This window comes from Nicotiana tabacum, chromosome 23 (assembly GCF_000715075.1).
Source record: "Nicotiana tabacum cultivar K326 chromosome 23, ASM71507v2, whole genome shotgun sequence".
NCBI lineage: Eukaryota > Viridiplantae > Streptophyta > Magnoliopsida > Solanales > Solanaceae > Nicotiana > Nicotiana tabacum.
The window spans coordinates 136,044,745-136,116,833 of NC_134102.1; the positions used below are offsets into that span (position 1 = coordinate 136,044,745).

Sequence of the window (72,089 nt, forward strand, 5' to 3'; positions counted from 1 at the left end):
TTTTTGGGCATTGAATTCTCTAGATCACACAAGGGCATCCTGATGAACCAAAGAAAATACACCCTAGAGCCGATAGCAGACGTAGGGTTGAGTGCTACCAATTGGGACTCCTCTAGAATTCAATCAAAAGCTTACAATAAAGGATCTTGATGAAGTAGCTGGAATTGGAGAGGATGAGTTGTTGGAGGACAAAGTGCAGTATCAAAAATTGATTGGAAAATTGTTGTACTTGACCATGACTAGGCCAGACATTGCCTATGTAGTGCAGACTCTCAGTTAGTTCGTGTAACAACCTAAATAATCACACTGGGAAGCAGCTTTAAGAGTGGTGAAATATGTGAAGATGACACATGGAACGGGAGTATTAATGAGCAGTAAAAAGAGCAACGCATTGACAACATTTTGTGATGCGGATTGGGCATCATGCCCAAACACCAGGAAGTCAATTACAGGTTTCATAGTGAAGCATGGTGAGTCACACATTGCCTAAAAATCAAAGAAGCAGAGTACAATATCAAGAAGCTCAGCAGAATCAGAGTACATGAGTATGGCCTCTACACTATCAGAACTGATGTGGCTTATTGGCTTGTTTAAGGAGCTTGGAGCAGAAGTGAGGGAACCTGTTGATCTGTACTGTGACAACAAAGCAGCATTGCAGATTACAGCTAATCTAGTCTATCATGAAAGAACAAAACATATAGAAGTGGATTATTATTTTATAAGGGAAAACATTCAACAAGGGATAGTGCAAACACATCATGTGAGCTCAGGTGAGCAACAAATAGACATCATGACTAAAGCATTGTTGAGATCACATCATGAATATTTAGTTTCCAAGCTGGGAGTGCTTAATGTCTTTGCACCTACCAGCTTGAGGGGGAGTGTTGAGAGTAGAGTTACTTAATAAGTCTAGGAGTTAACTATAGTTAGAGTTAGTAGAACTAACTGCAGTTAGAGGTAGTGTTAATTATCTGTTAAGAAATCAGTTAGTTAGTTAGATTAACTGTCAATGAGCTATCATAAGTAAGTCGGTTGAAATCAGTCTTGTATATATAGATTGTACAGATATGAAATAATGAAAGCAATCTCATTTGAGCTCATTCTCTGATAACCTCCATTTCTTACACTGTGAATTTGTCTTCCTCGACAACCATTGCTACAATTCTTCATCTTCAGCTCACTTTTTGACAATAAGCTCTTCTAAACTACCATTCTCCTCTTGGGGTGGTTGTCTCATTTTGCTTTCATTCCAGTCATAATAAGGGTATTCGTTCCATCCATAGTTAAAATTGTGCCCATATGAAACCTCATACCTGTACGGACTAGAAATAGAGTGAGACTGTTCAAAAGACGAACCATAGGAAGAATACTTACCTGCTTCACAGTCAAACCCATAGATGATTTTCACTACATTTAAAATAAATAACAGACTTATGATAATGTTCAGCAGCTAACTTTTCAACCGTTTTCATAGGCTGGTTATACTGCATCTTCACAACATTTAGAGTTCAATATCAGGAATATTTTCTTCAAACTTTCTCCCTAGCACTTGTCAGGTACTACAAAAGAAATCTTGAAGACAAGTTAACTAAAAAAAGAAAAAGAAAAAAAAATTAATTCCCGAATTAGCCCCAAAAATTATTTTAAATACTATTAATTACCAATCCCCGGCAACGACGCTAAAATTTAACTAGCGCAAAACACAACACGAAATTGATGCTCTATAATCAAAGATAGTATATAAAAATATCGTCTCCATAAGGATTGAATTTAAATAGTGTTCGAGTAATTTCTGGCTTAATTGCTATTCAGGAGGATCAACACTTGAGTTGGAGTGATTACTACTACAATTAACTACTAAATTAAGACTACTATTAATTAGACCCAATCACAGAGAATGAGAGATGAACTAAAATAATTTGTAAATAATATGAGAAATAAGAGTCATGACATGATATGTGTAAGATAGTTATTCGGGATTTAACTCTGTTTAAATTCACTTCTAATGTTCTAATGATTAAACAAATTCACTCGATAATTAGCTTAAACGTAAGGTCAAGATTCCTCTCTCGATTAAATCTGAGCTCTACAAAATAAACTAATATGAAGTATTGTGAAGATATGCAAGAACACGTTAATGGGCTAGCTTTAGGAAAACTTCTCTCGAATATTCTCCTAACTTGGTTTAATCGTTAATTCAAAAAGTTCTCTCGATTACTTAGAAGAATCACTAAATTAAACCAAACCAAATAATGCAAAATTAATCACCAAAATATTCTTCTTTCGATTAAATAAACTGATAAATAAATTCGCAATCAATTCAAAGCACCATAAACAAATTCATGCAATTAAACTAGAGTTAAATCTACAAATAATACTTAAAACATCATATCTGCCAAAACCCTAGGGAAGAACTACTCCATAGATATGGAGAAAGTCATCACAAATAAGTTTAAGAACATAGAAAACATCAAAGACAACTTTAAAATACAAACTCTCGTTTTGCACTGATTGTTGGCAAAAGAATTGATGAAATATTGTGTCTTCACGCTGTGGTAGCTCTCTAAAACGATTCTAGGTCGAATCCCCTTCAGAAATTATGTTTACAGTGTATTTATATCAAGTATGGGCTGAGTTGGATTAAAATATCCTCTCTGAGCCAAAATAGGATTAACTGTGCGAAAATTTACACAGGCGCATAGCACTGCGTGAAAATTTACACAGGGGCATAACACTGCGTGTCGCACTTATGGACTCTTTTCGAAATGTTCAATTTTGATGCCTGATGAACAAAATAGGCTAAATCGTGTCCCCACATAGGCTGACATGTCCAATTATGAATATAGAATGTAAACTCTTTGCTTCTGCCAAACTTTTGCATGCCAATTATGACGTGGCATCATTGTTTTCTTCCCTTAATAATTTTTTCTCATTTTTCTATGCATACTCGGTCATCGATCCCCGAACGCGATGTCAATTTAATTCCTTGGGCTTCTACTCAGGCTTCAAAACTTCAAATCATCTATTTTAGCTCCAAACTTGCTTCTCCACTCGAAATCACATCCTACACAGCATAACACACGTAATGAGTACAACACAACGTACTAGCAATTAGGCTCAAATATAATCAAAGTGTATTAATTAGAGTGAAAAATATAACTAAAAATGTGAGTTCCTAGCCTACCATCAAGTTAACCTACCATCAAGTTAACCGACAAACCGATTTTTTTTAAGTATGGGTCCTATAGCCTCTGGGCTCATCTTAACTCTTAGGTCTAACATGTTAAATATGGGGCTAATCATTTATTAATTGTTAGTGAATATTGAAGCCCAAACTCCAAAATACTACACTTTTCAGAAACTCATCCAACCTCAAAGTCACGCTACCTAAAGATTAATAACCACCATGATTATTATTCAATAAATTATGATATTTATTGGTTCCCCGATGATAACATAAATCTCTTCTGTTACTTTCAATTAATGTGCAAATCATAACTGCTATTATTAAGAAAATATTGAATTGCAAATTTAACAATAAAAAATACTCATTATTATAGATTCTTAGCAAATACAATAAGCATATATTTTTAGTGCATATTTTATTATTTTCTAGCTAAATTTTATGTTTTAGCATACTACAGTAGGACAATTTGCTAGCACATGCATTGAGCCTCGTAAACTTGATAAGAATTTAATTCTGAGGCTCATTTATTGCTTAACAAAGAAGTCTAAATTGACAAGCCTAAAATCGAAAAATAAAATCGAAAATAACTGTACCAAATCGCAAAAAACTGAATCGCACCGAAATACTTTGGTTCGATTTTTGTTATTAAAATCGCAAACCAAAAATTAAAAATATCAAATCGAACTTTTACAAAATCGAACCGAACCGATCGATACCCACCCCTAACATCGACGTTGTAGTAGTTCTTTCCCTTTTACTGTCATGGAGTATATCTTATCTTAGATAAAGAAGCGTAGCAAGATTGGAGTACCAAAAAATATCCAAAAAGATTCAATGCCTAAGTTTTGTTTCATCAACAAGGACGGCAAATTTCTTCTTTTCTTAGTTTTTTGGTTTAGATATTGGAGTGTTATGAGCACACAAAAAAACTAATATATTTACTCATTAAACGCTACCTAACCACTTGATTTTGGATTGTTGTTTCATGTCGTTTTATGATGTATCGTATTGTATAGTACTGTATTGCATTTTTTAATGAATATAATATTTAAATAGATTGTATTGCTTCGTATCGTAAAGTCACGCACTAACAATATGAAGAATAAACTTATAACATTACAGAGTAAAATTATTAGATAAAAAAGTAGGGCAAATGATAACATATGATTATTTAATATAATAAGAAAGGGCAGCAACAACAACAACAATAACAACAACCCAGTATAATCCCACTAGTGGGGTCTGGGGAGGGTAGTGTATAGGCATAATTTACCCCTACCCTGGGGTAGAGAGGTTGTTTCCGATAGACCCTCGGCTCCCTCCCTCCAAGAACTCCCTACCTTGCTTTTGGGGTGACTCGAACTCACAACCTCTTGGTTGAAAGTGGAGGGTGCTCACCACTAGAGCAACCCACTCTTGTCATAATAAGAAAGGGCAAGATGAGAGAAAAAAGTAAGAAAATGACGCCACCACACTAAATCAGTCGTTCCATAAAGTGACACTTTTCGTCGGTATGTAACGATGAGTTTAACGATACAATACAACAAAATTTAAGTAACAAGCAAAACAAACATTATATTTAAAGTAATGATATGATACAATATAATACTAAGTAACAAGCATCCAAACAAGTTGTAAGTAAAAGTCAACCAATTAACCGCTTGTTGGGATAGCTATTACCTATTGCATTATATCGTATCATTATTTTAAAAAGGTTTTTACTTGTACAACTTCTTTGAATGGTTGTTACATGTCGTTTCATAATGTATCATATTGTATTGTACTGTATCGTATTGTATTGTTTGATGAATACAATGTTTGGATAGATTGTATCGTTTGCCGTGCACCAAAAATATGAAGAATAAACTTGCAATATTACTAAAAAAAATAGGATACGGTGTAAAATTATTATATAAAAAAGTAGGGTAAAGAATAAAATATTTATTTAATAATAAAGAAGGGCAAAATGAGTGGACAAAAATAAGGTAACGACGCCACCACACCAAATCCGTCGTTATATAAAGTGACACTTTTCATTGTTACGTAACGACGGATTTAACAATACGATACAATAAAATTTAAGTAACAATCATAACAAATATTGTATTTAAAGTAACAATACGATACAATACAATAGGTAACAACCATCCAAACAACTGGTTCAAGCCGATTTTAGAGTGAGTTCTCTAGGTTCAATATAATTTTTGGTTCGAACTATGCATTAAGATCATAATCATCTTTGACCAAGTGACAGTAAATTCAAAATTTTCCGTTGTTTCTTAGCCAAAAATCTTTTCCTTTTAATTTTGTTTATAAACTCAAATCTTTCTTTTAAAGTTTGTATAGTATATGTTATACAAAACAATTAATTCTTCAAAAGAAAAGCAATGTAAAGCTTAGATCATTTGAAAGGTCTATATCCAAGGAGAAGAAGTGACATCCAAAGTCCAAACATCAATTAACAAGGTTAAAGAGTTCCGTACATGTCTCAACTAAATTACACCCAGCATCTTAATTAGTAGTTGATTACAACTCATAAAACACACAACTCAACAATTGGAACCCACTAGGTCCAATTAGTCACTAAACCAGCTGCCATCTGATAGTGAATTTATGCCTATTCTTAAGAGAGTTTAAATTTGATATAATAAATATTTTTATAAGTATTAATTTGTAACTGAGAATAAATGATAAGTAACTTTTCATGACATGATAAATTACCATGGCGCAAATATATTACGTTGTAATTAGTGTATAAGTCAAATCATTCTTAAAGATCAACTGCTACAAATATTTAGCAAAGCACTGAGATGTTATTGTCTAAACCATGGATTACAGCTAGCTAATTAGGTTATGCCATCCTCAACATCCACAGTGTAAGATGTCTTTCCAGGGTCCTAGGCATCACATTTTTAAACAGTTTTTGAACTATAGAAACCCGATAGATCATAAGGATTAATATACGAGAAATTAAAGATATGTTAAATGCACAGTAAGTCTAGTCCTGTTAAGAATATTGAAAGAGAAAAGTGAGATTAAATAGGATTATGATATTTAAATGTATACAATTCAGATATATAAATTTACCAGCCGTGACAGACGGAGATATAACACATGTAATTAATTTAAGAAGGTTCATTTGAAGGAGAGTTATATATAGGACGCGAGAGTTATATATAGCCGTCTATGTGATAAGAAGATATATATATTTAATAAAGTGAAAAATAAAACTCCTATATATAGTAAGACCAATTATCTAACACGAGAGTGAAAATTGGATAGAATTCCTCCACCATTAATAAGAGGTTTCGGATTTGAGCTTATGGAATAGGGAACACTTTTTTTTAATGAGTTTCGGGATAGTCGAGGCGCAAAGCTGGTAACAGACATCGGGCAGAAAACTAAAAAAAAGTTGACCTTTAAGACCCAACATATATCCATATGTATGATGATTGTTGTAGAAATGATGCGGTTCATATTAAGATCTAGCAAGATCAAGAATACTCATACCTAATAGAGGGTGCATGTAGCACACTTTGAAGATAAAATTAGACATATCACCTAAGATGGTTTGACTATGCATAAGTAAAATTTGCCCATATACTGTATGGAATTAGCAACTTTATCCTAGCTCTATTAAACTGTTGAAGGGGAGTCTTCGAGCAACGATCACTACAAGAAAATAACCTATTACATAGAGATTTTTCTGGGAATTATAAAAGAAAATTCGCAGGTAATTTTATTTCTTGCGGATTTTCCTTCCAAAAAGAATCCGATGGAAAAACCTTCATAGGTAATTATTACTTGCGGATTTTAGAAATCTCTAGGTAAGTTACCTGGGAATTGTGAATCCGCATGTATATTAGCCGGGGATTTTAGATTCCCACATAAATTAGTTGCGGATTTGTTGGTAAGAAATATCAAAAAATGGCATGAAACTTTTGGTAGAAGTTCACGAAAGAAAGGAGTTTTGTTGCGGAATTTCCTACGGAAATATCTGCAAGTAAATCCCCATAAATTCCCAAATGAATTCTTTAGAAATATATAGACAAAAACTTATTTTGTGATAATATTTTTATTTTCAGAATTATTATATTTATTAAGGCAACCCTCTACATATATATTTTTGTGTCGCATAGGCTATTATAGCACTACAACGTTAATTCTTATAACTATTACTAATTAGTAGAGTACATTCTAAATATTAACATTATTAAATCTTCTGTTAAGTAGAAGAAAGTTACTAGTACCCTCTTAACCTATATTTTGTAGTCCCTGACATAGAGCCCGTTATTGTAACTGGCTTTTAAGTTAAGTGCTTAAAAGCACTTTACAAGTGCTGGAACTTATTTTATAAATAAACAGTTACATGTTTGGATAAAAGTGTTGAAAAAGCTGATGAAGTGTTTGGTAAAGAAGTGCTCGCAAGCACTTTTTCTTGTTAAAATAACTGAAATATCCTTAAAGTTGTTAACATTATAAAAAAGATGATTACTATAATATTATATTTTCCGTTCATAACTTCAAACAGATGATTGTTATATTTTTGTCTTGTGGGTTGGTAAATGGGAAGACAGATGAGCTATTGAGCCAATTATTTGTAAAAAGTTTTCTCTATCTCTTTCCTATAAATCGACCCTTTCTTTAAACTAATAAACCGACCATCCAAAAATAAAAAATTTAAGAACAGATCGCAACTAATTCATTTGCCCTTTAATTTTTTCCCCACTTAGATTAATAAAAGTTGTTCGAATATGTAAAAGTGTTTTACTGAAAGATATGAGGGGTGCGTAAAGAAAGAAATGAAAGAAAAAGAAAAGGAGGGGAAAATAATGAATGAAAGTGTAAAGAAAGAAATGAAAGGAAAAGAGAGGAAAGTTATGGAAGAAGACGAAGAAGAAAGCAGAGGCTGCTGCAACAAGAATGGAGAAAAGAAAAAGATAGTATATTGTAGGGTTTTCTACTGAGATATAATTTCGGGATTAAGAAAAATTATAAGGAATAAGAATGTAATATACTTGGTCAAAGCAATATGACTTTTAAGCCAATTTTGAAAAAGTTAATTTTTTCAACTTATTGGTTTTGGATTATTTTAAGCAGATTTTAACTTTTTTGGGTTGCCAAACACTTCCACAATCCACAACTGCTGGACTCTTTGGCACCAAGCTCAAGTTATAACGTGGTAAAACTCACACTTTTCAGCCGATATGGGACAAGAGGATATCCAACTATTACTTCTCTTCCCATGGAGTATTTATTTACTACTAATTTATCCCTTTTATTATTTGTTTTTTTAAGAGCGCATCAAATAAAGATTCCATAAATTAAAAAAAAATATTTTCAAGTAAAAACAAGTGAATAAAATTATGATTACATTTTTAATTTAAATATATTCTTAGTTAAATTTTTCTAAAATTTTATTTATAATCTTGAAATAACACATTAATTTTTGTATATAAAAAATACACTAACTAACAAGGATTAAACTTAAATTGTTCACTTATACGCAATTTAGTATATTTTTTTTATGATATTAGATTTATTACATCCTTTATATCAATCATATCACCATAATTCTTAAAATAACTAGATTTATGATAATTATTTTTTTTTATAAATTTGTTCAAAAAATAATAACCAGTTATATTATGCTCAATAACTTGTAATATTCAATCCTTCATATATGATATAATTAGTTAGAAAATTAATAAAAATTAGTTATATTTTATAAATGTAACTTAATATTTCTCTATTTTGGATTGAACTTAAATTATTAACTTATTCATAATTTAGTATATTTTTTTGAAGATATTCGATTATTAAATCCCTTTATATTAACCATATCAAATTTTTAATTCTTAAAATAACTAGAGTTATGATAATTATTTTGATATTAAATTTGTTCAAAAGAAATAATAACCGGCTATATTATGCTTAATGACTTGTAATATTCAATCCAACCTATCTCACACAATTAAGTTTCATATAGGATCAACATTTTAACTATTTACCTATAAATAAATCGATAAAATATAAAATAGATATAATCAATGCTGAAGGATGAATTTTACATATCATGTTTTTATATCGTTTAAAAAAATATAACTTTTAAATTAAAAATTATTTTTTCTTGTATTAATATTTTTAATGTGTATTGAAAGAATTTCAAAGTTAAATAAGTGGCTATAAAATTTTCAGATAAATTTTCAAGTTAATATATATCCAACTAAATCAACATTTATAAAATTCCCATATAAATTTCAAGAACAAATCCCCAATCAAAATCATATCAATGAAATACCCAGATAAATTCACAATAATAAGTTTTCAGCCAAAATCACACAAATAATCTTCAATTAATTTCTTAGGTAATAGATTTTCTAGGTGAATTCCACAAAAATATTTCCAGCTAAACTTGCAATAATAAACTTCAAGATAATAAAATTCTCAAGTAAGCTTTTAAGAAATAATTCAAGCTAATATTGCAGCAACAAAGTTTCTAGGTAATTTTCTAACTAATAAAATACCCATGTAAATCCTCAAGAATAATTCCCAGCTAAAATTGCAGCGATAAAATCTCCAAGTTAATCCCTATGTAATAATTCTTCACGTAAATCCCCAACTAATTTATCATAAAAAAATTCTCAGGTAATCTCCTAGGTAATAACATCCCCAGGCAAATCCCCAAGACATAATCCCCAGCTAAAATCGCAACAACAAATCCCCAGGTAATTCCCTAGGTAATATAATTCCCATGTAAATCCCCAAGCACTAATTCCTAACTAAATCCGTAAGTAACATTACCTAGGGAAGTTCCTACGAAATCACAAAGGAAATAATTTTTTTATATTTTTCATTATCTACCTGCGAAATTACCCACAAAAATGATACTTGGGGATTATTTTCCCAAATAAATCTCCAGGTAATATTTTGGCGCTACATGACACCAAATTTATTTGCGAATTTACCTAGGATAATCGAATTGGCAGGTAAATATTTTAGAATCTAGAAATTATTAGATTTTCGCATGAAAATTTGCAGGAATTATCTGCGAAAAAAATTCTCAGGTAAAATCTCCATGTAATTTAAGGTTTTCTTGTAGTGGATAAAGTTGTCTCTGTGTGACCTATAGGTCACGGATTCGAGCCGTGGAAGCAGCCATTAATGCTTGCATTATGGTAGGCTTCCTCGAACCCTGACGTGAATACAAAATACTTTGTGCACCAGGCTACCCTCTTTTTTTAAAACTGTTGATCTAATACCCTCTCGTTAGAAAAAAGTTTTATTTTTGTCCCTAATAAAGCGCGGTCCAATCTGAGGGTAATTTTGAACCATAGTCGGAATTAAGTTAAGGAGTAAATTTAGACTTTTCCTGTTAAAGAATTTGGACGTGTGATGTCCACCCATTTTATGATAGAGCTTTGTTAATGACAAGGCAAATAGAAAATAATTTGCTAATAACAAGGCTCTCAATAGACTAAAAATGCAATGGCAAAATTGAACAATTTCGAATATAATGTGAATGAATGTAGACCTCAAATCAATAGCTTTACCCTACAAGTACCCTTCCAACCGAACTCTCCCTTACTAAGCAAAACTATAATTAGTTCATTCCAAATTACCTTTTTTCTTCTTTCAATAATAATATGATTCACCATTTGGGTCCAGTTGCTATGTTTTGGCAATCAAGTCTATAACTACTCACCTTTTTGGTAATTTTAAAGTAATATCTTTTCTTGATTTAACACCATTAATTAGTGACCTTTTTTAAGCTCTTCCAAAAGCGAACGTGTTAAGCCATTAGCCATTAAAGCAAAGCTTTATTTGATTGACAATAGTTGAATCATAGTCTGCACTTTCCATTAACATATTCCCAAAATAGAATGATGCTTTTCCATTTTCATTTTTTTTTTGTCATTATCATTATTCTATTCATTCTCCTTGGTTTAGCTAATTCAAGAATCAAGATTTTATACTTTTATATAGTTATTTTTTTTCTGTCTGTAGTCAATGAAAGAACATACTTGACTGTAAATTGAATAGGTATAGTCTCAAGACTCTCAACCTACGTCCTAGACTCCTGGGATATCTGTATCAAGCGCACTTGACAGGAAATATTGACCAAATAATAATCAGAAAAAATGAAACATGTTTAAGTGCCAGCGGTAATTCTTTACTAAATATGTTTATTTTTTGTTAAGAAAATGATTATCCTATTAGATCTTTGATATTCGTAACCAAATTTAAAATTTGCCAAAGTGTATGACTACCTTCTCATCAAAAAGTTTTAGTTGTTAGACAGTCCTAGAGTATAATTACTATAATAGTGCATATACTTCAACAAAGAAAATTCTCAGTGCGGCGCATAAATCTTTTTTCTTTTCTCTATAATGATATAAGAATAATTCAACCCTCCAAAGTTCTTCCTCAAGATCATTCTGAAGTGTTGTCCGATTTTCTCGGAGATCAAATACATATATCATCATGAGGAAGTTCATATTATTCTTCATTGAAGAAATACGTAGCTTGAGCCCTCGAATCAATGCCAAAAATGTTTACCCATAAAATGGTACAGTGAATTTATACGTAGTTTCTAGGCAAGTGAACTAATTTGATCCTGAAATAATATAATAATCGAAGAAATACACAATACTTAGCCTTAGAATGTAAATGAAATAGCAAAGATGATGATTCCGTGAACACGGTTTCCGAACATAGCAATGATGAGATCAAAAAGCCAGAAAGTAAAATTTTATAAAGCTTTGTACAGAATAGAGTATATGTTTTTGCCAGAAAATTTATGTCTTTTACAGTGGTAATTGAGCTCACTATTTATAGCTATGCCTGAGGAAAGAAGTCCTAGGATCGTGCCCTCCTTTAATGCCAATTATGAGGGTCATTGATGAAGATATAACGGTGAATATAAATGCCAAATTCTCTGTAACGGACCGTCGCTCTTAATGCTGCAGAATATTCTTTAGTAAATGTCATCGGCGCAGAGCATTTAATACACCTTCATGAACGTTATCCTTTCTAGTGACAAGCAGAGTGGCTGCGCTCAGTCCTCAGCCATCCCATCTCGGATTCCACGTGTCCTCCTTTTAGTCAGCCATGTGTCATATCATATTTTACCCTATACAGATAGTCCCCCTACTTTTCTGTGACATAACTTTGTGTTATCGGAAAGTTGGTGGAAATACCTTTTTGGCGGGAATTACTATAACTCCCTGTGAAGGTCTCTAATAGTTAATTAGACACACGTCTCTCCACATTTAATACCCCGAACACGTGTCATCCCACGATTCAGTACAACTTTTGCCGGTTATCAAGGTAATCATTGCCATGAATTTAGCCGTCAAAATTTTACTTATACGCAACTTCCTTTTCCTTTGCGTTTCACAATTGCTTGAGCTTCTGATTTGCATCCTTCTTTTTAATCCCTTTTCTAATTTTCTTCAAACACAAAACCTTTTTCATCTCCTTTTTCAATGGCTTCTTTCTCTAAACGTGCTGGTTCTTCAAAGAATAAGAACAAAATCGAGGATTCCGTTCCTCCAACAGTGGGTTCCATCATCCCAAGAAGACTTAGTAGTTCGAAGAATTTTGAAGAGAAATTTTCTACTGCTAACCCTCATACATGGGTTGTTAATAGGTATCCTTCTTCCATTCGTCTTTCTAATATTCCTGTTGTGAAAGAGGATTGCCGCTGCAATGAGTTAGAAATCATTGCTCCTGATCTATCGAAGCGAGTGACCCTTCCCAAGGAAGGTTTTACATACCTTTTCACGTATCCCTTTACTTTGGGTGTATTTTCTTTGAGCGGAGAGCTTGATTCCGTGATTGCAGAGTTTTTCCTTCACTATCAGGTGTGTTTGGCACAGGTAAGTCCTTCAGTGTGGAGGACGATCGCCTGCCTCCGACGTTTGTGCCAAGAAACTGGATAGGAGCTAACCTTAGCTCATACGATGAATCTTTATTCCCCTAAAATCTTCAGCGGGGGAATGATAAATCTTTACAAGCATGGCCACCATGCTTTGTTGTCTAGCATGGATGATGACAACGATCGTGGGTGGATGGAACGGTTCATTGTAGTTGCCACCAATGACATCATTCCGACAACGGCTTCATCCTTTCCGGTTGCTTGGAACCGCACAAGTAAGTTCTTTGTATAGTATTCCTCTTATTAGACATTCTTCTATGGCCATATCATTTCTTCACCCTTCGCATGTTTCAGCAACTCGATGGATCCCGTCGGTGGTGGAAGGTTTGAACTGGTGGGTTCAGAAGATCTTGGATGTCACAACGCCCGAAAGTTGTTCGTGGAAAGAACTGGCCCTTAAATACGGGTGGAAGGCCAAAAGTCATGGTAACTTTAATTTACCTTGCTTCCATTTTTGTATATAAAGAACTTAGTTGAACCCTTCTGACTTGTTCACGGAATTAGGTCTACCTGTGGGCTCTGTTGTTGTCCCCGAGAAGGACGTTCTGGCAGATCCTGCTGATGCGGCAAGGCTGCTTCAGGAAGCACTTACTCGAACATGTATCTCTGGGCCTGTTTTGGGTGCAAATACTTCTTTACAGAGTCCCCGATCAGAGGATAAACAAACAAAGAGAAGACGCTCCTCCGCGGCCGGGGAAAAGAATAAAAGGGCAAAGATTGATTCCCCCGAATCTTCTCCGGTGGAGATGATAACTGGTCCTCCTTCTGGGCCGGTGGTAGACACCGTGATGATTGATGATGATGAAGAAGCTGTTGATGAGGGAGCTTCATTACACAGAAGTCGACGATCCTCATCATCTCAATAGGATGCTCGACCTGTTGAGATAGTTACACCAACTGAAGACGATGTCTCGGTACTTTGGGGAGAATGTGATTTGGTAGAATATGCCAACTCCCGTTTTCGGGCCCCAATTGCTGCAACCGGTGTTGCGGGGCTGAGTACCAGGTCCTTGCCGTCTTTGGTTGGCGAGCATCAAATAACCAGCACTGCATTTGATGCAGCTGTTTCTCACTCTTCAACTCCATCAACTTCATCTCCAACTTCACCAACACCAACAACTACTACATCATTTCCATCTTCGTCTACTCTTCCACCAGCGGTTCCTACACCATCTTTATCGTCTGCACCTGACCATGAAGAAGGTGTTCCTCTTCCACAATCCCCAGTTCATGGGAACTTGGGGCAAAATTATGTTGCTCCTTCTGAAGATCCATAAAGAAGGAGGAACATCACTCTTTTGGTCTCTACCGGGGGCAACCTACTATCACGGCCGGTGGATCTTGCTAATTACCTGAAGCCTTTGGCTTCAGAAAAAGACTGGGAAAAGATTCAGACACTCTCAGGAGAGTGTTTATTGAACAATTCTATGCATAACACTGCAACAGTACGTTCATTCCTTCTTTTGTTATTTCTTCTACGTACTTTGAACGAATGTATTCTAAATTTTACCTCTTCTTATTTTATAGGCCAACTTTCTTGATTCTGAGGGATTTCAAAGGTTGAATCGTGAGAAAGAAAAACTTACTTCTGAATGGGATCAGCTTTTGGCAGAACGGGACCAGACTGTTCTCCGCCTCTAGGAATTGGAAACCAGAGCTGATGAGGCCGTTGTTTTAGAGGCTCGTTTGCAGCAAATCGAGCAAGAAGAACGCCAAAAAGAGTGATTAACTTGGAAGCAGTCTTGAACTCCAAAAGTGAAGAGCTTGCTGCCGTGGAGGCGAAATATACCCAGCTAGAAGAGAAGTACAAGAAAACTATTGAGCATAATAGGCTCTTTAGTTCAACTATCCGCGAGTTCGACATCAGCCTCCAATTTGCTAGTTTCGCCCGGAAAAACCTTTCCGCCGAGGTCACTTAACTCAAAGAAGAACTTAAGCGCCGAGTGGCATTCCATGTATAGCATGAGGAGAAAAACCTTGGAAGAGGCCAAATTTGGTATTATTGACGTTGATGCCGAAATTGCTAAGGCCTGAGAGCTTGAGTTGGCTGCAAAAAATGGACTCCCGGCGCAGTCTGATGCTCCAGGTTCTTCTGATTCCGGTTCCGAATTTTCGAAAACTGAAGATGGATCGGAAGGCGATGAGGCCGAAGAACAAACTGGGGAAAGTGTTGAGCCATCGGCGAAACCACCTACTCTTCCCGGCAATGCGGATACTTCTCTTCCTCCTGATTCCGGAGGCGCTGCAGTTTAGCTTTTTCTTTCTTTTCCCATTTTGTACTTGTAACGTTTTGGCCCGTTCTTGTAAGTAAAGTTATTTTTTTGTTCAAGTTTCATTTGTGTCTTACTTTGGTTTGAATATCCGTGCAAGCCTTTAACTTTTGCATTTGCTCAAGCATTCTGCGCATGTTGTTCAATTTGCACTTCACTATGTGTAGTCTCGGATGCCTTTTCTTCGAAACATTTTGGTTCCGAGTATTATCCCTTTTACGTGAGGGTATTTATGAAAATTTGCGCAAGTTTCCCTTTTACGTGAGGGTTTCTATGAATATTTGCGCAAGTTTCCCTTTTACATGAGGGTTTCTATGAATATTTCCCTCTAGTGGTAAGCACCATCCACTTCCAACCAAGAGGTTGTGAGTTCGAGTCACCCCAAGAGCAAGGTGGGGAGTTCTTGGAGGGAGGGAGCCTAGAGTCTATCGAAAACATCCTCTCTACCCCAGGGTAGGGGTAAGGTCTGCGTACGCACTACCCTCCCTAGACCCTACTAGTGGGATTATACTGTGTTGTTGTTGTTGTTGTTGTTGTTGTTGTTGTTGTTGTTGTTATTGTTGTTGTTGTTGTTCATATACAGTTTCAGGTGTATTTTTCTCCGATGGCATTTTGGATTCCGGGAATTGATTCTTCCGGAACCGACCCTTTAACGTGAGGGTTTTTATAAGAGAGGGCCCTCTTATTTTTACGGTGCTCTTGAAGAGGACGTCTCTTGTTCATTACGGCACTACCATTTGAAGTACTTTTTTATCTTTCAAATGACAAAGTTAGCTCATCGTTCAGACAAGAAACAAGAAAAAGGATTTCATTTTATTCCTTATTTTTAGAAATTACATAAGCATTTTGCTATGCAGAAAAGAAATTGCCATTATTTGTGGCCATCTTGTACAACTTATTTCTACGGGGCTGGCTGCGTAGTCCCCGATCCCGATGATACATTTTGTTTCAGAATTTTCATTTTCGGTTGACATGGCAGTCATTGTTGTCGTATCCTCAGATCATCCCCCAGTGTTTGAATGCGAATAATGCGAATTAGAACATTGGAAGTCTTATATCTTCGAAGGTTCCACCAATGAATTGCTAGGTAATCTTTCACTCAACAACATATCTTGTTACCCCTTAGGAATCCATGCTATCGAGCGAAAAAGTACCTAACAGTCCTCTGGCGGTTTGTGCTCGTGAACGGTCGGGTCACCTCTAATCGGTGGAAAACTTAACTTCCCGGTGGGAATTTGCTATCAAACCAAAGATTACCTAATCGTCCCCGAGTGGAAGCTTGTTTGTTTGCCTTGCTATTAAAGGTCTTATTGCTGATGTCTTCGTAGTATACTTTCCGTCGCTTCCTCATTAAAAACCTTATTAGAAAAACCTAATTGGGACAAAAATTGAACGAAGGTAAAAAGAGTGCAACACATACTTTCTGTTTGAGTGTTCATTAGTAATAATATCTTTTGAGGTGTGCCACATTCTAGTTGCTGGGAACTTGTTCCCATTCTGGTTCTCCAACTCATATGAACTTTCCCAGTGACAGCTGAAATCCGATAGGAACCTTCCCATGTTTGACCTAGTTTTCCTGAGTTGAGCTCCCAAGTATTTTATGTTACCTTCCTTAGAACTAAGTCTCCTACTTTGAAAAAACAAAATTGGCTCTTCGATTGTAATATCGCTCCATCCTCTATTTTTGAGTTGCCATTCTTACACGTGCCAAGTCCATACGTCCCTCGATCAGTTCCAAGTTGATTAGCATTGCTTCATCATTCGATTCTCCATTTGTCTGAGAATATCTTAAAGTGGGTTTGCCCACTTCAATCAAGAATAGGGCTTCAGCACCGTACACGAGGGAAAAATGTGTTTCTCCTGTACTTGATTTGGCCGTTGTTCGGTAGGCCTATAGAACTCCGAGCAACTCTTTGGGCCATTTGCCTTTTGCTGCTTCCAACCTTTTCTTGAGGTTTTGAATGATCACTTTATTTGTTGACTCCGCTTGAACGTTGGCGCTCGGGTGATAAGGCGAGGATGTGATTCTCTTTACTTTTAGGTCTTCGAAGAACTTTGTAACTTTTGCACCGATAAACTGTGGCCCATTGTCGCATGCTATCTCTTTTGGTATTCCGAACCTGCAAATTATATTTTCCCACAGGAAATTGACCACTTCACGTTCTCCGGTCTTCTGATAAGAACCTACTTCTACCCATTTAGAAAAATAATTAGTCAAAATTAAAAGAAACCTTACCTTTCCGGGAGCCGGTGGCAGTAGACCGACGATGTCCATCCCCCATTTTATGAACGACCACAGGGACAAAACTGAATTTAAGGGTTCTGCCGGTTGATGTACTAGTGATACGTAGCATTGGCACTTATCACATTTTCGTACGAAATATTTGGTGTTTTTTTCCATGCGAGGCCAATAATATCCTGCCCGTACCAATTTCAGCACCAAAGACTTTGCGCCTAAGTGATTACCGTATATCCCTTTGTGGATTTCTCTCATGACATAGTTAGCTTTTGATGCTCCTAAACACCGGGCCAGCGGGCCTTGAAAAGATTTTCTATTCAATTGGCATTTCCTGAAGCTATAACGTGCAGCTTTGGTGCGTAATGCCCGTGTCGCTTTGGGATCGTCGGGAAACTTTTCGTGCTCGAGGTAGTTGATTATTTCGTTTCTCCAGTCCCAGACCAGACTAGCCGAATTCACCTCATAGTAACCATCTATATCAAGGACTGAGCTCATCAGTTGTACCACCGTTCCGGACTCCGATCCTTTTATTTCCATCGATGAACCTAAGTTTGCTAATGCATCCGCTTCTGCATTATCATCTCTTGGGATATGAGTGATTGACCATTCACGAAATCGTGCCAAAAGAGCCTAGACCTTTATCACGTATTGCTGCATACATTCTTCTTTGGTATCAAAGATCCCGTAAACCTTATTTACCACCAACTGTGAGTCACATTTAATTTCGATAACCTCAGAATCAAGTCCCTGGCCAATTCGAGCCCTACAATCAAAGCTTCATACTCTGCTTCATTGTTAGTTAAAGGGATTGTTCTGATAGCTTGCCTTAAGGTTTCCCCCGAAGACGTGATTAAAATTATTTCGAGCCCGGACCTTTTTACGTTCGAGGCTCCATCTGTAAATAAGGTCTAAACCCCTGATGTTGATTCCGACATTGCCTCCTTAGTTGCTAGAGGTAGCTGTCTCAGACTAAAATTGACTACGAAGTCAGCCAAGACTTGTAACTTAATTATAGTCCTCACTTTATATTCTATGTCGACTTCACTCATTTCGACGGCCCATTTGGCTAATCTGCCCTAGAGCTCGGGTTTATGAAGGATGTTCCGCAAAGAAAAAGTAGTCACCATAGCTATTGGGTGGCATTGAAAATAGGGCCTCAACTTCCGAGCGGCGACTATGAGAGCTAAGGCCAGTTTTTCCAAATATGGGTAGCGAGTTTCTGCTCCCGTTAAACTTTTGCTAACGTAATAAATAGGAAACTACGTACCTTCATCCCCCTGACTAAAATCGCACTTACCGCAACTTCTGAAACCGTAAGGTAGACTAGCAACGTTTTGCCTCCTTTTGGTTTTGAGAGCAATGGAGGGCTTGATAAGTACTTCTTCAGGTCCCTCAAAGCCTGCTGGCACTCGATGTCTATTCGAAATTGTTCTTCGTTTTTAGCAATGTAAAGAAGCGATGACACTTTTTCGACGACCAAAAAATGAACCTGCTCAAAGCTGCTAACCTTTCTGTGAGTCTTTGGACTTCCTTCACGTTTGATCATTATCCGGGATATCGTCTATGATCTTGATTTTGTCGGGGTTTATGATGGTAGGCTAGAAACTCGTATTTTAGCCGTAGTATTGCACTCAAATTTACTGTATTTTACTTGTGTTGAACTTTAATTGGTAGTGTTTTATACCTTATAGGAGTGATTCCGAGTTATGTAGATGTTGTGGAGCTAATTCGAGCTAATTGGAGCTTTGAAGTCTGAGTAGAAGCCCAAGCAATTAAGTCGGGATCACGTTCAGGGGTCGAAGACCAAGTTCGGATGTCAAAAATTGGAGAAAACAAAATCACTCTAAGAAAAATGCACAGCCGCATAGGGCGCCGTGGCGCGACAGTGAAAAATGTGCCCAGAATCGAAATTTCAACTTGTTCTAGAAATTGCTATAAGCGTGCCCCATGGCGCGGCGCGGTAGCCCAAAATATTTAGAGTACTTTCTATTTCCGCTAAATAAGGGTAGTTTCGTCCGGGGGTTGTTGGGGGTTCGGCTTAAATGCACCAAAAACACCCATTTTCAGTATCTTTTGACCTAGGGAAGATTGGAGAGCCACCAAGGGAGAAGATTCAAGAATTCATCAAGATTTTAATCTACAATCGGTGCAATACGAGAGTTTGTATCAAATCTTTAGAATTGATTTTTTTTTTGTTCTTAAACTTATTTGAGATAGCATACTACATTGTTATGGAGTAATTTCCATTTGGGTGTTGATAGATATGGTGTTTCAATAACTTGATTAGGGATTCGATTCTTGATACTTGCTAGAATTAATTGATGGAGCTTGATTTGTATTGTGGAGTTATTTAGTATTTTGCTTAATCGAAAGAGAAGTTTGATATTAAATTTCTGCACATCTTATGCTCTAGTTTAAATTCATGATTCAAATAGGTAATCAAAGGAGCCTCTTGAATTGTTGATTGAACGAGAAATAAGGGAATATTCGTGAGAAATTACCCTTTAGATCATAAACATCATTTTTATTCTTGCAATTGTTTACCATGCTTCAATTGGGTTATTACTGAAACTAGTGTTTAATCGAAAGAGGAATATTAGCTTCAAGTGTAATATGATAATCGGTTGAATTCATAAAAATCGATCATATTATAGAGTGAATTAATTCAAGAATTGGATCTCGAGTCAGTTATCGTGCATCTATCTAGTCAATTACCCTTATTTTTTCATAAATATTTCTTCGTGCTCATTGCTCTTTTTAGTGATAAATTGTTATTTGCTTGAACTTAAATAGTTAATCGTAGTAATAGATATCCAATCATGTGTTAATTTTTATGGATATTAATCAACTGAAGAGTATTCAAACACTGTTTAATTCCAATCCCTGTGGAGATGATAATTAATATATAATATCTTTGACTAGCGAGCACAATTTAAGTGTGTGTTATGCGCTCATCAGTTTACCTCAATTCCCCTTTGTGAGACCAGAAATCCCAGGAACTTACCGGAGCTGACCTCGAACGCGCACTTTTCGGGGTTAAGTTTCATGTTATATCTCTTGCAAATGCTTAAGGTGGTCACCTGCATTTAAAGACTTAACGAGCATATCATCTATATTAACTTTATGGTTTTTCCTATTTGCTTTCCAAACATCTTATTTACGAGCCGTTGATAAGTGGCTCCTGCATTTTTCAATCCGAAAGGCATTACATTGTAACAATATGTATCGAAATTTGTTATAAATGAATGCTTTTCCTAATCTTCCGGGTTCATCTTAATTTGGTTGTACCCGGAATAAGCATCAAGGAAACTCATCAGTTTGTGCCCGGCCGTGGAATCAATCATTTGATCGATATTTGGAAGTGAAAATGAATCTTTCGGGCACGCCTTATTAAGATCTTTATAGTCTACACACATACAAAATTTATTGTTCTTCTTAGGAACTACTACTACATTGGCTAGCCAGTCTGGATATCTTACCTCTCATACGATTTTAAGCAAGCGGGTTACCTTTTCTTTGATGAATTTATTCCTGGATTCGGCAATATGGTGCTTCTTCTGTCGTACCGGTGGTACATTGGGATCCAAACTCAGCTTGTACACGGCTATTTCCGTCGGAACACCTGTCATATCCTCGTGCGACCATGCAAAAAAATCATCGTTAATTTTAAGGAATTCACTAAAACCAGACCTGAGCTGGGGGTGAAGTCCTGTTCCCAAGTGAAATTTTCTTTCTAAAAATTCTTCGAACAATGACACTTGCTCTAGATCCTCTACCTTGGATTTCATTGCGTCTGTTTCTTCCGAAACTTGGAAATATCTCGGCGCCTAATATTGTTCTGACGATTCTGCCCATGGAATAACCTCTTCTAACTCGAGAGTAGGCGCTGATTCCTATAATTGCTATGTGGTGCACTCCTTCCCTTTTCTACTAGAAACTGAGATTGCATTCATCTCCCTCGCTGCTGGTTGTTCACCTCTTATCTGCTTGATTCCTTCGGGGGTCGAAAACTTCAGCGATTGGTGATACGTCGAAGGTACAACTTTCATCTCGTGTAACCATGACCTTCCTAAGATGATGTTGTATCCCATATCACCATCCACTACTTCTAAGAGAGTTGTATTCATTACTGCTTCAGCATTCGTGAGCAGCAAGATCTCTCCCCTGATCGTCACGCTCGCAAGGTTGAATCCAGCGAGGAGTTTTGTCGCCAGAAAAATGCTTCCGGTGATTTTAGCTTGTTCCAATGCTCTCCATTGTATGATATTAGCCGAACTTCCTGAATTTACTAGAACACGCTTAATTTTAAAATCTAACACATTTAAAGAGATTACTAGAGCATCATTGTGTGGTAACAACAATCCGTCTGCGTCTTCCTCCGTGAAAGTGATATCGTCCTCCCAGAGTCTTTTGCTGTGAGTCATCGATACTTTAGTCTTTTTTTGACACCGAAAAGGTGACCCTGTTAATCTCGTTCCCCCCCAAAGATCATGTTGATCGTCTGGCGTGGGGTTTCTTCTCTTGTTTTTGAAGATTCTGAGTTGTCTCTGTTGCGACTATAATTGTTCTTAGCTCGATCACTCAAGAATTCTCGAGGATGACCATTCTTCAATAGCATTGCCACATCCTCCCGAAGATGTCGGTAGTCCCCTGTCCGGTGACCGTTTGCCCCGTGGTATTCGCACCATAAATTGGGATCCCTTTAAGTGGAATCGAACCTCATAGGTCTCGGGAATCGTGCTTCTTTAATGTTCCTCATGGCTGACACTAGTTCCACTACACTAACGTTGAAGTTATATTCTGATAACCTGGGGTAAGAAAGATCTCGAGACCCCGACATTTGTTTATCTTGAAGTGATCTATTATTTCGACCACGATCAGTCCCTCCGTCAACAGTGAACTTGTTTGCTACTCGAAAATTTCTGCCACGGCCTTCGGTACGCTCGTAGGGCAAAAACCGACCCCTCGAAGTCCGCCTATCCGCATCGTAGTCATCCTTTGATTTTTCTCTGTTCTTCTCCCATCCTCTGGCCGATGATGTAGAACCGACCTGGTCATCTTCGATCCTTATCTTTGACTCGTACCAGTTGTGAACATCTGCCCAGGTTGTTGCTTGAAACTCAAGCAGGCTCTCCTCCAGCTTCCGGGAAGCGTCTGAACTTCTCGGATTCAATCCTTTGGTGATTTCTTCGGCTACCCATTCATCCGGGACGGCCGGAAGCAACATTCTTTCTTTATGGAATCGGGTAACAAACTCCCGTAATAATTCGGATTCCCCTTGTGTGATTCTGAATATGTCGGCCTTCTGGGCTTGTGATAAGTGGGTATTTTGACTACTTATTAGCACCTTTTAGCTTTTGTTTTAGTCTAAAAGCGTTGAATGGTGTTCCCGAAATTGATGAAATGTGCAAAATTGCAGAAATGTTGGAAGTTGGACTCCCGGGATGAAATTCGACTAAAAAAGGAGTAATCTAAACACAAGGCAATAAAAGGCATAGAAGTTCACAAAGTGCGGACTGCAGAATTCCATCTGCAGCTCCAAACAATGAAGAAAATTCCACCAGGCTCTCTAGCAAACTGCGCACCGCACAGGAATTGTGCGGCCGCAAATGACGAGCTGGAGGTAACTTCAGAGGGTGTGCAAATTTTCAAAGTCCAAGTACCTCAAAATTGAGGACCACACAAGACTTTTGCGGCGGAAGAAGACCAGATTGTGGCCGTAGTGATAAATCTGTGGACCGCAGAAACGTTGCCTCGCAGCCGTAGTTGAGAATTGTGCGGCTGCAGAATCTCAGATCCTGCAAGATGAAGAATTTTGCGAACCGCACATGGAATTTTACGGCTGCAGAACCACCCGAAGTGTATTTTTGTCCAAAATTTCGAGCCTTGTATAAATAGATGAGTTTCACAAAATTAGGTTAACTTTTGACATCAGCAAGTCCTGTAGCCATTGTTCTTTGCCTCTTTTGGAAGTTTTCTATATTTTGGAGTATTTTACTTTAGATTTTATCATTTTAAGTTTACAATATGAGTTTAATTAGTATTTCTTCTTCTATTTCTTCAATTTCAAGCATGAGTAGCTAGATGTTTACTAGGGTTGTGACCCAACCCTAGTGTATAAACTTTATGGGTATCTAATTTAGTGCTTGCTTATGATTGGGTGTTTATTATTTAGTCTTGTTCATACTTTAATTTGTGGAATTAATGGTTGAAAATATTAGTTCATGCCTAATTGACTTAGTCTCTACTTGAGAAAGAGAGACCGAGTCTAGAAAAACTTGGCTAACAAGAAATTAGGTCAATCGAGAGATTGATTAATCCAATTAAAGGGTTCAACCTAGAGATAGTAATAACCCGACTTGAGCTTTTATCAACCTTTTTTGTGTGATATCCATTTGGACTTGAAAAGGCCAAATTGGGCAAAACCACACCTTGCCGAGAGGTATTAAGTGGGCAGTTGAAAGTTGATAGCTATAATACACCCCAATAAACAAAATAAGCATTAAGGTTTATATCCCATTAGGCGAACACCTAGGCGATGGTCATAGCCCTAGGCTTTTTACAAACTAGAAAAATATCAAAAATAATTATCCTAGTCTTAATTCTTTACTTTGCAATCCTTAGCTTTCAAATAGAAATAGAAACAACACCAATTTGTGGAAGTGCAAATTAAGATAGTTCAAATTCACGCACTAGAATATATACTCTTAAATCCCATCTAGCTCCATGTGGATTCGATCCCGACTCTTCGTTGGGTTACTATAATTGCAATCGACCATGTCATACCTCATTTTGAGGTGTGCATTGCGTGGTAGGTCAAATTTTGGCGTCGTTGCCGGGAAATTAAAAATGGTGCTAGCTATATATTTGAGTGTGTTTTTGGAATATCTTCTTTTTCTTCCGTGTTACTAACGTGTTGGGAAATTGTAGGTGCAACCATGGGAAACAATGAGCTCGGAAACATTACTTTAGGGGATGTGGACATTGAGAATGATCAAATGGATGAGGTTCCTCTTGAACCTCCAGCCAATAGATAAGGTCGAGTGCCTCATGACAATGTGCCCGTTCCACCCTCACCTCCACCACGAGCGGCTCCACATCGGGTGTTGCCGAATGAAGGATATGCAAGTGCAATAGTCCTTCCCCATATTAGGGCGGGAAACTTTCAAATATCCAACGTGATGCTTACCTTGCTTGAGCAACGAGGGTTCTTCACCGGTGCTCCGGGTCAAAATGCATATAAATATTTGAAGGGGTTCATGGATACGTGTTGGGGGAGTAAACAAACAAATGTCTCTGAGGATGCTTTGAGGCTAAGGATTTTTCCCTTCTCTCTCTACGGGGGAAAGCTTTAGATTGGTTGGAACGTTTGCCAAACCATTCCATTCATACTTGGGATGAATTGGAGGAGAAATTTATTTCTAAGTACTTCTCTCCTGGGCACATGGCTATACTTCGGGATGAAATTTTAGCATTTTAGCAAGAGCCCAATAAACCACTACACGAGATATGGGAACGATATAGAGCAATGGTTAAAGAGTGTCCCAACAATAATATGACGGAGAACATGATTCAACAAACTTTCTATCGGGGGATCAACACAACCAACTAATGTGTAGTGAATCAACTTGCCGGTGGGAACTTAATGACTACGCCTTATACGGAAGCGTGTAATATTTTGGATGAAATAGCAGACATTTCTTCGGTGTGGCAACCCCGGGCTAATGTTCCACAAGGTGATCCCAATGTAATTCACCTTCACAAAGAATTGCATGACCATGGTCAAGCCATATCCGAATTGACCACCACCATGAACCAATTGGCAAATACTCAACTTCAACAAGTGCAAAACCTGAGGCAAGTCAATGCAATGGAGGGAGTAAGCATGATGGTGAATAAACGAAGAACAAAGGGTCCACAAGTGCAACAAAGAGTGGACAATTTTATGCAAGAAGATAGTGGGTTTGAACAAGATCACTCTTACAATGACCAAGAAGAAGAGGTCCAATATGTGAACAACTTTCAAGGGCAAAGAAATAACTTCCAAGGCCCAGGCCAACAATAATAGAGACCTCAAAACAATCAAGGAAATTGGAATTCTCACAACCAAGGTAATTGGAGTGGTGGAGACAATCAAAGCAATTGGAATAATAACGACAATCAAGGAAATTGGAGTGGTGGCAATAATCAAGGAAATTGGCATAACAATAATAACCAAGGAAATTGGGGAGGTAACAATCAAGGCAATTGGGGGTCGGGTTTTCAAAGGCCCTCGATGTATCAACAACCGAGCAACCCGCCTCCTTATCATTCCCATGGTCCTTGCTCATCCAACAATGAAATGGGAAGTATTGAGAATATGTTCAAGCAAATGATGGATAAGAATGCCGATTTCGATGCCCAACTTGCCTCACACAACACATCGATCCGCAACTTAGAATTACAAATGGGGCAAATCTCTCGAGCTATAAATTCTCATCCTAGGGGGGACTACCAAGTGACACAGTGGTGAACCCAAAGGGTAAGAACAATACGGGGCATGCCATGGACGTTACTACAAGAAGTGGAAAAGGTGGGAATGCTCCCACCTCAAGTCAAAGGCAACTTATGGATGATGAGCAAGTGGTACAAGAAGAAGAGATCCCGAACAATGTAGTGCAAGCAAATGATGAAGTGCGGATTGATATTGATAACAATGTGGAAGAGACTCAAGAGGAAGTAAACCCGTCTAGGGACCATGTTATTAACATACCGGAATCGGTAGTGCAAAAGGCTAAGAACCATTTTCTAAGCCTCCTCCTCCGTGTCCTCAATGACTTGCCAAGAAAAATGGCGAGTATCAATTCAAAAAGTTCATTGATATGATGAAGAGTCTCTCAATCAATGTGCCACTAGTTGAAGCCTTGGAATAAATGCCCGGTTATGCAAAGTTTATGAAGGATTTGGTGACAAAGAAGCGGTCGATGAATTTTGAAACTATCAAAGTCACTCATCAAGTGAGTGAAATTATGCATTCAATGTCTCCTAAATTGAAAGATCCCAGTGCTTTCACAATACCTTGTACCATTGGAAGTGCCGAGTTTGCTAAAGCTCTTTGTGATGTTGGGGCAAGTATCAATTTGATGCCCTATTCAGTTTTCAAGACTTTGGAAATTGGGAAACCAAGACCCATATCTATGAGATTACAAATGGCCAATCGTACCATGAAGAGACCGTTGGGAGTGATTGGAGATGTATTGGTTCGTATTGATAAATTCATTCTTCCGACAGATTTTGTCATTCTTGATTGTGAAGTGGACTATGAGGTACCGATTATTCTTGGAAGACCTTTCCTTGCTAAGGGGAAGGCTCCTGTTGATGTGGAAGCAGGAGAACTCACTTTTCGGCTGGGTGATGAAAAGGTAGTATTCCACGTGTGCAAATCTATGCGGCAACCAAATAGCAATAAAGTGTGTTCTTTCGTGGACTTGGTGACCGATGCGATTGTTGATGACAAAAGTGCCACGATTAATGTGGGTGATATGTTAGAGGCCGTCTTGCTCAACTTTGAAGATGACGAGATGGATGGCTTCATGGAATGTGTGAACTCTTTGCAAGAGATGGGGTCGTACAACTATGCAACCCAGAAACTTTCCTTGGATCTTGAAAATAGGAAAACTCCTCCTACAAAGCCTTCATTGAAGAGCCTCCTACCTTGGAGTTGAAGCCATTGCCTCCACATCTTCGATATGAATTTCTTGGCCCTTTTTTCTACTTTACCGGTTATTCTTTCCTCTTGTTTGACTAATGTGCAGGTTGACTCTACATTGGCGGTGCTCCACAAGAGGAAGAAGGCTATTGGGTGGACTTTGGCGGATATTCGGGGAATAAGCCCCACATTTTGCATGCACGAGATTAACTTGGAGGAATATGCCAAACCATCTATTGAACATCAAAGGAGACTCAATGAGGCTATGCAAGACATGGTCAAAAAGGAGATTATCAAGTGGTTGGATGCCGGGGTTGTCTACCCCATTTTTGATAGTTCGTGGACTTCTCCGGTGCAATGTGTCCCAAAGAATGGGGGCATGACATTGGTCACCAATGACAAGAATGAGTTTATTCCCACAAGAACGGTGACCGGGTGGAGAGTGTGTATGGACTATCGCAAGCTAAATAAAGTCACAAGGAATGATCATTTTCCACTTCCCTTCCTTGACCAAATGCTTGATATGTTGGCCGATCGTGCTTTCTATTGCTTTAAAGATAGATATTCGCGCTACAACCAAATCCTTATTGCTCCGGAGGATCAAGAGAAAACAACTTTTACATGTCCCTATGGTACTTTCGCCTTCAAGAGGATGCCATTTGGTCTAGGTAATGCACCAGAGACATTTCAAAGGTGTATGATGGCGATCTTCACGGACATGGTAGATGACTACCTTGAAGTTTTCATGGATGACTTCTCGGTGGTCGGGGATTCCTTTGATGATTGCTTGGCAAATTTGGATAGAGTGTTGGCAAGGTGTGAAGAAAGGGACTTGGTGCTAAATTGGGAGAAGTGTCATTTAATAGTCGAGGAAGGCATTGTCCTTGGCCAACAGATCTCAAAGAATGGAATAGAAGTCGACAAGGCAAAGATTAAGGTGATTTCTAAACTTTCACCTCTGACTTCGGTGAAAGGCGTGCGGAGTTTCTTAGGTCACGCGGGGTTTTACCGGCACTTCATAAAGGATTTCTCTAAAGTTGTGAACCCGTTGTGCAAGCTCTTAGAGAAAGATACAAAGTTTCACTTCGATGATGATTGCATGAGAGCCTTTGAATTGCTAAAGTTCAAGTTAACAACCACTCCCATTATCACCGCTCCTAATTGGAGTATCCCTTTTGAGCTCGTGTACGATGCTAGCGATGTAGCGGTAAGGGCTTTTTTGGGGCAACGTATCAACAAGATTTTTCATCCGGTCTACTATGCTAGTAAGACCATGAATAGTGCCCAAGTCAACTACACTGTTACGGAGAAAGAGCTCCTTGCCATTGTGTTTGCAATTGAGAAGTTCCGCCCGTACTTGATGGGTGCAAAGGTTATTGTTCATACGGACCATAAGGCACTTCGCTATCTTATGAGAAAGAAAGATTCAAAATCTCGGTTGATGCGATGGTTGCTATTGCTGCAAGAGTTTGATATTGACATCCAAGATCGAAAAGAGAGTGAAAATCAAGTGGCGGACCACTTGTCTCATTTGGAGGAGGAGGGGAGGCCGCATGATGGCCTTGATATCAATGACTCCTTCCCCGATGAGAAACTCTTGGCTATTTCAATGAAGGAAGTGCCATGTTTCGCGGATCTAGAAAACTTCCTTGTGTGTGGAATCATCCTGGATGAGTTCTCTTCAAATCAAAGGAAGAAGCTCAAACGAGATTGTCAAGATTATTATTGGGATGAGCCATACCTTTTCCGGATCTGCACGGATGGGGTAATTAGAAGATGTGTACCAGAATAAGAGCAAAGTGAAATTCTTGGGGCTTGCCATTCTTCGCCTTATGGTGGTCACTATGGCGGAGCAAGAACGGCGGCCAAAGTGCTAAGTTGTGATTTCTATTGGCCCACTCTTTACAAATATGCAAGTGATGTGGTGAAAAGATGTGATAAATGTCAACGGGCCGGTGGAATCTCGAAGAAGAATGAAATGCCTCTCAATATCATTTTGGAGATTGATATCTTTGATGTGTAGGGTATTGACTTCATGGGTCCTTTTGTGAGTTCTTGTGGAAACACCTACATCTTGGTCACTGTTGATTATGTGTCTAAATGAGTTAAAGCCATTGCTCTACCCAACAATGAAGCGAGAAGTGTGGTGGTGTTATTCAAGAATAATATTTTCACAAGGTTTGGTGCTCCGCGGGCTATCATAAGCGATGTAGGGTCGCATTTTTGAAATAAAGCTTTTAACACTTTGCTCAGAAAGTATGGTGTTACTCATAAAGTTACGACTCCCTATCATCCATAAGCTAGCGGTCAAGTGGAAGTCTCCAACCGGGAGATAAAGAGTATCTTGTCCAAAACAGTGAATGTTAACCGGACGGATTGGTCAAAGAAGTTTGATGATGCATTATGGGCTTATCGGACTGCTTTCAAAACTCCTATCGAAATGTCTCCATACCGGTTGGTGTTCAGCAAATCTTGTCACCTTCCGGTGGAACTTGAGCACAAAGCCATGTGGTCTCTAAAGAAGTTGAATCTTGATTGGGATGCAGCCGCTAACTTGAGGGTTGCACATTTGATTGAATTGGATGAGTTCCGGTACCATGCCTATACAAGTTCATCCTTGTACAAAGATAAGATGGAGTACCTTCATGACAAATACATTTGGAACAAAGAGTTCAAGATGGGCGATCTTGTTTTGTTGTTCAACTCACAGTTGAGGATGTTTCCCGGAAAGCTGAAATCTAAATGGAGCGGTCCCTTTAAAATTGTGGGTGTGACACCTTTTGGTGCATTGGACTTGAAGAACAAAAATAATGAGGTATTCCGAGTCAATGGTCACCGGGTGAAGCACTATTTGGGAAAGGTTGGTGATGACCACGTTGTGGCAGTGATTCATTTCAAATGATGGTAATCTGCATCGTGACGCGACGTTAAATCAGGCGCTTCTTGGGAGGCAACCCATGTTTCTTTTCTTTTTTTCTTCTTTTATAGATAGGTGTTATTTTTGTGATAAACTGGATTTGAAGTGTGTTGCAGGAATGAGTGTGTTTTACAGGAAGAGTGCCCAAAAATCTGGTTAAGTGTGGAACGAATTGCGGACCGCGATTGTATTGTGCGGATCGCACAATTTTGGTTGCTACAGCAAAAGGTACTCTGCGGCCGCACAAGTTGAACGTGGAAAATGTCAACTCTCTGAAGTTGGTCTGTCAGAGAAATGGCCAATCTGCAGCTGCAACCCAAATTCTGCGGTCCGCAACAAAACTTGTGGCCGCATACCTAATTCTACGGACCGCAAAATTCCAGGACAACTGGGCCCTCAGGTAATAGAGTGCGGACCGCAATTGGAATTTTGCGGTCGCACTCAAGTCCCCTTCCCTTTCCAGAACCCGTTCACTATAAATAGAAGAGGCTAGGGCATTGTTCCCCTTTTCCCTCTCTGAGCTCACAAATTCCACTAAATTGAAATTTCTTGTTAAATTATCTACTCACAAGCCTAACAACTATTGATCACTCATCTCTTGCACTCACTCATATCTGGTATGCATTATCATCTTGATTAATTTCTTAAGTTTTAGATTTTTAGTGAAATTTTGGACCATTTGTGTGATTGAATCATTTTGAACAACCATATGATATAAATATGTAGTGGGTAGACTGGTAAATGCTCTAAGGGGAATGGGTAAATTGATTTTCATGTGTAGATGTTGTTTCCATGTCAAAATTGTGCAAACATTTCAAGCCCTAGGTGAAAAACGACCACATGTTCGTAATTGTTGGAATCTCCGGCCGCACAAGAAATTGTGCGGTCCGCAGAAGTTAAAGTCTAGGGAATTATATAAGGCATGGTTCTGCAGCTGCAATGAGAAATGTACGGACCGCAGAAATCCCATTGCGGCCGCAAAACAACCTAATCTTTGTGATCAGAGAGTTGTCATTTTGGTGACTCTCAAGTGCGGCCACAAGACTATTTATACGGACCGCAGAAAATTGGTTGCGGCCACAAAATAGCAAACTCCCTGTCATCAGATAGTTGGCATATTGGTGATGTATGAATTGCAGTCGCAATGAGAAATGTACGGACCGCAATCCATTTCTGCGACCGCAAAGGAAAATTGTGTGGCCCGTAATGCCCATTCTGCGGCTGCAATGACAATTCTGCGGACCGCAATTCCCCACCCTGTAAGCATGTCTCTAATGTGGTTTTCACTGTAATCTCTGGTGTGTCCTTGCATTCATTCTATGTCTGAACTTGAATTGCAACTAACAATCGCCTTTGCTTGGTACAGAACATGGTTTGATCTAGAGGACGATGCAACACTTAAAAAGGAAGGGGTGACCCTTCTCAAGGACGAGGGAAGAGACCCTTACCTAGTGCCCAACAGCTTGAAATCAGAAAGAAGATAGCAGCTGGCAGAGGGAGAGGTGCAGACCTCTCGGAGACCAGTTCTTATGTCCTGTCTAGGGACGTCTCAGAGGGAAACTCAGCCTCGGTACACGAGCAGTCGGTCGTCCAATCAAGGCTGCCAGGGAGATATCAGCTCAAGGATGAGCCGTCATCATCACAGAGCACCTCCGAGGGTTTGGAGAGTGCCAGTCAGGCTTCTGAGCCTTCCACTACACCTGTTCCCCAGGCACCAGAGACATCAATTCAAGACATCCCCGATGATGGCATAGGGAGAGATGCTACTATTACCGGCCTCGAGAGGTCAAAGAAGAAAGAGGTGTGGGAGGACATGTTTGTCAGTTTGGATGCCTTCACCAGTTTTCGTCAATGGTGGCCAGTGAGGTCACTTACTCTTGAGCATCAGTTCCAGTTGAGAGATCTAGAAAAGCACAACCCTACAGTTTTAAGGCAGTTTCGAGAGTGCAAGGGGTGGATGTGGTTCACCCAGAGCGTGGTGGATGCAAAGGAATACCTTGTCCGGGAGTTCTACGCCAATGTGGCGCATATTAAGAAAGGGACAAAGGTAACTAAAGTGAGGAACCTCAAGGTGAGTTTTGATCAGCACACATTGAACACTTACCTGGGGTTTGGTGATGTCGAGCCCACAGAGTACCTTGAGAAATATGCACTTGGGGATGCAGCTCATCCTTGGCTATCTGAGATTTTAGCAGCTCCTGGGCCACCACTACCATGGATCACAGCAGGGGTTTCTATTCACCGGAGTACGCTGAACTTTGAGGCAAAAGGGTGGCAAACCTTTGTATGTAGCCGACTAGACCCGAGGCAGAATGAGACATATCACCCTATCCTGCGGGCAGTTCTAGTGGCTTCTATCATGGCCGAGTACCCGATCAATGTGGGTGTCGTGATGTCGGCAAACATCTCTGTGGTCGCCAGGCAAGCTGACAGATCCTACCCGTATCCCAACACCATTACAGAGTATCTTACGGATGTGAGGGTGGAATCGAGAGATTTTGATGTGAAGGTGCAGGCGAAGAAGCCTTTCTCATGGTACTCGTTGATGGATGCACACAACCCTAAGAGAAAGGGTGATCTGTCTACCACCACATGCCAGTCTGATGAGCCAACGATGGTAGATGCAGGGACAATTGACATTCCATCCACTTCAGCTGAGCCTTCAGCTAGTGCAATAACTATGCCTCTACCTCTAGCCTCAGTGCCTTCAGCAGCCCCTATTACAGGTTCCACCTCGGCTTTAAAGCTGGTGCCTATGTCTACTGCTCCACTCTCTACGTTGCGAGTCTCTTAGACATTGGCGAGCCTCAACAACTAGATGCAGACAACTACTGCAAAGTTGTCTGACATATCTAGTACTACTGCAACACAGTCCTCTATTCCGGCACCTCAAATGCCCCCAACAGTGGAAGAAACATTGAAGAAGCTCCTGGAGAACCAGAACACGATTATGGCTATATTCCTGCATCATAGGTCAGTGATAGAAGAGCTGGGCAAGGAAGTGAAAGATGAGAAAGTCCCAGGCCTCTAAAAAGTTAGTGGACAAGCTCCGGAGACAGGTTACCAAGCTTGCAGTAGCTGGAGACATTCCCTTTGACATGATGATTGACCCACACCATCCAGGCCTAGATCCTGCAGCACCTTCAACACCAACTGGCCAGTCTGAGGAGCAAGACCTTGTTGCTGACACTGCCGAGGCAGTGCGTTAGATGTTCACCAACCCAGTCACTCCCAGAGTTGAGGATGATGAGATCCAGTTGGATGAGACTGAGGTCGGTGACGCTGCTGTGGACACAGAGGTGGCCAAGGAGCCATAGGGAATTTTCTTCACTCTTACCCTTCCTTTACTCTTATTTTGGTAAGCATTGGGGACAATGCTTATTTTTATTCAGTGGAGGGGGGGTGGAGTTTATTTGATCTAATTTGAGGATTCTGAGACAATTGGTTTGTATTAACTAATAGTATTTTCTTCTTTTCCCTTATTCTATATATATTCTCTCTTTTCTTCTCTCATTATGTATATATCCTCTCTCATTATGTATATTCGTTATGCTTTCAATAGTTTTTGCTTGTAGCTTCTCTACATTTGTTTTTCTTATGAGTTAGTGTTTAAATTAGTAGCTTCTTTTTGATTTAGCAGCTTCGTCTTATATTTTCATAGATAATAAGCCTTTGGTTTTCTTAATGCCACTGTTCTTTCCAAAGGTGGTTTTTGTGTGAACCGAGTGACTCTTCCCAATGATGGATGGCGTGACAACCTTCTTAAGGGACTAAGTCCATTTTTTTTTTGTGTTTAGGTAATAATAGTAGTAGTAATGAATAAAAAGACCTAATTAAGTTATGCTCAAAGAGTCAAACATGCTTCACTTGGTACCAACATACTTAACTACGTGCTTATGTTAGAAACAAGCTTTTGAAAAGAAATAGCTCTAGTTAGTGACTTTGTGACTCTTGTGTTGACTTAGACAATCATCGAGTGGTTTAATCAAACCATAGTGATTTTCAATCTTGAATGTGGTCATTGTGGGCCCTCAACTCTATCATCTTTAACAATCCAGTTTCATGAGGGCTGAGATATTTTGTTGCAAGTCCAAGTACACGTGCAAATGGTCTAGAACTTGCCCTGGAAGTGATTGTAGGCTTTCCTTGACCCTCTTGAATTGTTTATTGTCTACCAATGTTTTTATCCCTAGTCAACCCATTTGAGCCTCGAGCCTTTCTTATTTGATAACCATGTTACAAGCCTTTACCCATTTTGTTGTGACCCTCTCTTGGCACCCGAGCTTTCCTTAACACTCTTGTGAGACAATTGGATAAAAACGTAAGTTTGGGGGAGAGACAAGGAACTTGAAAGAGGTATCAAGGCACAAAAGAGAAAAGAAATGATGAGAAGGAAAGGCAAGAAAAGGAAAGAACAAAAAGAAAAATGCAAAAGAAAGTGAATAAGTGGAGGAGTTGAAGGGATTCAAAAAAAAGTAATGATACAAAGCATGGAGAAATCAAAGAGGGAGAAAATGAATGTCATGATCAAAAAAGAGTGATGTTAAGTCTCTCTAATTCCCCAAGGAAAAGAAAACGCCTCAAAGAATTGGCAAAGCATGAATCGAGAATAAAAAAATGGAGTGCTTAAGGAAAGGTAAACCCACTCAACCATAGTGTATCCAACCTTAGTCCAAAAGCCTTCATTACATCCCGAAAAAGCCCTACGTGATTTCAAGCCGAGTGAGCTTATATTAGTGTCGATCTACATAAGGGGCAAGCCTATGGTACTTGAAGTCGTACTTGTGACATTCTCTTGACAGAGATGAATGAACCCTTCGCAAATCTTTGGATTGAGTGCTAAAATTCTTAAGTGAGCTAGGCAAACGGAGAGTAAAAGAGGAGGAGTTTGGGATCCACAATGACCTACGTGAGAGAGTGAGCTTCCTTGATGAATAAAGTCAACTCTTGATGCTCAAGTGTCACATCAGAACTATATGTGCATAAATATTTAACTTGGCGCCTTGTTGATAATACATAAGTAGTGTGGGTAATTGTTGGTCCCAACTGATGTGTGAATGGCTCACCTTTGACTGGCTGAAATGACCCTTAACTTGTGGAGGTGGGAACTATTTTGTTTGCTTGAGGGCAAGCAAAAACTTAAGTTTGGGGGAGTTGATAAGTGAGAATTTTGACTACTTATTAGCACCTTTTAACTTTTGTTTTAGTCTAAAAGTGTTGATTTGTGTTCCCGAAACTGAAGAAATGTGCAAAATTGCAGGAATGTTGGAAGTTGGACTCCCGAGATGAAATCTGACTCAAAAAAGAGTACTCTAAACACAAGGCAATAAAAGGCATAGAAGCTCACAAAGTGCGGACCGTAGAATTCCATCTGCGGCCGCAAACAATGAAGAAAATCCCAGCAGGCTCTCTAGCAAATAACGGACCGCACAGGAATTGTGCGGCCGCAAATGATAAGCTGGAGGTAACTTCAGAGGGTGTGCAAAGTCCAAGTCCCTTAAATTGCTGACCGCACAAGACTTCTGCGGCCGCAAAAGTAAAGATGCGGACTGTAGAAGACCAGATTGCGGCCGCAGTGATAAATTTGCGGACCGTAGAAACATTGCCTCGCGGTCACAATTGAGAATTTTCGGCCGCAGAATCCCAGCTCCTGCAAGATGAAGAATTGTGCAGGCCGCACATGGAATTGTGCGGCCGCAGAACCTCATGAAAGTTATTTTTGTGTGAAATTTCCAGCCTTGTATAAATAGACGAGTTTCACAAAATTAGGTTAACTTCTGACATCAGCAAGTCCTGTAGCCGTTTTTCTTTGCCTCTTTTGGAAGTTTTTTATATTTTGGAGTATTTTACTATAGATTTTATCATTTTAACTTTACAATATGAGTTTAATTAGTATTTCTTCTTCTATTTCTTCAATTTCAAGCATGAGTAGCTAGATTTTTCCTAGGGTTGTGACCCAATCCTAGTGTGTAAACCTTATGGGTATCTAATTTAGTACTTGTTTATGATTGGGTATTTATTATTTAGCCTTGTTCATGCTTTAATTTATGGATTTAATGGTTGTAAACATTAGTTCATGCCTAATTGACTTAGTCTCTACTTGTGAAAGAGAGACTGAGTTTAGGAAAACATGATTAACAAGGAATTGGGTCAATCGAGAGATTGATTAACCCAATTAAAGGGTTTAACCTAGACATAATAATAGAGATTTTATCAACCTTTTTGTGTAATACCCATTTGGACTTGAGAAAACCAAATTAGGCAAAATCACTCCTTGACCAAGAGGTATTGAGTGGGTAGTTGAGAGTTGATAGCTATAATACACCCCAATCAATAAAACAAGCATTAAGATTTATATCCCATTAGGCGAACACCTAGGCGACGATCATAGCCCTAGGCTTTTTACAAACTAGAAAAATATCAAAAACAATTATCCTAGTCTTAATTCTTTACTTTGCAATCCTTAACTTTAAAATAGAAATAGAAACAACACCAATTTGTGGAAGTGTAAATTAAGATAGTTCAAATTCACGCTCTAGAATATATACTCCTAACTTTCATCTAGCTCCTTGTGGATTCGATCCCGACTCTTCGTTGGGTTACTATAATTGCAATCGACCGTGTCATACCTTATTTTGAGGTGTGCATTGCGCGATAGGTCAGCTTGTACCTTTCTGGCCCCGGCATGAGCTTTAATGAAAGAATCCGCGAGCATCTCAAAGGAATCTATGGAATGCTCAGGCAATAATGAATACCACGTTAGGGCTCCCTCGTGACAGTTTCGCCGAATTTCTTTACCAACACAAATTTAATTTCGTGAGGAGCTAGATTATTTTCTTTTACCTCTATTGTGTAGGTGGTAATATGCTCTTGTGGATCTGAAGTTCCATCATACTTTGAAACTTCAGGCATTTTGAAACGCTTCGAGATTAGTTCTGGTGCCGCACTTAGCTTGTACGGTAATTGAACATACTTCTTCGAGTTCGGGCCTTTCAATACTGGTGGTGCACCCGGGATTTAATTCATGCGGGCATTTACTTCCCTAATGAACTGTAAAAGCTCATCTTTGAATGAATCGTTCCCGTTGTTTAGACCCGATATTCTCCCCCCAGCCCCATCGGAGCCAACTTTACCCATAGGAGTGTTGTTATCCACTCTCTGTGTTGTTTGGTCTTCGGGAATAACAGGAGGAATTGGATCGCGCCTGTTTGCATTACTCGAAGCACCTGATAGCGTATGCTTCAGTTCCGTCATAACCTGATCCTGACACGTGAGATGGCCTAGAATGATTGCTTGTTGCTCTTGCAGGATCCTCACAGCATCCGCTATTTGTTCCTCGTCAGCATCATCGGGAGTCGTCTCCCGAACTCGTCGAGGGTATCGCCTGTCATACACCGGTATGACGTCATTTCCCTCATTGCGGGTGTCACTGATTGAATCCTCGAAATGTAGTTGATCCCCTCGAATTTTAGGATTGTGTGCGTCATTAATAGTGTTATCTGCCATTTTTCGTGATTTTTTCTAAGACAAAATAATCAAAACACGTTAGTAAAAAAAGCAAGTATCAATTTAATTGCACGACTTTCTAGGCCCTACGGTGGGCACCAAACTGTTTATCCGTAAAATGTTACAGTTGAATTTATACGTGATTTCTAGACAAGTGAACAAATTTGATCCTGAAATAATATAATAATCGAAGAAATATACAATACTTAGTCTTAAAATGTAAATGAAATAGCAAAGATGATGATTCCGTGAACACGGTTTTCGAACACAACAATGATGAGATTAAAAAGTGAGAAAGTAAAATTGTATAAAGTTTTGTATAGAATATAGTACTCCCTTCGTTTCAATTTATGTGAACCCATTTGACTAGGCACGGAGTTTAAGAAAAGAGAGAAGACTTTTGAACTTGTCGTATAGAATGAGGCATATATATTTTGTGTGGCTATAAATCATTGCATAAAGATAAATTGTTTCCAAATAAGGAAAGAGGTCATTCTTTTTGGCACGGACTAAAAAGGAAATAGGTTCACATAAATTGAAACAGAGGGAGTATATGTTTTTGCCAAAAAATTCTTGTCCTTTACAATGGTAACTGAACTCACTATTTATAGCTATGCCTAGGGAAAGAGGTCCTAGCATCGTGTCCTCCTTTAATGCCAATCATGTGGGTCATGGATGAACATATGACGGTGAATATAAATGTCAAATTCTCTGTAACAGATCGTCGCTATTAATGCTGCAGAATATTTCTTAGTAAATACCACTGGGCGCAGAGCATTTTATATACCTTCATGAACGTTATCCTTTTCGGTGACAAGCAGAGTGGCTGCGCTCGGTCCTCAGTCATCCTATCTCGGATTCCACGTGTCCTCATTTTAGTCAGTCACGTGTCATATCGTATTTTACCCTATACAAACAACTTACTCTTTATTAAAAGCGGTTTAAAATTTATCTCAACTAATCAAGACTGTCGGAAGTGTAGAGATTTTATCACAACTACCCTGTATTTGTTTGTTTGCATTTTATCTGAGTCTGTCAGTCCTAAGGATATGTAGGCGAATTATATTTAAATTTAACTAATATATACTGACAGTTTAAATAATAACACAAATAACTAATACTGAAACATAGTTAACTGTTAATCCAAATAACATGGTAACCAATTATTAAACTACGTTGATAATTTGCAGCAAAGATCAGTAAAATAAACATTAGACCTAGTCCTTAATTAACATGGACTTGTCTTTCTGTACCTTAACCAACAATATTGTCATTGCCAGCAACGGTGATGTACAGATTTGCTATTTTGTTCTTCTATTAACCATCTGGTATTTGAATCCATTGATTGACTAATTTAGATTTGCACCGCCTAATCCTCACAACATTTACATATATGCAAAAACTACTGTAATATGCACGTTTCTATTCAACATTTACTTATGTACATTATTATACAAAATTTACATTATAATTTCACTCTTTTTTATTTTACTTTTTGATTGCTCCTTTTTAACTTTTATCTACTTATTGCTGCTTTTGAGAATGACCTAATCAACATTTGGACTCACCAATATAAAAGGGCAAACACACTTTCAAGGACAAATTAAAAGGGCTAAATTTTAAGCAAAGTCACTAAACACAAATTTGAGCTCAGCTTAATTCCCTTTTTCTTCTTTAATTCTCTTTATACATTCTTAATGGAGAAATCTCCAAACTCAACGAGAGGTGTTAGCTATGGAGGAGGCCAAAGTTCCTTAGGTTATCTCTTTGGTGGTGATGATAAAAAACAACAAAAGACTGATGATCCTCCACCTTCTCCCACTGTTTATGCACCACCCTATGGAATTGATTATACAACTGAAAATCCATCACAAAATTCTCCCCCTACTTCCATTACTTATCAAAAAAATCAGGGCCAAAATTCAGGAATTTTCATCACTGTGAGTAATATTTTGTGTTCATAGTTGCTCTTGATTCATCGCAAAGTTGACTTAGATGAGCTTAAATGGAGTAATCTGATCAGTAAGGATTCATAAGCCGACCCCAACTTGTTTGGAATTGAGGCTTAGTTATTGTTCTTTATTTATGCGAGTAGTAACTAGACAAAACTAGTACTAGTACTTTTTATTTTTTATATTGGTTTGAGATCGGCTTAAATGGAGCGACTGGTAAGTAAGAATTCGTATAATCGATCTCAACTTACTTGAGATTGAGGCCTTATTTTTGTTGTTGCTCTTGGTTTAACATGAAGTCGATCTTTCTTCATGTGACTTCTATATTTTTTCGATCTTTCTTCATGTGACTTCTATATTTTTTTTACTTTCATTCATAGTTCTCAAATTTATTTATTTTATATCTTTATTGTTTTTTTTTATGTTTAGGGTCGTCCATCGACAAAGGTGAAATCAGTTCCAGGAGGAGATTCATCACTTGGCTACTTATTTGGAGATAAGTCTTGATATTTAATTTCATGATCTAACTCTAAGCATGGCTGAAGTTTAGGGTTTGAATAAGGGACTACCCAGGAATTTGTAATTTTTTCCTTTGCCTGTAACTTGTACTTTGAAATTCCAATATTTGTATTTGTGTGCTAGTATATTAGTAGTCAATTTAAGTTTGTGTGGTTGTGTGAGAGTTTTGTGTGATTAAGATTATCATCATTCACAATTGGTTAGGGTTTGTAAGGTTTTCAGTATATATATATGTATTTTTAAAAGAAAAAAATTGCCATGTTGATTATTTCTTGCAATGTATCAATATTCAATAAATTAATCATGTGGTAACGGGGTTTTCGGCTTGGTAATCGAAAAATATCCAGTGATTGTAAAGTCATTGAAAAGTAGCTATTGTTTTGCTGAGCCACGGAAAGTTCCAGCATAATATGTTGGATTATGAAGCTCTTGCATTTAAACTTCTAACATATTATGTTGGAACTCCAACGCATTATGAAATTCCAGCACATTATGCTGAAATCTCATATGGAAAAAATTCGAGCTGGAATTTTTCCAGATTTTTAAAGGTGTTTCTGTTCCGATTTTATCTTTACATGAAAAATTGACTAGATTTCGATTACTTTTGAAATTGTGCTATTTTTCAATTACCGAGTGTAAATCTAGCTATTTATGATTTTCCCTGCTTTATGCTGAGTTTTCCATGGCCCAATTTGATCTGGGAAGGCTTTGAACAAATATTTTTCCAGATATAATATTCACTTTCTTCTTATAGAATATAGTTTTTCCCCAGTTAATTTGATGGGGTCATACTTTTGCTTCTCTTTTCTGAATATATTTTAGCTATTTTATGTTCTTTATGTTCCTTTTCCATTGGCCATTGGCCAATGTGGGGATATGGATCATATACGCTCCGTACCATTTCCAGCTTGTTTTGGCAAAGAGTACTTGATGTACCGAATAGAAAATGTTAATTAGTACTGCCTTTCATGCAGTAGATTTCCTTATTAGGACATATATATTTTCCTTTGAAGGAGAAGAAATCCATCTAAGAGGGTGGATTTTCAAGAATTAAATAAGGGTATTATTTTTAAGCAATCTTATTTTTTTCTTGATGTTTTCTGTGCCGGGGTTCGTTAATCACTTAGCACACGGGAATAGGAGCGATGTGTGGTTGCAGACAAAGCATCCCAGCTGCATCCCTCCCCGTATTTAAAGAAGTTCACGAGTCGTTCTGCTTTCTAGACTAATTTCTTCGCTTCACCTTGAGGGACTTTTTACCCTTCATGATCAATTTTCTTCGTCTTTGTATGATTAATTAATTCATCCACATTTGCCACCTATAAGACCATTATATGAATTGAACTTATGCCACAACAGCTAAAACTAGAGCCTCAGAGGGAAGACGTACAACTAATGATGTCCTGAGCTCATGAGCATATATTCATTGGTACCTCATTGAAAACTTGAAACTGATTGTTTTATAATTAACATGAATTGAATTTCTAGAGTAACTCATGTTACGTGTTTGTTCTGATTTTCTTATTATATTTCGTTTTTTTATTCCTTAAAGGAAGGACAACATATTTATTATAATTGGGTTTTACTTCTTTTAGAAGAAAATTATAAATCTCTCATATTCTGCTAGTCCCTTTTCTTGAAGGATTTAGTAGCATTCACAATGTAGTCATATGGGGTTTGAGAGTCTTGTTTATGGGGGAGAATTTCGGGACAAGTGCTAGCATGCCACTTGTGTAACTGCCTCTTTGTGAGGTTGTTCTTTCGATAGTGTACTGTACCCTCTTTTATATAGTGGATTGCTCATCTCCACCCGTAGACGTAGATCAATTGACCGAACCACATTAAATATTTGTGTCTCTTTTGATATATTGGTGGTCGTTCAACATTTGCTTTACTAACGTATGATGATATGATGATCATCTCTATGTTCCAACGTATGAAGAACAGCAAATTCCACCTGGAAAAAAACAATAAATGGAATTTGACATGACTAAAGCCAGCTTGTTTTCAGTGAATAATTATTTTCTGCAATTACAACGTTTTTGTGATGAAAATGACCCCAAGTGGATCTAGCTGGCTGATGTTTAATGTGGGAAAGGGAATGGATTTGATTAGAGATAAGATTTACATGTTTAAGGTTCAAGATTGTCCACTCCCTAAGATTCGGCCGGTGGGTTTAGGATTGACAAACTGCTTTGTGCCCTACTTGTCCAGTTTCTTAAAAGTTTTAATACAACAGCAATAAAACTCAACAAATATTTGGGTGGTGATTGAACATTAGCAAGGATTTATGTTATATATAATTTTTACATTATCGGTGTAGTTTAGCGTATAATCAGCAGATTAGTTACCATTTATAATTGATTAGCAATTAGTGTTCATCACAAAAATTAAAAATTTACTTGTGATTATCTTATTAATGACCTGATTGTATTAAATTTTAAGTTTGATGCAATGACGGACTAAAAAATATGTGACAACTCACAACTGATTTGAGCAGCAGAGACCCGCTTCTTATCTTCTTCTTCTCCGTTTCTTTTCCGCTTCTTCTTTGCACATCAAGAAGCAACTCCATGAAATATATAGTAGGGCTATTAAAAACTGAATCGTAACCGTTAACCGAACCGAAAAATGGCTTATTAGCTTATTGGTATCGGATTATCGGGGTAACGATTGGTGAACGGATTGAGATTTTATAATTAACGGCTTAACGGTTTGAGGGCGGATTACTCAATTTCTTTATCGGATAAACCGTTAACCCGTTAAATTTTTTTATATTTATAATTTTACCCCTATGAAAATAAAATAATTTTTGAAATCCTAAGGTACTCTTGGGAATTTCAAGGTACTCTTTCTTGAATTCCCAACTATTGTTTCTCCTTTCTTTTGCAATCAAAACATACATATTATGTTTATAGTATATTGAAAAGTATGTACTCAAAATGATGTATGTTAAGAAGTTGCGTGCATCTCTTCTTTCTTCTTCTGTTGTTGGTATACATATTTCTTGATTGTACGGTTGTCCCGAAGAGTAAGGGATAAAAGCCACTTCCTTTTAGTGCTTTTTAATATAGTAGTAATAATTAAATTTGACAACTTACAGGAAAATATTCTTAGCTATGCAACCAAAAGAAATAGGGCCCAAAAATTTTATATTTGATTTAGCCGATAAACTGCACGATAACCGTTAATCCGATACTAATCCACCCGTTGTCTTATTAGATGGCTAGCAGATTACTACATTTATAATCCGATAACCAATAAGCTGAACCGTTAAGTGTAATAATCCGCCCAATCCGTCCGATAAGCACCCCTAGCTCATAGTAGTGTTATTCATAGCCACCTATCATTACTCAGGATAAAAGCTATGGTGATAGATATCAAAGAAACTTCAAATTCTAATAAATGATTGTTGAGACCAATTTCGAAAGCATTTTGCATTATTTTGGTCAACACATTGCAAGAAAACTACATCAAACTGGTCAGTGCTATTACTATTGCTTCTTTCTTATTCTCTTTCTTTCTTCTTCTCTAATGGCTTGAAATTGGAATCATAACTGGATTTCAGGATACAATCCTAAAATTTGAACTAAACAGTTCGAATTTTAGGATACAGTATCCTGAAGTTTGAACTACAATAATTGAACTTTAGGACATAGAGTCTTTCTTTAACTCCAACGATTTGAAGTTAGAACTACAATAACTGAACTTCAAGATACATGCTTGAAGTTTGAATTACACAATTCAAACTTTTGGATACAATGTCTTGATATTTGAACTATAAATTTCGAACTTTAAGGCACAAATTTTAAATACTTTGCATACGTTGGATAACTTTTAGACATCGATCCGAAAATTGGCTACTGGTCCACTCTTTGCCCTAATTTGCCGACCTTTTGGGCTAAAAGGGCTAATGGACTCATACTTTGAAGAAGAATTAACCCAAATAGCCTCTCACCCAATCGCTTAACAAAAAAATAGTCGATAGATGTATAATATATGCATAATTTATTTATTATATGTGTATAATATGTATAATCAACGTATAATTTATATATATAGCTAGAAAAGGTAAACAGTAAATATGTCCGGCTATTTGTGTAAAGATCCCTACTTTGAATGGTCCAATTGGGCTAAAGGCCTGTGTTAAATGATAAAGAAAATTTTATCTCCTATAGCAAAGGTATACACCCTATTTATTATAAACCAAAATTATTTTAAAATATTATTTTCTATAGCTACCTTTCATATTTTATAGCAAAATAGGTATTTAAGGTATATACTACCATTGAGGCATGAAATACGCTATTTATATTTTTTCTCTCTTTCTTTCAATTAACACAAGATTCTCTCCCAGATTTTTTCTTCTCTCTCTCTCTCTCTCTCTCTCTCTCTCTTCATTCTCTCTCTTTCTTTCGATTAACACACGATTCTCTTTCAAAATCCCAACAATTTTTTTCTTCTTTCTCTCTCTCTTCCCCCTCTCTCTTCGAGCAAAATACATGTTTAGTTTATACGTTGGATATTGCAATGGATTCGTACTGCTTAGTTTCTACGTCGGATATTGTAATGGATTCCTCTACACGAATACTGCAATATTTTTTTTACGTCGGAAAAGATTTGAGGGCCGGAGTTTTTGTTCGTCTCCATTTTTAATTTTAATACAATATATACAATATTTTGCTTGGCCGAAAAATGCCATTTCCTATGAACTTTCTTCCATTCTTTGCTATTTAATCACATACAATAATACAAATATATTGTATTATGTACAAATTCACTCAAATACATTGTATTTTTGTATAAATATATTATTTTTTGCATGTATTTATGTATTTCGAAGGTTTGTATTTTTTTAATACAACTGAATACACATGTATTCATGCATGAATACATGATATAAACATTGAAATATACTGAATACAAATATTAAAATAGAATAAAATATAAACAGTGAATATATTTAATTTTAAAATACAGTGAAATACAGTAAAATACAGTGAATACAACCAATGAAATATACTGAATACAACAGTAATAACATATACTTATTAGGAATAACTAAAATATTGTTAATACAAATTCATTTGAATACACTAAATATAAAATAGCGAATACAGTAAATACAAACATTGAATCTAATGAATGCAACAGTAAAAAATAATATTAAAACACACTAAATACAAAAGTTAAATACAATAGTTATATACAACTGAAAAATTATTCTAATTAATTGGTTGATAATGAGGCATATTAGAATTGATTTTGTTGAACTATATTAGGAGTGTATCACGCTAATTGATATTATTTTCGTTATCAGACAGCTGGACATACCTATTTTTAAGGTGATTGTCGTTACTGTATTCATGAATACATGGCGCGAATATATGCGCCTATAGCTGGATTGTCTTGATTTTAGGCGCTTTTGCTGCTTTATTCATGAATACAGCAGCGCGAATACATGCGCGTACAACTGGACTGCCCTGATTTTAGGCGCAATACACGCACGTACAGCTGGACTGCCCTGATTTTAGGCGTTTTTTGCTACTTTATTCATGAATACAACAACGCGGATACATATGAATACATGCGCGTACAACTGGACTGCCCTGATTTTAGGCACGTTTTACTGCTGTATTCATGAATACAACAGCGCGAATACATGTGAATTCATGCACGTACGGCTGGACTGCCATGATTTTAGGCATTTTTTTGCTGCTGTATTGATGAATACAACAACGCAAATACATGTGAATATATGCGCGTACAACTGGACTGCCCTAATTTTAGGCGCTTTTTGCTGCTGTATTCATGAATACATCAGCGCGAATACAGCGAATACACTATCATAATAATTGAATAGTAGCTATAAAAAATAATTATTTATGTGGTAGCTATAGAAAGTTAATAGCTACTAAACAATAGTGATTTCTGAAAATTCATCAATGATAAACAAACCACAAAACCCAGGTTATGGCAGGCCTAAGCCACTGGCAAGTACTTCATTACAATTTTATTGGGTCAATTAGCTTAAGTTACAGCTAGACCCCATTTTTATTTTGATTCTCTTTAACAAATAACTTTTCTCGAAAATAGTCCAATAGTATCCAAATATGTTTAATCAGTTGTGGGACATCAATATATGAGATGATCCACATACTCCCTCGTTATTTATATTAACTCAATAATAAATGCATTTTTCACCTTGAAAGGAATTTTTGTTGATATTACCTTACCTATTTAATGTTAATGAAATTGTAGCCAGGACACTTTGTGCAGAGAATATTTTATTGCAATGTCAAGATCAGAGCTAAATATCTATTGGGAAAGGTAAGGAACTTCACTAAGATATTGCTTACAAGAATGTGCAAGTTCCATTTTTAAGCCCATACCTCAAAGTTTTCCACTAACTTACGATATGTGGAAATTTCTGCATAACTGAGAAGTGATTCTTCGGAGTTGCGTTGAGCTTTAAAATTAAAACAAAAGAGAAAGAAAACGACAGGGCTTGGCGTTTTGGCATGTTGTAGTGGTCCTGTAGTCGGGGGTGGGTTTAGGGAGGCGGAAGGGGTTCACCCGAACCCTCTTTGCCGGAAAATAATATTATATATATAAGGCAAAATCCGGTTTGTACCTTTATATTTTATATTTTGAATCCGCTTAACACAAACTAAAAGCATAGCTCAGTGGTCAAGGGGGTTCAAGACCTATTATAAGGTCGCATGTTGAATTCCCACTAGCCACAATTTTTTTTAATATTTTAACTTTTTCTTTTTTTAAAACCCTTAACGGAAATTCTGCCTCCGCCACTATCTGTAGTGCTTAAATCACCACGCCACTAGTCACAGATTCTCCATTAGCCATCCCCTAATCTAATCCAAATTCAAAGCAATTGATCTGTTTCACACCCCTTTTTTCACCTCACTAAACCCTTTTTAAAAGAGATAAAATGATTTGTAAAGCTCACAAGGGTTTTCAAATTCAAAAGTGACAAAACATTTGTTTCAAAGGGGTATTCTTAGAGTCGCCAGTTGGCATATAATCTCGGTGTGCCAAATAACCATTTAAAAGCAATTTTCTCTTAAAAACATATTTGATTCTAAACTAGTTTTGTTATACCCCATATTTTCGTACGTAAAAGTACGCCATAAGTAAATTGATGAAAGCTCGGAAATGAGATATTACATCCCGCATTTTCGTACGTTAAAGTTTCGTCACAAGTTAATCGACGTAAGTTTGGGAATGAGATTATTTTAAGACTATAAGTATTATGCTATTTCAAACAAGTGATGAGTAAATTCGTGAAGGTGAGAGGGTAAGCAAATCGAAGAAAATGAATTTCGTCGAAGTTTGATATTTTGGGATAAATTACGGCTCGAGCTAAAATACCCGGTATTTATGGACTAGTACCATACAAGGTACCACATGGCCATGATAGTAAGGTGTATAAGGTGTGTTAAAAGTGAGTAGTATTTTAAGTAATTAGAGATAATTCTTAATTATGTGGGTAATTGATTGATTATTGGTTAATGGGAGATTAATAGGTTAAATAATGAATTAGTGATTAATTAAGAGTTTGGATAAACTCTTGAACCTAACGTGGCAGCCAAGAACAAAGTTAGATATGACTCTTAAATCCATATAATAATGTGGCACATTAAGAAAATTTTGTGGCTTAGTCATCTTACAAAGTGGGCCCTACACCACCAAGACTTAAAAGTCTCTCTAATTCACAAAATTGGATGCTTACAACTACCATGTAACGTGTAAGGTTTCAGCAAAGATAAGAAATTGCATTAACAACGTGAGTGGCTTCATTCTTTCATACAAAGACATCTTCCTAAGTTATTAAGTGAAATGCTTGTATTTCATCTACATAGCAACGAGATTTCTTAATGAAATTGCAAAGAGATATCATTTTAGTAACGTAATTGCTTCAACATTTCATACGAAGACTATTTAATACTATAGCAATGCGGGATTTGTAAATCTAAAGGAGTACGGTACAATCTTTCTCAAGAATATCATACGGATTTTTTCCTACTTCGATCCGCTGTTACGTGTTGTCGCAATTGACATGTATTAGAGGGATTATCAAGAGAATCGGTTCAGGTATGTTAAGGCTATTCCTTCTTTCTTTTTGGCATGACCCCAATGATACTGAAAGAAACGAGCAAACGCAAAGTTTCTATAAACGACTCTATTCATAGAAATATTAGGGGTGTCTATATTCTTGATTCCCCATATGAATTATTATTATATCTTCTGTTCACGGGTCTCAGAAAAATACGTATTTGATAAAATTTATCTGACAGGCATATTATTTTTATGACATTCCGAGAAAATCTTATTAACGTATTTCTTAAGGCATATTATTTTTATGACATTCCGAGAAAATATTATTAACGTATTTCTTATGCATTTCATGCATTTATACATATATATTGACCCATGACCAGATGGCGTTATATATGCGTATATATGTGTATTATATGTATATGAGATATGGGAAAAGATTATGGCGTTATATACGCACCACCACCTGATCAGCTGGTATACGTTGATGATTTGTCCACAGTAGCCGAAATGATATGATGGGATACCCTCAGAGGCTTGATGATGTTATGAACGCATATACCAATGCATGGTATGACATTTATATGCATATGCATGACATTATAAAAATAAAATAATTCACAGAGCTATGCAGACGTACATTTCGAGTCTTTTACTCCATGTTTCTCTCATGTCTATTATTTACTGATTTTCATTCCTTACATACTCGGTATATTATTTGTACTGATATCCCTTTTGCTTGGGGATGTTGCGTTTCATGCCCGCAGGTCTCGATAAACAGGTCGAGAGTCCTCCAAGTAGGCGATCAGCTCAGCGGGAGATGTTGGTGCACTCCATTTGTTCCGAAGTTGCTTATGTGGTTAGTATGATTAGGACATGTACTGATTAGTATGGCGGGGTCCTGTCCCGACCTTTATAATATTTATGTACTCTTAGAGGCTTGTAGACATATGTCGTGTACATGAAAGATTGTACGGCCTTGTCGGCCTATGTTTTGAGTTTATAAATGATGATGTTGGCCTATTAGGCCCGTATGTCACGTGTATATGATAATGTAATAAGAAAGATACGTTACGTTGGTACTCAGTTGAGTAAGGTATCGAGTGCCTGTCGCGGCCTATCGGGTTGGGTCGTGACAAAAGTGGTATCAGAGTAAGGTATCGGGTGCCCGTGTCTAGTAGAGTCTTGTTTATAGGTGTGTTGTGCACCACACTTATAAGCAGGAGGCTACAGGGCATTTAAGACTGTTACTCTTTCTTCTTACTTTAGATCGTGTGGTAGAGCTCAATTGTAAGAACTCAATTTCCTAAACTCTATCTTATTCATAATACGATGATGCATGCATCCAGGAAGACGGTTGGTAAGAAATATAGTTGTGAAAGAGTTGAGTCAGAGGAACTCAATTTTTGCATCATGCTTATGATGGATAAATATGAGGTATTCAACAGATCATGTGTGTATTAAGATGTGTAAGCTTCTTGATAAGGATCCCTAAGACAGGAATGTCTATCCACTCTTATGGTAAAAAAGAATAAGAGAATCGGAAGGTAGACACAAGTTTCAGCAAGTAAAAGAAGCAAGGTGAAGAAGGGTTGGAGGTACCCAGTTAATGAAGATTAACAGTATTTACAATTCAAGTAGAGAAATATGAGCATTTTTGAGTTACCTTCAACAATAACAGAGGTATGTACAATTGGCTAAACCCATCTCATTTATGCCCTACGGGGGCTAACAGAAGTAGTATAAGAGAAGGCAGGATAACATGATCTAACTAGGGTTAGGGTAACCCAAAATGGTAAATGGATTGTTAGCGTTAGCTGACATTTCTGAAGGATATTACAAAGGTGCTAATAGATTTCATTGTGAGACACCCAGCGGGTACACTCTAAAATAGTACAGCTAGATATGAATACTACAAAGATAGGCACTTGACGCCTTGAAGGGATACATATTACCTTAGTGTAGCTCTCGTCCCTAATGGAGAAAGAATGTTAGGCAACCCAAAGAGCCAGTAGATGGATCAAGGGGAGCTAAAAGCAAAAGAATGTCTTGTTCGAGTTTTCAGAATAAAGTGATAGACATAAATATTAGCAGGAAATAAGAAGAGAGTTAATGAAGAATTATGAGTAAGATGTGATACATGACTGACAACGGTAGATCAAAAAGATGACAGTATTACAGAGTCTATAGTCAAGTGAAGGAAAAGACGAGAGGTGACAGGCCTTGAGACAACAAAAGAGTATAGGCCATAAAATCATATCCTCATTTCGAGAAGTAAGTTCGTGACTCCAACGCAACTACCAGAAGGAAAAGTTGGACCCTAGAGTAATAGGAACTAGTATGGACTGGTGAACAAGATAAACTAAACATGAATTAGGGAATGAGTAATTTGATAATGGTCGGCATCATGAGAATTTCAGATTGCGTTCCGGCGATTATAGAATGGACAACAGAAGAAGATTCATGAGAAATTCAGAGAATGGTCATTTAGGAAGACGCTTCCCTAAAGCAAGCAATGTGAGTAAAGTTAAGTTTAGGGGACTGTATGTGCCAGTTACACTAAGTGTCACCCTCGTGAGTAAGGAATTTCGTTATCCTCGGTATATAAGGATTACCGCGAGGCGAGTAAGGATCATCGATGATGTGGAAAGACACGAAAGATGAAGGGGTTTAAATATCTAAACATAGATCATCGTAGCACTAAATCTTAAGTACTCCCCTAAAGGGGGGGGGGGGAGGGGATATGGAGTGATGTGGCATTAAGTCAGAAATAAGTGATTTTAGTAACTATGGAATGGTAAAGGAAGAATGCGATAAACATGAGAAATGAATGAGATTACATTTATCCGAATCCTATAGTTATGCTACGATTCTAGAACATTATGCAAGCACGATGTGAAGAAAAGGAAGTAAGGGTTCCTACCCGAGATGTTATTGATAGATAAGGAACCAGTGCAAGACGTAAGTTAAGACAAAGGAAATAACCCAAGAAAGATTACGCGGAATATTGATATGAGAATGAGCCAACGAGTAGTTAGTAGTTGATTCAGGAAGAGCCTAGTTATGGCTAAACAAGAGGACACTGACAAATCAACAGATTGTACAAGACGAACATAGTGAACCCCAACATGGGGAATTCAATCTCGCAGATATGACATCGTAATCCTTGAGATATATTCAGATAGGAGTTGGGGTAGTTAAAGGTAAATAAAAGAGAATGCCACTAGGAAGACAGTCAAAATATAAGTTCAGAAGCAACCCTACAAGCACAAAGGCGTGAAGATAAGTAACTACGAATAATTATATGTGAGTACGAACATCAAATCCCATTGAGTATATAATGTAATAAGCTCGTAGCCTTGCAAGAATCAGAGGGTCGTCCCTAAGTACTACAATGAAAGATTAGCTGAGGAAATAAGGACGAAGGCTACAACCTAAGCACAGTGACCTAAAGAGGAAATGGTCTTGTAACAACAGTTTCACAACAAAATTGTATGCACTCCATAAGAAAAAGGCACCTAGCATGGCTAATGAGCGGGAAATGAAACCAAAAGTAATATTCGAGGCCTTATGAATTGCACAAAATTTTGGCATGCGTGGGAACTAAGATGAGCTAAGTATGCACGCAACAAGGGGGCAGAAAGACCACGAAACGTAATTGCTTATGTTTAAAGAAAGCTGAGATGGATCAAAAGGAATTATTCGATTAGTGATCCAGAGTTAGTTACGTCATGAACACACTTACGATTTTAGAATATTATCCATGCAGCATATATACTGACATTCATACAGTTGTAGAAGACTCTGGTATAAGTTAAAAGAAAGAATTGAGTCCAGGTCATAGACAAGGGATTGAATTGTTAGATGATGGTATCACAGATATTCCATAGCGTCTATGAAAGGCTAAAGTAATAACTTATACCATGAGTCGTAGATCGGAAGATAGCTTAAGGCTACATAAAGGTTAATCAGAGGGAACATGAGACTAAAGAGTTACATCAACAAAGTAAATCAGGAGTCTGATTATTGGACCCAGAAAATTATAGAAATCGTGATTGAGGACAGTGCAGAATCACTCTTAATATCAGAGGTACAAGAGAGATAGTATAACAACCGTATTCCATAACGGCTCTACGCGAAAATAGTTAGAAGAGTACCAGCCTCATAAGAAGTCAGTATGAAGCTCCCACCGGATTGTGTATGCGCCAGAGGTACAAGTATTATAATAGAGCTTCAAGTTGTGGATGTGAATCATACCTATATGGAAGGGAGGTCATGAAGGAAATAAAACATGTGACGCGAGATTTTAAGGCAAGTAAGGTAAAGGTGAACAACGTACAAGATACTCAGGTGCAGAAGATTGTGAATAATCTATAACTTCAAGATGAAGGTCTAGAAGCGTTGAGATTCAGTATCCAGGAATGATAGTGGCATCGTCAGTGGCATATCTTCCAGTCTATGGTTTTTAGGTATCGAGAAGCTTGATTAAGAAAGTAAAGAAGAGTTAGAGACGATGTGATGTCTCACTTGATGTTCCAAAATAACATAAGGAAATCTATCGTGCGAGCAAGTTGAAGGAAGGTTGCGAGAAGTATAAATGGATACATGTAGGTCGCAAGCTAAAGTATGGTAAAGCGACAAGGTTTTAGGAAGACAGGATTAAGGATAAGAAAGGGCGAGTGAGAAGGTGATGAGAATGGATAAGTCATCGGGATTAAGCCCATGAAAATAAGAGAGCTGATGGTTGCTCTAAGTTATGGAAAGCTCAGTATAGCCTGAATGAACTCAAAGGAGTCTAAGACTAGTAGCATTAGAAGAGATGGAATGCTGCCCTGGTAATAGAATAAGGAGGTAATTGTGATAGATAAAGGATGATGTTTGGGCCTTCGATTGAGTAATGATTTGATGAATTGCAAAGGATTAAAATACCCTCATAAGGAGAATCACATTGGGATGCTACAAAATTTTGTTATGGAAGTATAGTATCGCCCTAGGTGGATCAATCTAACTACTCCAGATGTCCCCGATGATACGTGGGCCCTAGCGGCAGTGTTACATAAGAAGTTTCAAGTTATCAGTGGTATATTGTAAATCAATATTGGGGTGAATCAACAATGGATGGACAAAAGTCACAAAGTATGAGATGAGATTAGGTTGTCATTCTTAAGATGAACAGTAATGAGGAAGCATTAAAAGACCTAGATTTATACATATGGGATAAGCAACAAGAGTAAGCTAGAATTTGGTAGCAGACCTCAATAATAATAAATCGAAGTAAGAGTTATGGTATAGTATGACCTACCTGGATGTAGTAAAGTCATACGGATGAATAACCAGGTTTATGAAATAAGATATAGAAATATTCATAAATTTAATAAAGTACCGAGCGAAGAACTTCAGTATACCTATAGATGCCCATAGGGACATCGTATCAAGCTCGGTATATGTTTACAGAGTGAGGGCTATAGATTGGATAAAAGCTAGAGGAAAAAGGAGAGAAGAGTCGCATAGGTGCACTCACAAGGTCAGAGTCGTACATGCTGCATGATAAAAGGTAGCAACAGTTACGAGATTGGAAGAATTCCGACCACGAGTCATGGTGTGAGAAAGAGACCTAAAGGGGGGAATGCCTTGGCCTTTGGATTTATTCAAAGAACAGTTGCCTAAATGGAAAGAAGAGTATTAAAGTATTCGCAAGAGCTATGGGTTATGAGAATGATAAATGCATCAATCAACATGCGAGGACGAATGTTCCAAAGGGCGGACTGATGTTATACCCCATATTTTCGTACGTGAAAGTACGCCATAAGTAAATTGATAAAAGCTCGGAAATAAGATATTACATCCCGCATTTTCGTACGTTAAAGTTTCGTCGCAAGCTAATCGACGTAAGTTCGGGAATGAGATTATTTTGAGACTATAATCATTATGCTATTTCAAATAAGTGACGAGTAAATTTGTGAAGGTGAGATGGTAAGCAAATCGAAGAAAATGAATTTTGTCGAAGTTTGACATTTTGGGATAAATTACGGCCCGAGCTAAAATATCCGGTATTTATGGACTAGTACCATACAAGGTACCACATGGCCATGATAGTAAGATGTATAAGGTGTGTTAAAAGTGAGTAGTATTTTAAGTAATTAGAGATAATTCTCAATTATATGAGTAATTGGTTGATTATTGGTTAATGGGAGATTAATAGGTTAAATAATGAATTAGTGATTAATTAAGAGTTTGGATAAACTCTTGAGCCTAACGTGGCAGCCAAGAGCAAAGTTAGATATGAATCTTAAATCCATATAATAATGTGGCACATTAAGAGAATTTTGTGGCTTAATCATCTTACAAAGTGGGCCCTACACCACCAAGACTTAAAAGTCTCTCTAATTCACAAAATTGGATGCTTACAACTACTATGTAACGTGTAATATTTAAGCAAAGATAAGAAATTGTATTAACAACGTGAGTGGCTTCATTCTTTCATACAAAGACATCTTCCTAAGTTATTAAGTGAAATGCTTGTATTTCATCTACATAGCAATGAGATTTCTTAATGAAATAGCAAAGAGATATCATTCTGGTAACGTAATTGCTTCAACATTTCATACGAAGACTATTTAATATTATAGAAATGCGAGATTTGTAAATCTAAAGGAGTACGGTACAATCTTTCTCAAGAATATCATACGGATTTTCTCTTACTTCGATCCGCCGTTACGTGTTGTCGCAATTGACGTGTGTTAGAGGGATTGTCAAGAGAATCAGTTCAGGTATGTTAATGCTATCCCTTCTTTCTTTTTGGCATGACCCAAATGATACTGAAAGAAACGAGCAAACACACAGTTTCTATAAACGACTCTATTCATAGAAATATTAGGGGTGTCTATATTCTTGATTCTCCATATGAATTATTATTATATCTTCTATTCATGGATCTCAGAAATATATGTATTTGATAAAATTTATCCGACAGGCATATTATTTTATGACATTCCGAAAAAATCTTATTAACGTATTTCTTAAGACATATTATTTTTATGATATTTTGAGAAAATATTATTAATGTATTTCTTATGCATTTCATGCATTTATACATATACATTGACCCATGACCAGATGATTTTATGTACGCGTATATTATATGTATATGGGATATGGGAAAAGGTTATGGCGTTATATATGCACCACCACCTGATCAGCTGGTATACGTTGATGATTTACCCACAGTGGTCGAAATGATATGATGGGATGCCCCTAGAGGCTTAATGATGTTTTGAACGCATATACCAATGTATGGTATGACATTTATACGCATATGCATGATATTATAAAAATGAAACAATTCACAGAGCTATGCAGATGTACATGTCGAGTTTTTTACTCCATGTTTCTCTCATGTTTATTATTTACTGATTTTCATTCCTTACATACTCGGTACATTATTTGTACTGACGTCCCTTTTTCCCAGAGACACTGCGTTTCATACCCGCAGGTCTCGATAGACAGGTCGAGAGTCCTCCAAGTAGGCGATCAGCTCAGCGGGAGATGTTGGTGCACTCTATTTGTTCCGGAGTTGGTTCGAACCGGGCGAGGCCAGGCTATTGGGTATAGACTTGGTTCAGGATGCCTTGGAATAGGTTAAGTTGATTCAGGATTGACTTCGTATAGCCCAATCTAGACAGAAGAGTTATGCGAATAGGAAGGTTCATGATGTTGCATTCATGGTTGGTGAGCGGGTATTGCTATGGGTTTTGCCTATGAAGGGTGTGATGAGGTTCGGGAAGAAGGGGAAGTTGAGCCCTAGGTATATTGGGCCTTTTGAGATTTTTGAGAGAGTTGGAGAGGAATCTCAATTTGTTGTAGTCCTGTGGGTCGCTGATGCTCAGCCTTGACCTGCAGACAAGTCAAAAAACTAGATACAAAGTTAGCAACATCTTTCTTCATACCTTCCCACGAATCAGATTGATTTAGGTCATGATACATTTTTGTGGATCCAGGATGTATAGTGTATCTAGAGTTGTGGGCTTCTTCAAGAATAGTCCGTCTCAACCCATCTGCGTCTGCTACACATAGCTGACGTGCATTTTGCAGGGTTTAACTTCAAATTATACCTCCGCAAACATTCGAAGAATTTCCTCATGTCGTCCAAATATTCTGAACTTTTTCGAGAATTGATGATGACATCATTCACATATACCTAGATCTCTTTGTGAATCATATCATGAAAGAGGGTCATCATGACCCTCATGTAGGTAGCACCAACATTTTTGAGGCCGAATGGCATGAATTTGTAATAGTAAACTCCCCAAGATGTAGTGAAAACTATCTTTTCTGCATCTTCTTTGTGCATCAGGATCGGGTGATACCCGGCAAAACAATCCATGAACGACTGCAGTTCATGCTTCGCACATTTTTCGATGAGCATATGAATGTTTGGTAACTGGAAGTCATCTTTCGGGCTGGCTTTGTGAAGATCTCGATAATCCACACATATTTTCCAACCATGTGGGATATTTGGTGACCCTCACTTCATTCACCTCTATTTTCTTGGTTACCTCTTCTTTTATCCTCAAACGCAAGCTAGGCCTAAATTTTCTGGGTTTGTTTTGACTGGTGGTCTAGCGGGATTGGTAGGCAATCTATGCAAAACGATATCAGTACTTTACCCAGGCATGTCATTATACGACCATGCGAACACATCGATGTATCGTCGAAGGAGCTCGACCAATTCTTCCTTCTGCTCTGCTTCTAGATGGATGTTGATTCGTGTTTCTTTTACGTCTTCCTCGCTTCTGAGGTTGACCACTTCTGTATCTTCAAGGTTAGGCTTTTTCTGACTTTCCAGCTGTTCGATCTCTTGTGGGAGATTGACTGGCATCATACTCCCATCGTATTCCTCGTAATCTGGATTGTTTTGCTCGAGAGTTTCGTTACATGTCATAATCGCAGAATGCAAGTTTTTATCGTTTTGATTACTAGAAAGAAAAACTAAGTATAAATGAAGAGATAAATAAATTTGCAATAATTTCAAGAAAGCAATTCTTTTTATTTCATCAAAACAAGAATGTAGGAGCGTTCATAGAGGCAAACAACAAAAAGTTATAGACACGGTTAAGGCCTCAAATGACCGTGTGCGTTTTTTCATAAAATTTACAACTCCACACTACCAAGACTCCCGGCGAACCAAAGACGGGCTAGAGGTCCAATTCCGCAGGTCCTCTCTTGGTTCGGCATTCCTAATGGCCGGTGTCTTGATATCAATTCCTTCACAGCATTCCTCAATCATGGTCACGAACAACCTTCCCATTCCATCAACGATATCATCCTATGGTGCTGAACTCTAGCCTGTACCCAAAACATGCTCTGGCACAAAAGCCTTCTTCCCGAAGCTACACATACAAGTCCTCTGTTATCCCGTCTCATCGGACTCCAAGCCCGGTTCCTGGTCTGTATCCGTATTTCATTATTTCCTCATGGCCATCTTTGATCCAAACGATGACTGCATTCCCAAGTTTTGCTCAGTCTCTTCTATTTCGGTGGTGTGCATGATCTCAACTGCATGGAAAGCAACCCTGTCTAGTCCTTCTATGAATGGGGCTGCATGTTCCAAATAAGCTGACTAGCTCCATTCGCCATGGACTACGATCTCTTGACAGCCCCATTCGAATTTTCTACATTGGTGTAGGGTAGATGAGACGGCCCCTGCCATGTGTATCCAGGATCTTACTAGCAGTAAGTTATATGAAGATGAGATATCCATCAATGGAATAGTATGGGAAACTCAACCGGTCCGATATGCAGAGCCAAATAAATTTCTCCATTGACATCCTTCCGCGACCCGTCAAAAGCTCTTACTCTCACATGAATTTCATTGACCTCTCTCATGTGGATACCCAACTCTTGTAGAGTAAAGAGGGGGGAGATATTGACTTCTGATCCTCCATCAAGCAATACTCAGGACACTACCTTATCTCCATATTTGACAGTGATGTGTAGAGCTTTGTTGTGACCCACGCCTTCGATAGGAAGCTCATCTCTTCGGAAAGTGATCATATTTTCTTCGACCATTTTCCCAATGGTCGCCGCCTGTGCCTTACTAGTGGTGTTGCTCGGCATGCTCACCCCGCTTAACACTTTCATCACGACATCTTTATGACTGTCAGAACTCATCAGTAAAGCCATGATTGATATTTGTGCTGGAGTTTTCTTAGTTATTACTCCATAGAGTATTCTTTGGTTGACATCCTCTTCTAGAATTTCGCAGCCTTGGGATCCGTTATATTTCTTTCTGAATCTGCTCCCTTCCCAGATTCCCTCGGAGTAGGTTTTAATTATACTGTGTTCATCAGAGTCTTTTGAGGTGGGACCCTTGCAGCTTCAGTGTTGCCTATCATGATAATGGTTCCTTTCAAGTCGTATTCTTCATCCAAGGTGATTGTGTTAGCCCCTTGATTTCGGTGATTTGGCAACAGATTGTGGTTCTCATTGGGCTAAGACGAAGTGAACTGAATGACTTCGCTTTTGAGAAACGACTCAATTTCATTTTTCAGCTTAAATCAATCTTCAGTATCATGCCCAGGTACGCTTGAGTGGTACACACACATTTTGGTTGCATCAAAATACTATGAGGGATACTCAGGAACCCTTCCTTATATTGGATGTATCAAACCTGCTCTCCTCAGTCTTTCAAACAGTTGAGACAGAGGTTCAGCAATTGGGGTGTAGTTTTTGGGACCTATCTCTTCAAAATTGGGGCGAGGTCGGGGTGCATATGTGGGTCAGTTTTAATGATTGGTGGTTTGAACATGAGGGTATGGTTGTAGTGGGTGTGGATTGTTATGGGCTTGAGGCATTTATGTACTCTTAAAGGCTTGTAGACATATGTCGTGTACGTGAAAGATTGTACGGCCTTGTCGGCCTATGTTTTGAGTTTATAAATAATGATGTTGGCCTATTAGGCCCGTATGTCATGTGTATATGATAATATAATAAGAAAGATACGTTACGTTGGTACTCGATTGAGTAAGGTACCGGGTTCCCTGTCGCGGCCCATCGGGTTGGGTCGTGACAAGTTTGCACTAGAGATTCTGGATAAGGGGGTTCATTTGACTCCGGAAGAAGGTGTTAGGCATTTTTCGAGTCTCGTAACTAGTACAGTTGCACACTTGATCAAATTAGCTTTTAAGAATACTCAGATCGAGGTGAAAACACACAAAAGCGAAAATAAACACGAAGGAGGCTCGAGGTCGTCCCCACCTAAAAAAGAAACAAAAATAAAAATAAAATACTAAAGTTCTATTCTATGCTTCCTCACATCATCCAGTCTCTAGCCTTCATTTACATGTGTTTCAGGGCCTTCCCCGGGTAAAACTATTTACAAACTCTTCGGGACATTTCCCAGAATAAAAACTAAAAGGAACGACCTCTTACCTCGAATGAAATAAAAGACAAGACCTAAAGTTTGTCTACCCGGGTGTGGTCGGTCTAAGCATGCTCCTAATTACCCGAATAATTAAAAGAGAAGTAACACGAGAATAAAAGAATCTTTCTTAAGCTCGAATTCCTTCTCATTATTAACCAAACCCCAAAATCTGATTTTAAGCCAACAAATCCACGACCTAACTTACCAAATCTCTTAATCTATCACTTTTTCAATTCAAATCGGAACCATCTTGCTATACCATGGTCTTTCAGAACCAAATCAATAAGAGACAAAGTAACTTGTCCAAATGAAGATTGGAAATAGACTAAGGCACTAAAAGATGTCAAGAAATTTAACTACAACGTGATATGAGCCCATTTAATACTATTGACATACTTCAAGCCAACAAATATAAACAGACTATGGAATAATTGGCATTTTTTAAAACCAACTAATTTGTTAAGCCCCATTCACATAATGTGCCACTAATTCAATGATCTAATTCAGAAGATGGTCTTAAATGATAATCTTGCATCAAACGAGAGTTTAACAAATGAAGGAATTTAACCACATCCTAGACAAAGAATTAGACATAGAAAAGCAGTCATGATACATTCATCTTCGCCAAAAGTGCTTGGAAGCATCACATAAGAAAAATTAAAAAGCAGAGTAAGCAACAAACCTCAAATTGAACTCTGAAATTTATGAAAACAGCTTGCACTGACCAAGAGTCGTGAACGAGAACTTCCAACCGACCGAAAATGAGAAACTCGAACCTAAGGCAGGCCGAATTTTCAATTGCTGCAACTATTCGGATTTTTATTTCTCTGTCTCTATTCTCTCGTCTATGTGACTGCGTGTATATGTGATAATGGAGAACAAGAAGTTGAAAGTGGGTATTATCTCTATAATCAAGTGGTGGAAATCTGGTGTTTAATGATGATGAAAAAGGAGTTACCTATGGTGGAAAATTGAACTTCCTAACAGTAAGATCCATGGATGAATTCAGTGATTGTTTTGAGGAAGAAGGTGAAAGTTTCAATGGTTTTCTAATCTCCTCCCCTGTTTTTGTCTTTGCGTTCTATCCTTGTGTCTTCAGCTGCCTAGGGTCCTTAGGATTAGAAAAGGTTATAATTAGGATTTTAAATAAGTGTGGGGAAATAATAAGGGCTATTAGATTAAAAAAATGAAGGGGTGGGATTGAAAGGGGTGTTGGGCGGGTCAGCAGGTCTAGTGGGCTAATGGAATTTAGTTGGCCGATTTTGGACCTCTTTTGTCCCAAAGCAAGATAAAATAATGAGCCTAAACTATTAAAATACGACCAAAATGTTAATTAGTCCTATGTAAGTAGAGTAAACTATTAAAATAAAACTATACACTTAAATAAAACTGTTTTTATTATTTTTCAAATATCATACTAAAAATAAAAATAGAAGTGGGTTAAAATCATAACGAAATTAAAATAATATCACTTCCAAAAAGAAAACTAAGGACATTAAATAAATATATGTATAAAAATGAGAAATATTATAAGGATGAAACTATTTTTGTAGTTTTCAATTTTTATGCTTTAAAACTAGAAATAAAATTAATAATAGAGTGAAATCCTATAGAAATAAACTCAAATAAATATTCTAAAAATACTAAGACTACTAAAGATAATCCTAATGTGCGGGTCAAAAATTATGTGCTTACAACTGCCCCTCTTTGCTCAGAAACAAGAAATGTTTTTGAGCAAAGAATCAAGTAAGTGACGTAATTGATTTCTGACCCGACACTTATTCAAAAACAAAATAAAGATGGATAAAATATTGTGACCGAGCCCTAGTATCTGAGCTGCCTACATATCCTTGGCTATAAAGGAATCAGGCCACGTGTAGTTCAGAGGTGAATGAAGTGATGGACTATGTGAGGAGGATGAGAGAGTCGAGTGAGGTACCGTTCGAGGCTCCGGTCTGTGGTCCCTGTCATTACATCAAAATAAAAGCAAAAATTACAGCAAAAATAAAAGAAAAATACAAGATCCTATCTACTTCTTGTCTTGAATGTTCCTTGAATCTCCACTTGATCCTTCAACATGAAACTGAAAATTCACCATATTCTTCAGATAGGCATCCTACTGACTTGAACTTGAAAAAAACTGGAAGTTGACCCTATTCTTCAGGCGGGCATCCTACTGCTTGCACTTGAAATAAACTTGAACTTGGAGTAGACTTGAGCTTGCAAACCTTATTCTTCAGGCGGCTCATGCTACTTCTGATTTGAATTGAACAAAAACTGGAGGTTAACCCTATTCTTTAGGAGGGATCCTCCTGCCTCTGACTTGAACTTGAAAACTGAAAGTTGACCCTGTTCTTCAGGCGGGCTCCAAATATTTCTCTAACTTGAACTTGAAAACTAAAAGTTGACCCTGTTCTTCAGGCGGGTTCCTGGTGCCTCTAACTCGAACTTGAAAAATAAAAGTTGACCCTGTTCTTCAGGCGGGCTCCTAGTACTTCTTAATTGAACTTGAAAACTAAAAGTTGGCCCTGTTCTTCATGCGGGCTCTTGGTGCTTCTTTGTCTTGAACCTAAAATCAATTTCTGAAATATTGCCCCTCGTTCTCTAGGTGGGTGCCTGCAATCAAAACAAATAAAATTTTCTGCCTCAGTTTGCACTAGGAAGATTTGTGAGTTGTTAGCAAAACTATAAATCACCTATGCTATTGATGAAGGATGCAATGATGAGAGTACAACTAAAGGCTCGACTAGGATATGCGTCTCCTGTGAGATTGAGCTTAAGGAAAACTATAAACTGAGCTTGACTAAACTTAAAATTGACCCTATTCTCCAGGCGGGACCCCTGAACTCAAGGAAAACTAAAGATTAACAACTTAAAAAAATAAAACACTGACTCTATTCTCCAGGCGGGACCCCTGAACTTAAAGAAAGCCAAAGATTAATAATTTAAGGAAACTAAAATTAACCCTATTCTACATGCAGGACCCCTGAACTAAAGAAAAACTACGATTAACAACTTAAGAAAACTAAAAGCTGACCCTATTCTCCAGGCGGGACCCCTGAACTCAAGAAAATCTAAAGACTAACAATTTAAGAAAACTTAAAACTGACCCTATTCTCCAGGCGGGACCCCTGAACTTAAGGAAATTAAAGATTAACAACTTAAGGAAACTAAACACTGACCCTATTCTCCAGGCGGGACCCCTGAACTAAAGGAATGCTAAAGATTAACAACTTAAGAAAACTAAAAACTGACCCTATTCTCCAGGCAGGACCCTTGAACTCAAGGAAAGCTAAAGATTAACAACTTAAGAAAACAAAAAACTGACCTTATTCTCCTGGAAGGACCCCTGAACTCAAGGAAAACTAAAGACTAACAACTTAAGGAAACTAAAAACTAACCCTATTCTCCAGGCGAGACCCCTGAACTTAAAAAAGACCAAATATTAATAAATTAAGGAAACTAAAAATGACTCTATTCTACAGGCAGGACCCCTGAACTAAAGAAAAACTAAGATTAACAACTTAAGAAAACTAAAAGCTGACCGTATTCTCCGGGAGGGAACCGTGAGCTCAAGAAAAACTAAAGACTAACAACTTAAGAAAACTAGAATTGACCCTATTCTACAGGCGGGACCCCTGAACTCAAGGAAAGCTAAAGATTAACAACTTAAGGAAACTAAAAACTAATCTTATTCTCCAGGCGGGACCCCTGATCTTAAGGAATGCTAAAGATTAGCGACTTAAAAAAACTAAAACTGACCCTATTCTCCAGTCGGGACCCCTGAACTTAAGGAATGCTAAAGATTAACGACTTAAGGAAACTAAAACTGACCCTATTCTCCAGGCAGGATCCCTAAACTTAAGAAAAACTAGAGATTGAAAACTTAAGGAAACTAACAACTGACCCTATTCTCTAGGCGGGACCCCTGAACTTAAGGAAACTAGAGATTTAAAACTTAATGAAACTAATAACTGACCCTATTGTCCAGGCGGTACCCCTGAACTTAAGGAATGCTAAAGATTAACGACTTAAGGAAATTAAAACTGAAGGAATGCTAAATATTAACGACTTAAGGAAACTAAAACTGACCCTATTCTCCAGGCGGGACCCCTAAACTTAAGAAAAACTAGAGATTGAAAACTTAAGGAAACTAACAACTGACCCTATTCTCCAGGCGGGACCCCTGAACTTAAGGAATGTTAAAGATTGAAAACTTAAGAAAACTAACAACTGACCCTATTCTCCAGGCGGGACCCCTAAACTTAAGGAATGCTAAAGATTAACGACCTAAGGAAACTAAAACTGACCCTATTCTCCATGCGGGACCCCTAAACTTAAGGATTGCTAAAGATTAACGACTTAAGGAAACTAAAACTGACCATATTCTCCATGCGGGATCCCTGAACTTAAAGAAAAAATAAAAAACTCTACCGACTGAGGAGAATGCCCAGGAGGTATGATCTTCTCAACTTGTTAGACCCTGCTTGTTATTGGCTAACCATTTTTCTGTCATACCTTACCACAAAAAAACACTTCTGATCTATTTGAGCCCTATACCCTTTATCTGTTGCATTATGCTCATGAATTGATATTTACCGAACCTTTGCATTTCATATGAATCTCAAAGCACGTCAATTTTCACCAACTTAGAGTGCATACTACTTTTTCCTGACTTATGCCACTTTGATGTGCTAGCCAGACTCCGCTTTGTGCAGTTGGAAAGCTGGTAGCAAATTTTGAAGTCATTTCTCACTTGTTCTGACGAAACAGACTCAAAAAGAGGACTTAAACAAAGCAAGAGGAACAGAGTAAGGGGTCAATAGAAAGAGATGATATCTTACAAGAAAATTATCAAGTAGAAACTTATCTGATGTGACACCAACTCTAATGTCCATGACGTGTATCTTTGATTAAGTGGCCAGATCTGTCAAGTAAGTCTAATCTTCCATTCTTGTCATACCTCTAATCTGTGAAACTAGGCTTCAATGCTCCAATTGTCCTATCTAATTCATGATCCTCAGTCGACTTGTAGTGCCCTGAAGGGTTTTCACTATCAAGCCTATCTCATTTTGTTCTTTCTCTCAACTCACCGATAAGACTCTCTCATTTTGTTCTTTTCTTCTTATTTCCTCTGATTCTGTAGATGACAAAGCATTAATCATGGTAAAAATACCATATGCCCCTGACATGTCTACTCGGCACTCTCAAAGATTATCTGGGAGGTCTTTTTTGAAATATAATGTGGCTTTTGGACAGGGTTAGAAAGAAAGAAAAACACGAAGGCTCAAATTCAAACTAAGACAAAATGGGATATAACTTTACAACTTTTGGAACCGTCTTTTATAGAAAACAAAACTTCTGCCCCAGTTTCTTTTGAAGTGAAGAATTTTTGGATTTTTTGACTTGGTGTGACCGAACCTTAAGGCTGCCTACGTATCTTGTTCACACAAGAATCAGGTCGAATGTAGTTCAAAAGAATACTTTTTGTTATTGCTATTTTTTATTTTTTTCTTCTTTTCTCTTTTTTTTCTTTTTTCTTTTTTTCTTTTGGAATGAACTTTCTAAAACAAACCTTATAGAGGCATGGTCTTTTTTAATGACTCATACTCGATTCCAAAAGATGGGAGGTCAAAGAAATCATCACTGGCTCAAAGGGGTACCGAAGGGTATAAAGTGTTTGGGTAGCTAAAAGAGGGGCTTTCCAATCTCTGAAAATGCCAAGTACAACACATATAACTTAAGGGTGAAAAACGAAGATCATACACAATATATTTTTTGCCACTTCGGCATTAATATCACTTATATGCCTTCCATCTCTCTTTAGTGCCCTGTCAAGTACAGAACTCTCGATGGGTGATTTCTTCTTCACAATGGATACCCTCCATCAGTTTGGGACAAACTCCCTTGGCTTTATCTTGTAACTTGAGATAGACTTGAACTCAAAGTTCCTTGCTTCAAATTGTCCAGGACGCACTCTCTTGTAACAAATTCTTGTCGTCCTCTTAACTTCCCAAACTATCTGCCCTAGTTTCACACAATCCGGGCTTTAAATGATCTCAAAATATCCAAATCTTTACTTGTTTCCCTCAAATTTCTCTGTCATCTTCAAAACTTGTTTCATTGCTTCATGATTAGACTAACTTTCAAGACCATGCTGAGAATTATGCGTGCATGTCATGTCACTAGAGTCACCATGAAAAGAACTATAAAAGAAAAAGAGAACTAAACAAAAACTGACTAGAAATAACATAAAACAGGAGATTGCATTAGACATACGGTGAAAGGGTTTGAAAAACAAAACAAACAAAATAGACATGGGTTACAACCCTGGAGCAATCCTAGATAACACTAGACGATTACTACAACTAAATTAACTAAGAAAAATAAGAGGAAGAAGGGTTTGAGCCATAAGACAATATCCGGATTACAACCCTGAAATAACCCGAACAACAGAAACGACGACAAAATAAACTACCAAGACTCCTTCACGGCTAACCAATAAAGGAGTGTCTTTACAATTTCCAAGCTCGACATCTTAGCCATTAAATCACACATCAACATTACTATGACCTTCAAAAATCTCCATCACATTGACCTCAGCAAATTGCTTTTGGGTCCCTTTTGCCACCTCGTTCTTAAGATCAACTTCTGGAACCGAGACTGATAGCGCTAAAAACTTTGCGGCAAGTGGCCTGCCAAGAAACTCAGAAGAGTTCTCATATTCCTTTTCAACACAAATCATGCCCACCATATGCGTCTCATTATGAACAGGCAATGGACTTTGGCTAGTATCCGCTGCATCTGGATTTTGCACAATAATGTCACTTGAATCAATAAGCTTCTGAACTGCTCTTTTAAAATTCCAACACTTTTCTATGTTGTGCCCCGGGGCATTAGAGCAATATGAGCACCTTTGAGAATAATCAAAATTCTTTGGAAGGGGTTCGTCATTTTTATCTGAATCGTCTTCAACATGTCCAATTGCCTCAACCTGTGGAACAAACTGGCATATGATTCTCTAATAGGAGTGAAAGACTTTTACTTTTGTTGCTGCCTTTTCATTTTGTACTCCGGCCTTGGTTGGAAACGCTTGTGGGTAGGTGGTTTATATGCTTGTAGAGGTGGGTAAGACATTTGTGGAGGTGGTACAGGCCATTGCGGGTCTTGTGGACATGGAGCATATGGCGGTGCATTATGGATAGAGTACTGGGAAGGTGAGGTATGACTTTGGGGATTTTGTGGAGAGAAGTAGCATTGGGGAGGATTATATAGACTATGAGGATATTCATGGGGTCGATATTGAGGCTGAAAGTGTTGAGCAGGAACGCCTACTAGATCTTGTCGATGGCGGGGCTCAACAACATCTTTTCTATTTCTCTTTCTCTCCCCCCAGACTTAGTGATATGTTCTGAATGTCTTATGTAGTACCTTTTAATGCAGAATAGCTCATGATTTTGCCTGACTTGATTCCTTCTTCTACCATCTCCCCCATTTTTACCACATCATTAAAAGGCTTACCTAAAGCTGGGATCAAATAAATGAAGTAGGTGGGTCCCTGAGCTTGTAGGAAATGCTTAACCATTTCTTCTTCATCAATCGGGGGACTGACCCGAGCAACTTGTTCTCTCCATCTGAGCCCAAATTCCCTAAAACTTTCCTCGTGTTTCTTTTCCATCTTAGATAGGGAGGAGCGGTCTGGGATAATGTCTATATTGTACTGAAAGTGTCGAACAAAATCTTGAGCCATGTCATCACATGCATACCACTTACTGACATCTTGACGAGTATACCATTCCAAGGCTGCCCCACTCAAGCTCTCACTGAAATACGCCACTAACAACTCATCTTTCCCGCTAACACTTCTCATTTCACTGCAATAACCCCCTCAGATGGGCTACTGGATCTCCACGCCCGTCATACAAGTTAAACTTTGGCATTTTAAACCCCGCGGGCAGATGAATATCAGGAAACATACACAAGTCATTGTAAGACATGTTAATCTGATTTTCCATCCCTTGCATGTTCTTTAAGGATTGTTCTATACCTTTCAGCTTTCTGGATATCTCATCCCGCCCTTCTTTTCCTGCGGACTTCTGGGGATTATGATTATACGAATTCGGGACCTGGTGGGCCAATTCTGGGGAGTAGTATTGGGCATCATGAGGTTTGAACTGGTGTTCACTGTTGGACCAAAGGAGAGGTTGTGATGGTGGATGTAGTGGATATGACAAGCGGGCTATTTTGGGGAAATGTAGTTGGAGGACGAATGATAGAGCTACTAGGGAGGTTGGGAAGGCTATGATAAGCGAAAAAATATGGAGAGTATGGTGGATCATCTGACACTATGACCGGAGCTTGGGTGAAGGTGGCATATAGGAAGCTAGGTGGTGGCGGGGGTGGTGCCTTACCAGTCATCCAAGCCTGATACATGTCTGTCATGTGTTGTCTTAACATCCTTACCTCTTCAACCAGCCCAGTGTCTTGTTTAGACAATTGCTTTTGGGAACCAGTATCAACCAACTCAATTCCGTTGTCGTCTGCCATTGCCTTTTGACTTTATGTTGTAGGAAAGAGTTACCAGTTTAAGAACCACAAACCAACCACCCTTCTGCTATAATGAAGCAACAAAGAGGAACAAAGTGAAGTCATCACGTTAGTGTTAGGGTATTTAACATAAGATAATCTCACATTATGTACAATGCACCTAGTCACAGTTATCGGTTCTAAAATGACTTCGAGGGTACAAAGGTCATAGGGCATCATCCCAATTTGCTTGCTCTATCATCCCTCTTTTCTTTCCTTTTTAACGCTCATTGGTTTGCTCATTTTCTTTCCTCTCTTTTTCTTTCTGACCATCACTCTTTTCTTTCCTCTCATCCCACAACTTCATTTTTTTTCTTTTTTCTTTTAATTTCAAAACGATTTGATCGAACCCGATATAGGTTGCCTACGTATCATGTTCCACACGAATCAGACCAAGCGTAGTTCTAGAAAAGTGATAGACAAAATAAACTAAAAACATGAATCTTTTTGAATTTTTCATTTATAACTTTTTTTTTTGTTTTTAAATACAAAATGAGAAATATGATGACAAAAAGGCTCGACAAACTCAGCTAAACTACGACAGACTCTGACACCACCTAAAAGCCTCAATGCTACTAGACACTACTAGAAAGTAAAAAATACCACAAAACAAACATAAAAAGTCTTCTCAAACAAGCTCCCGAATGCGACGGTCATGGCTGGGATGGTCCTAGGGTATCTGTCATGCTCAAGCTCTAGTAAGTGGATCCATAATTGAATGAGAAAAATAAGACTAAATAAAGTTAGTGACTCAGGACATTATGTGAGACAATAACACTTCCTATTGGACACATGCAAGACATGATTGAGGCTATTTTTATAAAATGATCTACATGGCCAAAAGGTGGCTAGAAGTGCAAACTCAACTAGGACGACCTCTAAGACATGAAAAACACTTCACAAAGGCCTATACAGCCCCCGATCTCCCAGGAATCACGGTCTCTAAGATTACTTTACAAAAATGACCCCCTTTGCATAAATGGCCTATGCGGTCAAAAATGGCTAGGCGCGCAGATTTTACAAGAATGGACTTAAACAGAGAGGACACCTTGTTGTGGACTTAGGAATCTAAGACATGGGTCACTAAACCACTTTTGCAAAAATGATCCCATTTTGCAAGAACATCCAATGTGGCCAAAAGTGGCTAGACATGCAAATTCAACAAGGACAGGCCTTAAAGTAAGGAGACAGTTAATTGTGGATTCAAGACTCTCCAAATATGGCTCAACAAACCACTTTGCAAAAATAGCCCTATTTCACAAAAAGGCCGATAAGGCTGATATGGCCAAAAATGGCTAGGAACGCAAGATTTGGCTACGACCCCCGAAGCCAAGAACTTAAGACTCACTATGAAGACCGGACCCTATATGGGATGCCTACGTATCCCGCCCCGAAAGACGAGAATCAGGTATGCGTAGTTCAGGAAGATTGGATATGAGAGAGAATCCGAAAAATAACTAATTTGGAGAAAACATACTTTTTGTCTTTTTGAAAAATAATGGAAAATATAAAATCTTTTTGAATTTTCTTTTTCTCTTTTTATTTTTGATTTTTGGGAAAAACTATGAAAGAAAAATGTGAATGGGCCCAAGTTGCTTCATTTTATACTTCACCCTTTTTTCTCCCTCGTTGGTCCGCCAAATGACCCATTTACCCTAAAAAGAATGTAACATATAGCACATAGGGATGATTAAATATCTTTTTGGGTCACGGGCCCATTTTGACATAAGTTGGATAAGCCTCCTACAAAGGGACAGAGTGCCTGGGACCAAGCCCTACTAAGTCTAAATGACATGATGCAAATAAAAATGACCTAAAGGCCGACCTGTGTTTGGGGTTCACTAGACAAGGCAATTCGAGGTGGCACGTGATCGATATCGGCTACTCTAGCTGTCCGCCCATTCCACGCTACCCCCCTAAAGGCACGGGTGACTCACAAAAAGGCCGTGTACGCTCAAACGTACTCCGAAAGACTTGTTGCAGAAAGAAGACTCATGGTTATGCAAATGATGACAGTTATAAAGCAGTAAACACTGTAAACACATAAACAACTAGCAAATAATAACAAAGTATAAAAACATAACAAAAATCAGATAAAGCAAATAAAAAAATATAAAAACCTCAACCGAATATTCTAAAAAGCCAGCAAGATCGTAGTATCAGCTCGAACCTGCAACTCCCCAGCAGAGTTGCCAAAGCTGTCACACCCTTTTTTCACCTCACTAACCCCTCTTTAAAAGAGATAAAATGATTTGTATAGCTCAAAAGGGTTTTCAAATTCAAAAGTGACAAAACATTTGTTTAAAAGGGATTTTCTCAGAGTCGCTACTTGGCATATAATCTCGGTGTGCCAAGTCACCATTTAAAAGTAATTTTTCCTTAAAAACAAATTTGACTCTAAACCAGTTTGCACCAGAGATTCTAGATAAGGCGGTTCATTTGACTCCGGGAGAAGGTGTTAGGCATTCCCCGAGTCCCGTAACTAGTACAGTTGCACACTTGATCAAATTGGCTCTAAGAATATTCAGATTGAGGTGGGAACACACAAAAGCAAAAATAAACACGAAGGAGGCTCGAGGTCGTCCCCACCTAAAAAAGAAATAAAAGTAAAAATAAAATACTAAAGTTATATCCCATGCTTCCTCACATAATCTAGTCTGTGGCCTTCATTTACATGTACTTCGGGGCATTCCCCGGGTAAAAGTATTTACAAACTCTTCAGGACATTTTCAGAATATAATCTAAAGGGAACGACCTCTTACCTCGAATGAAATAAAAGACAAGACCTAAAGTTTGCTTACCCGGGTGTGGTCGGCCTAAGCATGCTCCTAACGACCCGAATAATTAAAAGAGAAGTAACACGTGAATAACAAAATCTTTCTTAAGCTCAAATTCCTTTGCATTATTAACCAAATCCCAAAATCTGATTTTAAGCCAACAAATCTACGACCTAACTTACAAAATCTCTTAATCTATCACTTTTTCAATTCAAATCGGAGCCATCTTGCTATACCATGGTCTTTCAGAACCAAATCAATAAGAGACAAATTAACTTGTCCAAATGAAGATTGAAAATAGACTAAGGCACTAAAAGATATCAAGAAATTTAACTACAACATGATATGAGCCCATTTAATACTATTGACATACTTCAAGCCAACAAATATAAACAGACTATGGAATAATTGGCCTTTTTAAAACCAACCAATTTGTTAAGCCCCATTCACATAATGTGCCACTAATTCAATGATCTGATTCAGAAGATGGTCTTAATTGAAAATCTTGCATCAAACGAGAGTTTAACAAATGAAGGAATTTAACCACATCCTAGACAAAGAATTAGACATATAAAAGCAGTCATGATACATTCATCTTCGCCAAAAGTGTTTGCAAGCATCATATAAGGAAAATTAAAAGGCAGAGTAAGAAATAAGCCTCAAATTGAACTCTGAAATTTATGGAAACAACTGCACTGACCAGGAGCTGTGAACGAGAACTTCAAACCGACCGAAAATGAGAAACTCGAACCTCAAGCAGGCCGAATTTTCAACTGCTACAACTATTCGGATTTTTGTTTCTCTCTCTCTCTATTCTCTCGTCTATGTGGTTGTGTGTATATTTGATAATGGAGAGCAAAAATTTAAAAATGGGTATTGTCTCTATAATCAAGTGGTGGAGATCTGGTGTTTAATGATGATGAAAAATAATTTAGCTATGGTGAAAAATTGAACTTCCTAACAGTAAGATCCATGGATGAATTCAGTGATTGTATTGAGGAAGAAGGTGA

The 72,089-nt window shown here is 37.8% G+C and overlaps 2 protein-coding genes and 1 long non-coding RNA gene across 3 annotated transcripts; 2 read left to right on the forward strand and 1 right to left on the reverse strand.

The window, feature by feature from the left end:
• Positions 1-21,538: 21,538 nt before the first annotated feature.
• On the reverse strand, positions 21,539-22,060 carry LOC142177401 (uncharacterized). The gene has a single exon (XM_075245890.1). It carries the CDS (start codon positions 22,058-22,060, stop codon positions 21,539-21,541), a length of 522 nt encoding a protein of 173 aa, XP_075101991.1.
• Positions 22,061-39,331: 17,271 nt separating this feature from the next.
• On the forward strand, positions 39,332-40,486 carry LOC107786485 (protein SPIRAL1-like 5). Its single transcript, XM_016607974.2, has 2 exons — positions 39,332-39,687; positions 40,129-40,486. The coding sequence occupies exons 1-2, from the start codon at positions 39,445-39,447 to the stop codon at positions 40,204-40,206; spliced, it is 321 nt and encodes a 106-aa protein (XP_016463460.1). The 5' UTR covers positions 39,332-39,444; the 3' UTR covers positions 40,207-40,486.
• Positions 40,487-43,608: 3,122 nt separating this feature from the next.
• On the forward strand, positions 43,609-49,317 carry LOC142176993 (uncharacterized). The gene is made up of 3 exons (XR_012705775.1): positions 43,609-43,699; positions 46,480-46,548; positions 49,062-49,317. It is a non-coding gene; the product is annotated as an uncharacterized LOC142176993 (long non-coding RNA).
• Positions 49,318-72,089: the final 22,772 nt, after the last annotated feature.

What these genes read in the sequence shown, in the direction of transcription:
- LOC107786485 (XM_016607974.2), top strand. Translation starts at nt 39,445, where the DNA reads ATGGAGAAATCTCCAAACTCAACGAGAGGTGTTAGCTATGGAGGAGGC. An exon ending in ATTCAGGAATTTTCATCACT is followed by an intron (nt 39,688 to 40,128) that starts GTGAGTAATATT and finishes TTTTATGTTTAG; the next exon opens with GGTCGTCCATCGACAAAGGT.
- LOC142177401 (XM_075245890.1), bottom strand. Translation starts at nt 22,060, where the DNA reads ATGACTCACAGCAAAAGACTCTGGGAGGACGATATCACTTTCACGGAG.